This window comes from Centropristis striata, chromosome 5, assembly GCF_030273125.1.
Source record: "Centropristis striata isolate RG_2023a ecotype Rhode Island chromosome 5, C.striata_1.0, whole genome shotgun sequence".
Lineage (NCBI taxonomy): Eukaryota > Metazoa > Chordata > Actinopteri > Perciformes > Serranidae > Centropristis > Centropristis striata.
The window spans coordinates 40,748,037-40,820,125 of record NC_081521.1 but is presented as its reverse complement, the minus strand read 5'-3'; the positions used below and the strand labels follow the sequence as shown (position 1 = coordinate 40,820,125).

The 72,089-nt window shown below is 36.8% G+C and overlaps 2 protein-coding genes across 2 annotated transcripts; both read right to left on the bottom strand.

Moving 5' to 3' along the window:
• Nucleotides 1–1,378: 1,378 nt before the first annotated feature.
• Nucleotides 1,379–2,326, bottom strand: LOC131971576 (ciliary rootlet coiled-coil protein 2-like). The gene is made up of 4 exons (XM_059333083.1): nt 2,005–2,326; nt 1,869–1,931; nt 1,686–1,769; nt 1,379–1,473 (listed from the first exon to the last, which is right to left on the bottom strand). Exons 1-4 carry the CDS (start codon nt 2,273–2,275, stop codon nt 1,379–1,381), a joined length of 513 nt encoding a protein of 170 aa, XP_059189066.1. The 5' UTR covers nt 2,276–2,326.
• Nucleotides 2,327–22,538: 20,212 nt separating this feature from the next.
• LOC131972116 (fibulin-2-like) lies at nt 22,539–71,755 on the bottom strand. The gene is made up of 17 exons (XM_059333882.1): nt 71,693–71,755; nt 67,396–68,865; nt 55,249–55,363; nt 54,670–54,799; nt 49,472–49,673; nt 48,117–48,335; nt 46,772–46,882; nt 45,526–45,627; nt 41,379–41,510; nt 33,656–33,793; nt 31,110–31,250; nt 30,019–30,147; nt 29,069–29,194; nt 27,223–27,339; nt 26,993–27,121; nt 24,670–24,793; nt 22,539–23,491 (listed from the first exon to the last, which is right to left on the bottom strand). Exons 2-17 carry the CDS (start codon nt 68,750–68,752, stop codon nt 23,134–23,136), a joined length of 3,630 nt encoding a protein of 1,209 aa, XP_059189865.1. The 5' UTR covers nt 68,753–68,865; nt 71,693–71,755; the 3' UTR covers nt 22,539–23,133.
• Between the last annotated feature and the right edge of the window lie 334 nt (nt 71,756–72,089).

Here is a 72,089-nt window from a genome sequence, read left to right as displayed (position 1 = left end):
GGACCAATATTTTCTAAATCAACATCATGCTCTATTGAAGAAGACTTAAACTAGTGATTGTGACCATAAATTTATTAGAATGGAGGTTTATTGCACTTCTGCATTGGCTTCACTTTACAAACTTCTTTTACACAATCTGTGTTCAGCACTAAAACTTTTAAAATTAACATTATTTGCATATTCATACATTGTGGATTTTTCAATAAGGGAGAAAGGGCAGATTTAATTTGAAGAAATTTCTGACCCTAAGTGATTTTTTAGTTTATGTTGAAAAACCTTGTCGGACACAAATTATCATTCTGGAAAAAGTATTTTACATGCCATTAATATACCTGGGGGGTTAATTACCAATGTATTTAGTTCATATCACTGATCCCATGTTCAAGAACTTAGAATGATCAATTGAAGGCCAAAGCAAGAAACAATCTGATGCTTTTACATTGTTTAAGATTCTTTAATGAATTCAGAGACATTGGTGAAACTACACAAACTGCTTGTAGCTCTCATGTCTGTCATTGTCATATCTCACAAAGTGAAGAGCAGAAAACCACTAAACGTTGTTCTGTGGTATTGGTCATCCCAAACTTGTCCTACAAGCTGAACCGAAACAACATCTCCCACTTCTAACTGCAACACTACACCGTTGGATGCATTGTCCTCAAGATCTGGCTCCATGGTGTAACGGTCACCTGCTATAACTGTGGGAGTTGCGTTTTTGAAAAGACTCATCCTCATAATGTATTCAGAGTGTGCTGTATGGCCAGTAAATCTAAAGTAGTACACTCCTCTTACTGGTGCAGTGAAGAAACCTAAAACACAGACAGAAAAAAACGGGCTCAACTGATGAAGGCAAAAATATTACAACCAACAGGCCAAATTATTTTTTTTTAAAGATATTTTTTTTGTCATTTTGTAGCTTTATTTGACAGGAGAGATATTGAGAGTGAAAGGGGGAGACAGAGGGGAAGACATGCGGAAAAGGGCTCCGAGCCGGATTCGAACCCGGACCGCCCGCGTACAAGGACTGGGCCTCTGTGGTATGCGCTCTACCAGGTGTGCCACCGGGAACGCCCCCAACAGGCCAAATTCTGAAATAAAAAAACGGCTATTCACACTACCTGTGTTTAGGTTGTAGTGGTTTCCAATGTTGGTGAAGACATTTTTGTAGACGAGTGGTTCATAATCTTCTTGGTTGCTCGTGTTACCTTCACCAGATGTCAGAAGAGAGGCAGAAAAAGCCACTTTCCTCACTGTGGAAAAATTAAAGACCACAAAATCAATTCTGAATTACTTTCCGTACTTCAAGTGCACATATACTCATGATATGAGACACATTCACAACCATATGCACATAATTCATTACACAAATCAAAAAACCCTAGTCCTTACCTTCCTGCTGTGTCTCCAGCTCTTCTACCCGGCCTTCACTGACTGTGAGCTTCTGCTGAATGACTGCAAGCTCTGTAGCTTGAGCTAAAGTGGAATCATATCATGAAGGTTTACATGTCAACGACGATTCAACAGGAAAAATACCTTAATGTCAAAACATGGCGCATACAGAAAGCACAGAGGCAAAAATCATAACCTTGGTTGGTATTTTTAGGTTTCTGCCCTGCTAACTAAATCACAAGACATACATTAATAACCATACAATTCATAGCGAATCATGAATCCTTAGTCTTTACCTTCCTGCTGTGTCTCCAGCTCCTCCACCCGGCCTTCACTGACTGTGAGCTTCTGCTGAGTGACTGCAAGTTCTATAGCTTGAGCTGAAGTGACAAAAAAGTCAAAACATGCTGTAAAGATTAACAAATTAGAGATTTAACACAAGAAATAATAACAATGTGAAGCTATGGCACACTATTTACCATCATTCTCCATCTGCAGCTCCTCTGCTGACCTCTCAGCAGCCGTCATCCTGGCCTCCATTGCTGTAACAAGAGTATTCATGTAATCTTAGCTACAGTCATTTTGTTATAAGGCGAGTCCAGTATGACAGTGTACCTGTATTGTCCCTCTGCAAGGCCTCCACCAGGCTCTCAGCAGCGGTTACTCTGCCTGTCAGGTGCCTCAGCTCTACTTGCTGCACCAGCACCATGTCTCTCAGACTCCTCAGCTCAGCCCAGATGTCAGCCTGAAGCACCGACTCTTGTTCCTCTTCCCCACTCTCAACATTAGGCGCTTGAAGCAAGACGTCATCGTCACCACTGTGTTTCTGAGCTCTGCAAAGATAGCAGAGCATCAGTAGCAGTGAGAAGGCAGAGCAAGTCTTCATCTTGGTTTGGGAATGATGATCGGGGCTCTGTTTGTGGTCTGTGGCAGAGCTGGGCACTGGACAGGCAATTTATGTGTGTATTCAAGGTCAGATGTGTCAGGTGGATGGGGATCTGCCAAAGCTGTGAGAAAGCACACCTGTAACTTAGAGTGATGTGGCAGGAGTTGGAGATAAAAAGAGAGAGGAAAAGAACAGAGACAGCTAACATTGACTCAGTGGTGGACTTGTGCCTTGGAGTCCTGCCATTTTTCCATAGGTGGAAAAATTTGTCTTGATGTTTAATTTTACAATGTAAAACTTAAAGAAATAACAGTGTCTTGCATAGGCTACTGTAATGCAAGACAATGCCAGTATATTTATAATGCTAGTTCAGCAACAAGACAATACAAAGAAAAGAAAAAACATTATTAATAAAGCATTATAAGCAAATTATTCTCGAGAACTTAGAGTTGCAGCAGACCTGCAATTTCCATCACTGTATATCTATGTGCTCAATACAATTGAAGACATAGAAAAATACACTCAACACATACATTTTTTGGTGATAATGTTCAGTTTTGATTGACACTGTCAGATAAATATCTTTTGATTGTTGAGGCACCTTGCAGTGGTGTTTATTGGGAAGTTTTTATACTGTTTTGCTCACCCCATTTACAAACATGAGGGGGAAAGAAAATTACTAACACATTTCAGGACTTTAACTGACTAATATTGTGGCTGCTGTATCAAACCAAATAAGTTAAACAATAAAGTGTACTTTCTCACTTTCTTAAAACAAAATGTGGCCATGCTGATAGTTTTCTGCAAAGGTTTTGAAATATTGGTTAGTATGTTTTCCGTCACCTCTCCAGTACAATGGAAGTGAAGGAGAGCAACAAACAGTATTGCAAATTTTCATAAACAGTCCCTGTTAGTTGTTACAGACCACTGACAGAACTCCTGATGCATGTGTGCATATTTGAACTACAACAAGTAGGCAAATAGTCTTTCGGCATATACAACAGATGTCTTAAAAACATGGCCAAATAAAACCAAAGGTATAAGAGTATATTTTCATACTTTGGGTAAACCTAGGTTTTTATTTAGCCAACATTAGCCTGGACCATTAGCCTGCAAGTAAAAGTATATATATATATATATATATATATATATATATATATATATGGCATGCCGTTCAGGAAATTAATCTTTGAATATATTGAATGAATTCTTGAATATATGGAATGAACCTTGAATATATGGAATGAACCTTGAATATAGTATACATATACATATGGAATGAATCTTGAATATATGGAATGAAACTTTGAATATATGGAATGAAACTTTGAATATATGGAATGAACCTTGAATATATGGAATGAACCTTGAATATATGGAATGAACCTTGAATATATGGAATGAAACTTTGAATATATTGAATGAACCTTGAATATATGGAATGAACCTTGAATATAGTAGGCTATACATATATATGTATGTATATGTACATATATATGTATATATGTATACTATGGCATGCCGTTCAGGAAATTAATCTTCGAATGTATTGAATGAAATCTTGAATATATGGAATGAACCTTGAATATATTGAATGAACCTTGAATATATGGAATGAACCTTGAATATATGGAATGAACCTTGAATATAGTATACATATACATATATATGGAATGAACCTTGAATATATGGAATGAACCTTGAATATAGTAGGCTATACATATATATGTATGTATATGTACATATATATGTATATATGTATACTATGGCATGCCGTTCAGAAAATTAATCTTTGAATATATTGAATGAATTCTTGAATATATGGAATGAACCTTGAATATATGGAATTAAACTTTGAATATATGGAATTAAACTTTGAATATATGGAATGAACCTTGAATATATGGAATGAACCTTGAATATATTGAATGAACCTTGAATATATGGAATGAACCTTGAATATAGTATACATATACATATATATGGAATGAACCTTGAATATAGTAGGCTATACATATATATGTATGTATATGTACATATATATGTATATATGTATACTATGGCATGCCGTTCAGGAAATTAATCTTTGAATATATTGAATGAATTATTGAATATATGGAATGAACCTTGAATATATGGAATGAACCTTGAATATATGGAATGAACCTTGAATATAGTATACATATACATATATATGGAATGAACCTTGAATATATGGAATGAACCTTGAATATAGTATACATATACATATATATGGAATGAACCTTGAATATATGGAATGAAACTTTGAATATATGGAATGAACCTTGAATATATGGAATGAACCTTGAATATAGTATACATAAACATATATATGGAATGAACCTTGAATATATGGAATGAAACTTTGAATATATGGAATGAACCTTGAATATATGGAATGAACCTTGAATATAGTATACATATACATATATATGGAATGAACCTTGAATATATGGAATGAACCTTGAATATATGGAATGAACCTTGAATATAGTAGGCTATACATATATATGTATGTATATGTACATATATATGTATATATGTATACTATGGCATGCCGTTCAGGAAATTAATCTTTGAATATATTGAATGAATTATTGAATATATGGAATGAACCTTGAATATATGGAATGAACCTTGAATATATGGAATGAAACTTTGAATATATGGAATGAACCTTGAATATATGGAATGAACCTTGAATATATGGAATGAACCTTGAATATAGTAGGCTATACATATATATGTATGTATATGTACATATATATGTATATATGTATACTATGGCATGCCGCTCAGGAAATTAATCTTTGAATATATTGAATGAACCTTGAATATATGGAGTTCATCCCATATATTCAAAGTTTCATTCCATATATTCAAGAATTCATTCAATATATTCAAAGATTAATTTCCTGAACGGCATGCCATAGTATACATATATACATATATATGTATCTTCCTTCTGGTTTCCACTGTTGCCATGGCCCGATCTCTTGGACCGTCCCTCTCACCTCATTTCACCTGTTTCCTCCACTTACACCATGTCCTGGCTTGGTCCTTCTTCTTTTGAGTTCCCCCTTTTTCTACTGGCTTCGCCCCTTTCTCAATCACTTTATTTCTAAATTTCTAACGATCAATCCGGTTACCACACATTCTGATACAAACTGACCATTATTGCATTCATTTCAACAGTTTTTCCATCAAATCACATCAACATTGTAACTCATCATTTTACATACAATTATCATCAACTTTTCATTAGCATCTTTTTCACAATAATCATACTAAATCATACTGGATCAACATCAATCATTACAGTGCCATTCGTGCATCGCATCATTTATTAGGAAAGTGCCCAACTGTATTATTATTGATGCATTTATGTTGTCCAGGGAGGGCTAACTTTACTTATTTTATTTTCATGTGGTTTAAATTATAAGCATGCATAATCATTTTAAATTGATGATATTTTTTCATGATAAATCTTGACTTTAAAAGTAGCTAAAGCTGTCAGCTAAATGTAGTGGGACAATATTTGCTCCTAAAATGTAGTGAAGTAGAAGTATAAAGCTACTATGTATAAGTACCTCAAAATTGTACTTAAGTACAGTACTTGAGTAAATATACTTAGTTACATTCCTCCGCTCTATGTCAGAGAGGAAAACAGATCATTCTCTGTCAAACCTTTGCAGTGACACTCTTTCAACATGATGAGACTTTCCACTAGTGCTCTTTTTTCCACTGTCAGACAAAAAAATGGCTATAATGGTGAGGCTGTTTCCCAGAATGCATCTCGAAATATCTTGAACACCTTGAGTGAAAATAAGCATTGTACATTGTAAAAAATGTCTGTAGATTTTACGGTGAAAAACTGCTAAACCATGACAGTAAAAGACCATAAAATGATAAATGGGTTAATTCAGTTTCAGAAACAATGAAACACTGTAAATGTATATATCAGCCAAAACAGTATTTTTTACAGTTTTGTTTTGGGGAAAATACATTACTCCAGTGTAAAATACACTGTAATATGTAATTAATGTAATATATATATACAAGCCGCCACTGTCATTTTTGCATTTATCTTTTGTAAAAAGTACTTTGTCTCACTGTTAAATGTACTAAACACCATATCGCTAACAAAAATATACTGTAATATTTAACCCTATAAAGCCAAGTGTATCATATTTGATACACAAGTTGTTGAGACCTCTACATCATCAGTCTGATTTTTTTTTTCCTGAAAAACCTGATGTATACATGTGTTGGAGATTTAAAAAAAAGAACTGAGCAACAAATTGCACAAAAATACCAGATGTAGCAAAAATGATACAGGTTCATTGATGGGTAAAAACTTCATATCAGCAGATAAATAATTTTTTTCTTGCATATTTCAATTAAATGTTAGAAGGAAAGTCTTAATAGGATAAAAATGTTCGGTTTTATGTTTTTGTTAGTTCAAGAAAAACAAACTGTGAGCAACAAATTGTACAAAAAGACCTGATGTATCAAATATGCTACAAATTAGAATTCATATATGCAAATTGATTTATTTTTTTGTCAGTGGGTTCAATAAATACTCAAGTTTTTAAAAAAATATAATTTTCTGGCAATTATTTCATGGTTCAGGCTTTATAGGGTTAATGGTAAAATCTTTAATTTATGCATTTTCATTTATAAAGTATTTGCTTGTCAATTATATGGCAAAACAGTGTTTCTTTTGATGGAAAAACCTTTTATTTATACAGTAAAAAATGGAATAAAATGGCAATCTTAAACGTGAAATCAACAGTGCCAATATCTTTTTACCCTTGCACCTTATTTATTACGATAAAGTTCTGGCAACCACAGCTGCCGTTTTTTTACCGTAAAAAAAACTACATGTTTTTTTACAGTGTACAGTTCACTAGGCAAGTTATTGTGAAGAGTTTGGGAAATTTCCCACTGCAATAAGACCATTATCTGGGCGTGTTGCTTGTGAGTCATAAGCGTGCGCATCAGTGACAAGTTAGACAATTAGACAGAAATAACAACAAATCAACCTGTCGTTAAAAAAATATTTCTTGAAGCGTATAAAGTGCAGTGAATGACATGATTTATGCTGATTGCTGCTTGTGCTTATGAATAAGAATATTGAGCAGCTGTCAGTCAGAATGAAACTGCTGGCTGGCACATTCAGCACGATTTACATCAGACAAATACACTCAAAAAAAGCAAACTGGGTGTCTGTCACCTTATTATTTAGTCTAACATGTAGCTTCTACTATATAAAATTATGTTTTGTGGTTAAACAGTTTTAAAACAGGTAGTTTTAGCATAAAATGCAATAATTAAAAATTTACAAGAATAATTTATGTTAAAACAACCTAATTCTAATGGGTTAAGATTTCAAATCAATTCTTTTTTGGGGTTTTTTTTGGCCATTTTCAAGGGTTTATTGATAGTGAGAGACAGTGTGAAGGGGGGAGACAGATGGGAAGAACCCGGGCTTCTACCCTATTAAATTAAGTAACTCTTAATAATATCATACAAGTTTAAATGGCCCAATAAAATTACGTTAGTATGTTACAATTACCCTTACAAATCTAGTTGGACTGAGCCCTGGTAATTAATTTACAGTAATGCAAATACATCATGTTGACCCGACATATTTACATTTTGTCGCTCAACAAAATTGTTTCTCGCTAAACTAAAGCATTTTATTAAGGTGGAAATTATTTCCATAATTTTATTACGTTCTGGGAACAAGTTATTTTTTTGAGTGTACACAGGCATCAATCCTTCTAACAAAACACTGCCAGCGTGGGCATGAGAACACAATGTTGTCTTTAAAAACAACAGCAGATATACTATGTGGTTTCATATCTACTGATTAAAAAAGAGGGCAGGATTGTCACAAGATGATCTTTTAGGGTGCTGTATTCACTTTGCCTTCTATAAATGACAGATCCGTCATAAAAAAAGAAGACTTTGCTGTAGGGGTAAACACAAACAAATGTATATATACCACAAAAGTTTTAAAGAAGAGGGTTTTTTTGGAAAGAGAACACAGGGGTTTCTATGCTGGTGCCGGAGGGGGCAGAGATAAAGAGAGTAATAGTTAGACTGCGGTCACATTGGTATGCAGACAGTCATGAAAGAAGTGCAGTACCTGTTGCATCTTGCAAATTCATTTGCTGAATATTGTGAAATTTCACCGCTTAAATTGGGGAGGCCCTTTTTAAAAAAAATCACAACTCAAGGGATAAATGGTACGGTTAGATAAACACAAGTGATTTGGATTACAGATGATCTAATGTTACCCACTGGTGCATCATCATCCTCATTAACATCATCATCAAAGAGACAGAAAAGAAATTAAATTATGTGTTCTTGATGGTGAGGACTGTAAAAACGGCACAGATAATTAAGTGCAATCTGGTAAATCATTTAGTCTACACGCTGTATAAACATTTCAATGCTTTTCTTGTTCTGAGCTTATCAATAGAGTATTGTTAGATTTTTAAACTGGATTGCATTAATAACATAACATGCCTACATAAAGGCATCCCTGGCCCCATATCTGCTAACTAACAACTTACTGCTCACATTGGCATACTAACAAGCTCACAATTATAATGCTGAGATGGGGATGTTTCGAATGTTTGCAATGTTTACAAGGGATAGTTTGGATTTATCGAAGTGGGGTTGTATGAGGTGCTATTTAACCTCCTGAGAGCCAAGCTTTTGTTTGGTATGTATTGTTAGTTTCTCCTACATATTTAGGATTAGTACAAAAACTAAGCATTGTCTTTGAACAGGAAGTAGTTTTTTAATAAAAATAATGGGTTTATTTTACTGTACAACACAATTAATTCACCTGTAAATAAAACTGTTTGAAACTGTTAGAAGAACGATACTAAAAGTCTATTCGTTCTGAAATGAGTACTTCCTTCCTACTTCCTTCTTATTTGCAGTGTCATAGCCTGTTGCTATTGCAAAAAATAGTCAAATTTGTACAGAATATCAAACTACAAACACTATTAAGCACAAAAAAACATTAACGTTTTAACCATAGAATCTGAACAGATTTTTTACCTCGTCCACTTTTGTCTGGGTGTAAGCTGTTGATTGACTTTACCGAGATGCTGCCATCTGACTTTTACACTGATTGATGTATTGTGCTTTTTCTAGAGCAGGGATTCCCAAAGTGTGGTGCGTGGACCCCTGGGGGTGCATGAGCTGCTGCTAGGGGGTGCGTGAGATGAAAAATGTAATGGCGGTCTGATAATTACACAATTACATTTTTTTCCCCACACACAATAAAGACGTGTTATAAATTAATTAATAAATGCAGGCTATTCAATTTTGTGTCATTTTTTGTTCATTTTTGCATCTATTTTTGGTTGTTTGGTAATTTTTAAGTCATTTTTACATGTATTTTTGGTCAATTAGTGTCTATTTTGATAATTTTGTGTCATTTTTGGTCATTTTTGCATCTATTTTTGGTTGTTTTGTGTCTTTTTCGGTCATTTTTACATGTATTTTTGGTCAATTAGTGTCTTTTTTGATAATTTTGTGTCATTTTTGCATCTATTTTTGGTTGTTTTGTGTCTTTTTCTGTCATTTTTACATGTATTTTTGGTCAATTTCAAAATGCACTTCATCTTAAAATGAAGCATAGAAGAAGTTATCTTCTTCCATTTTTCCAACCTGTGTTATAATGACGGGGTTGTTTTAGCTCCACGCTCATTTAAACTTGCTGCTATTTTTGTTCAAAGCAGCTCAAAATATTATAACATTTTCCTAACTTATGTGCTTTCTGCCTCTGATCCTGAGCCTGTCATCATTTGATTGGATGGATTGGGGGGGTGTCAACCCGGTTCGTACATAGAAAGGGGTGCACGGCTAAAAAAGTTTGGGAAACGCTGTTCTAGAGTGTGGACTACTGAGGACAACATGTTATAGTTAAGCAGAATGAAGTATTCGGTCCAGCAAACCTAAAATGTAATGGTTACATATGAGGACGCAGGGTCACAGGAGGTTAATATATTCCCTTCAGTAGCTGGGGCTGGTTCTGCTGTGAACAAGGACAGCAAAAAAGTTAATTTTAGCCACCTAAAAAAAGCTTATATGTACAATATATGTATTATGTTTTTACTGTTTTACATTGCCATCAGACAAGATAAAGTTGTTAACTATAACTTGCCTCTGAAGCTTCGTCCCCCCAGCGAGACAGGACCCCATAGACGTCCAGTGCTGTGATAGCTGCACTGTAAAAAAAAAAAAGTTTAATTTACGGTAAAATACCGGCAGCTGTGGTCGCCAGAACATCACCGTAAAAAATACAGTGAGCGTATGTAAATGTTAATATCAGCAAAAACTGTAATTTATACTGAATAATCCCATTACTTTTAGGATAATTGTGTCATCATGGTATTTCTCCATTAACTTTACATGAAAATGTTATATTTTTACAGCAAAACTGTGTTTTCTACAGTTTATGGCGGTAGAATTTAAAGTTTTTTACTATTCTTTGATTTACAGTAATTAAAAGTATCTACTACGGTGATGTACAATGTTTAATTTAATTTACCACCTATTTCTGATGCAATTTGACAGTTTTTTACTGTAATTTCAACAAACATTTTTTACAGTGTGCAGGACCGATGGCTGCCTGACTATGCTGTTCATGTTGTGAAGTGTATTATGATTATGTTGCTGAGGTTTTTTTTTCATTGTTTTTTTCCTCCTTTCCTCTCCTCACGTGTCCTGTATTTCTCTCTTCCTGTCCTGTTCACCTCTGTCATATTGTTTGTGAGTATTTTATACGTTTGGACGGGTTGTTGGCTAATTTTGCTGTATTAGTACTTGTACTCTGTGCAATGACAATAAAGGGGATTCTGATTCTGATTGTCTCTTGTTTGTCTCTTTTTAAATCCAGCAGACTCCACTGACACAAACAATCATTTTACCTCGCAGAACAAGAGAACTCCTGGTCCACCGCTACCTTTCAGACCGGAGACATACACTGTAAAAAATGTCTGTAGATTTTACGGTGAAAAACTATTAAACCATGACAGTAAAAGACCGTAAAATGATAAATGGGTTAATTCAGTTTTAGTAACAATTAAATACTGTAAATGTATATATCAGCCAGAACAGTATTTTTACAGGTTTTAAATTAAAAACAAAAAAACATTACTCTATTACTGTAAAATACATTGGCACCGTGTTTGTAACAAAAAGCATCACTGTAATTTTTTCATTTATTTTTTGTAAAAATACTTTTTCTCACTGATAAATGTACTAAACACCATATATCTAACAGAAATATACTGTAATATTTAATGGTAAAATCTTTAATTTATGTGGCATTTATAAAGTATTTTCTTGTCAATTATATGTCAAATCTTTTGATGGAAAAACCTTTTATTTATACGGTAAAAAATGGAAAAAATGCAACCTTAAACGTGAAATCAATCAATCTTTTTACCGTAATATTAGAAAAAAGTTGCACCGTATTTATTACGGTAAAGTTCTGGCAACCACATCTGCCAGTTTTTTACCGTAAAAACAACAGGGTTTTTTTTTACAGTGTACTTGCTGTTAACTACATGATCAGTTTGCGAGTGATGGCTTCCTCGCGTATCCTGCGTCTGTTTGCAGCATTGGTTGTGCATGTCCCAAGGAATTGACATGCACAAGAAGCAATACTGTACTCTAGTGATTGGACGAACAACACTGGTGCGTCAGCACTGTGCCGAGCCAGGCGGCAATCTCCGTGTCTGAGCATGGAAGCCACCAGGAAGTGCATAAAGTCTGCAATTCACCGAAAATCCCAGTAGGGGGCGCTAAGTTTGGCTGCAAAAGAAATCTGGCCATTCATTTCAGTGCTAAATTTGAAAACTTCTCACTTGATTTATTACCTCAGAAAAAAATTTCAGGGACAACTTTATGGTCTCAATCACTAGTAAAAAATCTTCTTCAAGACAATTTGATGTCAATAGTTCTAATAATGGCCCCATTTAGAAGAAAATAGAAGATAAAGAATCGTATGATTTGGGGCGGGGCTACCTTTGATTGACAGGTCACTGACAAGGCGAGCCGTCACCAGGAGAGAAGCAGAACAATGCGTATCCACGGCAACGTGTCAATAAAGTTATATACAACGTTATATAGATAGAAAAGAGGACGTTTAGCGGTTTGGTCTCATAACTTTGACCCTTTCACTGTATTTTCACTTAATGACAGTTTATTTGAACGTTTTGTTCATTAAATGTCTTGTTCAGTGTTTGGTTGGACTAACAGACACTCCAAGGAGTCGCTGCTCAGTTTTCTGAGGTCAGAAAGATACATTTTGTTTTTGTTTTTTTGCTTTTGCTAGCCAAAACTAACATCCCAGTTAATGCTCCAGTTAACGCTAACATGAATTAGCAGCAGCTTCTCTCAGTCAGGTTGAGGTGTAGAGAGGCTGTAGTCAGTGATCAGATCCCTCTCCTCCTCCACAGTCCAATTATGGTCATGCTTCCTGTATCGGAAACAAGATGGCGACGAGTGTAACGCTGAACTCGAGGCTTCCAACGGGCCACAAACCAATGGGTGACGTCACGGTGACTACGTCCATTATTTATATACAGTCTATGTGCCGAGCACAGAGTGAAACCCCGTATTGGTGCGTATATCGATTTAAAAAAAATCATGTGACCGATACAGGTGGTGTGTCGTTTCGAAGTGCTGCGCCAAAGTGTGTTTCTAAGGGAACAAACTGTATCGACATGTTGTGGGTTTGTTGGATGGAGTTTTGCTGTTGCTGTTGGATTTTTGCTTGGCCTCACCTTGTTCCACTGACTTCATGGATCATTCCAAGAAGTTTTCCCCAGTCTGAAATAATTTAACTCTGAATTTGATTACAGACTAATTCGCTATATTTTACATACCAACTCAGTTTAGCATTTACACAAACAAGGTTTTAAGCAAATTTTAAACTCTTCTCATGAACAACTTAACTCAGCAAACAAATTGAACTCAGCAAATGAAATTATACAATGATGAGATCATATTTTAAGTAAAGGACTGGCGATTAAATATTTCACAGGCTGATGTTGGGTTTGCAGCATGTTAGCTTTTCCATTTCATTTTCGTTTTGTTTACCTCCAATGATTTTATAACTACTGCAGGGGGCACTATTGAGTGACCAACACAGCGTCAATACAGTGATGACACAGTTTGTGTAGTGTGTCAATACACTCCTTGAGGTATCATCATCCCATCACTACTGTACAGCAGTAGTTCTCAACCTTTTTGAGTCGCGACCCCCAATTTAACATGCATGTTGTTCACTGAACAGAATCTCACACGCACAGTTCAGATCACCCAAAAAAGAAACAAAATGACCAAAAAAAGGAAACAAAATGACCAAAAAAGACACAAAATGACCAGAAAAGACACAAAATGACCAAGAAGACACTAAATGACCAAAAAAAGACACATAATGGCGAAAAAAGACACAAAATGACGGAAAAAGACACAAATTACCAAAAATAGACACAAAATGACCAAAAAAGGAAACCAAATGACCAGAAAAGACACAAAATGACCAAGAAGACACTAAATGACCAAAAAAAGACACATAATGACCAAAAAAGACACAAAATGACAAAAATAGACACAAAATGACCAAAAAAGGAAACCAAATGACCAGAAAAGACACAAAATGACCAAAAAAAGACACATAATGACCAAAAAAGACACAAAATGACCAAAAAAGACACAAAATGACCAAAAAAAGACACAAAATGACGAAAAAAAAGACACAAAATGACCCAAAAAAGACACAAAATGACAAAAATAGACTCACCATCTCACCATTTGCTTGATTTAAGAGCCTTTTATATAAACTATGATGGCCTTGCTGTCACTTTTTCAGCCCTGATCTCAGAATCTACAGTTTGGTAGCTTCCTGGAGTGTTGCCATGTTTGTTACATACTGAAAATCTGGTAGTCCTCTATGGTCTGACTTGTCTTCTCTGGTGTGCCCTCTAGTGATAACCTCCAGTACCACATGCTGCACACAGCCAATGCAAGAAATGTGGCACAAAATGCTTTACAATAAAGAAATATTATGTTATTATGAAATAATACATTACATTATTATAAAAATTTACTTTTTTATTATTTTTATTATGATCACAGTTCCACAAAGGATCCCCAACTTTTGAGTGAGTCAGTACCAAGGTTATTATAGTTAACGAAAAACTAACAAAATAACGAAAACTAAAATTGAAAATACATTTTTGTTAACTGAAATAAAAATAAAAACGAGAGTTTTTTAAAAACGATAACTAACTGAAACTGTATTTTGTGGTTACAAAACTAACTAAAACTAACTAAAATTATAGTGAAAATGTCCTTAGTTTTCGTCTTTGTCAACTTTTTTCATTCATAATTCAGTGTTTCTATTTGAACATGCAACACATGGTGAATATGTTTACTGAGACTGGGATGTTTACACTAGAACCAAAATACAAAACACCCAGAACTGTAAGAGTTAATAACCTTATTGGGGCTGAGATGGATAAACCAAAGGAAATTAAGGCACATACGCATTACAAAAAAACTAAAACTAACACTAAAACTAATAAAAACTAAACTAAAACTAAGCATTTTCAAAAAATAAAAACTAAACTAAAACTAGCAAACTCACTCTAAAAACTAACTAAAACTAACTGAATTTGAAAACAAAAATTCACAACGAAATTAAAACTAAAACTAATGAAAAATCCAAAACTATTATAACCTTGGCCAGTACAGTACATTGAAAAAGTGAAAAACATAACGTTTGTGGTGTCAAAAGTCACACATGCCAAACATGTCTGGCATTACTTTCTGTCAAAATGACAGTTAACAAGGCAACGCATCATCTGAGGCTCCTCTCCCATTGGTCAGAGAATCTGTTTCTAAGGTGTCGACCTGTGATTAAGACTCCAGTAAACCTTCCCACCCAGGGAGCCTTGCAGAATAACTTTCCCTCGGGTCGATCCCCTCCTGCAGGGCTGAGCCTGGCTTTCCTCTCTTTCTGCCCTCGGGGCTGAATCTCTAACTCGGATCTCTTCCTTCTCTCTGTCCCGTGGGTCAGACTGGAGGCACAATGTTGGTTTTAAGGGACTGCACTGTAAAAAAAACAAAAAAACCTGTTGTTTTTACGGTAAAAAACTGGCAGCTGTGGTTGCCAGAACTTTACCGTAATAAATACGGTGCAACTTTTTTCTAATATTACGGTAAAAAGATATTGACACTGTTGATTTCACGTTTAAGGTTGCATTTATTCCATTTTTTACTGTATAAATAAAAGGTTTTTCCATCAAAAGAAACACTGTTTTGCCATATAATTGACAAGCAAATACTTTATAAATGAAAATGCATAAATCAAAGATTTTACCATTAAATATTACAGTATATTTTTGTTAGCGATATGGTGTTTAGTACATTTAACAGTGAGACAAAGTACTTTTGTCTCACGCAAAAATGACAGTGGCGGCTTGTATATATATATTATATTAATTACATATTACAGTGTATTTTACACTGGAGTAATGTATTTTCCCCAAAACAAAGCTGTAAAAAATACTGTTTTGTACGGTGCAACTTTTTTCTAATATTACGGTAAAAAGATATTGACACTGTTGATTTCACGTTTAAGATTGCATTTATTCCATTTTTTTACCGTATAAATTAAAGATTTTACCATTAAATATTACAGTATATTTCTGTTAGATATATAGTGTTTAGTACATTTAACAGTGAGAAAAAGTATTTTTACAAAAAATAAATGCAAAAATTACAGTGATGCTTTTTGTTACAAACACGGTGCCAATGTATTTTACAGTAATAGAGTAATGTTTGTTTGTTTTTCATTTAAAACCTGTAAAAATACTGTTCTGGCTGATATACATTTACAGTATTTAATTGTTACTAAAACTGAATTAACCCATTTATCATTTTATGGTCTTTTACTGTCATGGTTTAATAGTTTTTCACCATAAAATCTACAGACATTTTTTACAGTGTGGTAAGGGTTTTCTGTACATGCAGCTTGATCAGTTCAAATTTGAATATAGGGAGATTATTAGAAATATGGTGCAATATCTGCTGAAGTGTGATAAGATGACACCGAGGCGCCTCAAAGTGACAGGCAACCATACATACTTTCCTTCATTCACCTCTCAGGCAAATTCCTCTCTCGCTGTCTTTCTGTCTGCATTTCTCAACTCTTCATCTTTTCTTTTTTTGCTTTTTTTCCTTTAGGAGTTAGGACAAACATGATATCTTGGTCTGTACTTTTGTTTTTCTACTGGTATTTTCTCTGTGCCCAGTCCTGGGGCCAAATAAATGTGACCCACACCCATAGAAATGATATTTGCTGCATTTGATTTGTACCTTTCATAAACTCAGACTGAGCTCTCCGAGGCAACTTTATTGTCTCCTAATGCAATTAAGATGTTCTGTCAATGATAATCATAATACCTTATGTCAATATACTTGCTTATAATCGAGATGTTGACACATAACATAATCTACAGTAATAACTATCCACGGCATATGGTAGTTACTCCACAAATTGACCAATCATGCTGCTGTGCTTCTCAAAGGAACACTCCACCGTTTTTTCATATTAAAACATGTTATTCGGTCAAGTAAGACGAGTTGATACAGACCTCTTGCGTCTCAATGCGTGCACTCAATCGCCCTGGCGCGCGGCGCCACTTGGCTAGCACTTAGCTTAGCCCAGTTCATTCATTAGGATCCAAACAGATGGACAGTTAGAAGCGACCAAACTCCTCCACGTTTTCCCTATTTAAATACAGCTACACGAGTAGTTAAACGACCAAGTATGGCGACACAAAATAAAACGTGGCGCTTTTCTAAGCGGATAAAAAGGAGAACTATAATGTATGGCGGAAAAGCACTTGGGAGCACTTCGACTCGGCGCAGTAATATCATCACTCCTGAGGGGAGAAGATTTTTCAGGAGTGATGATATTACTGCGCCGAGTCGAAGTAGACCTCCTAGAGAAAACGTGGAGGAGTTTGGTCGCTTCTAACTGTCCATCTGTTTGGATCCTAATGAATGAACTGGGCTAAGCTAAGTGCTAGCCAAGTGGCGCCGTGCGCCAGGGCGATTGAGTGCACGCATTGAGACGCAAGAGGTCTGTATCAACTCGTCTTACTTGACCGAATAACATGTTTTAATATGAAAAAACGGTGGAGTGTTCCTTTAACTTCCCACATCTGACCCAGCCAATCATACGGAGCAGCAGGAGGCCAGAGGTTGAGTCTGTGCACTCTGCACACTGTGGCTACTGTATGAAGTGGGCTTGACTGCAGGTATTAGCCTCAGCCTAATCTAATGATGCATACTTCCCCTGTTTATGGCAGCCAGGCGAGAGGGAGCGCTAGCCTGTGCTTGCCTGCTGCTGAGAATGCCCATTAACGCTCTTTTCCCCCTCAGGTGATGACCACCTGAGCTATCAAAGACAAGCGTGTCTGTAACACCACCTCCCCCTACCTACTCCCCCTCTCATCACACTCCATCCCCACCCCGCCTCTGCTCCCACCTCCACCCAGACACATACTGTACAGTGGCTCGTACCAATTTCTGTTGTTTTTTTCTTCCTCCAAAAGTTGTATTTTCTTTATCATCATCATCATCAACATTGTCAATGTAAAATTTAGAATAATAATAATATTTCTATCCAACACATATTTGCAGCAGTCACAATCAGGTGTGGACAATAACGAAGTACAGTGAGTGCTGCACTTTGATACATTTTTCAAGTCTCTTTACTTAACTTGAGTATTAATCTTTTAGAGAACCTTTTCACTATATTTGGAATACAATTATGGCACGTTTGACTCCTGTGGCCTAATAAATGGCCTGCATTGATACCAGTCATTTTTTCTGGTGTGTGTTTACTCTGGTTTTCCAATCTACGAACCTGAGAAACCTTAACAGGACTCATACTAGTACTAAAGATGTGTGATTGGTCCACCATTGGTCACTATAATCCAATACAGTTCAGTCTTCACTTTTAGGACACTTTTGAATGTGCTGTATGGCAATGTGCTCTATTTAAAAGGTTCAATTCATTCAAATTACAAGGAAATATTTATCCACTCACATCATCTGGTATCTAGCAGTTAGTTTTGGTTTCATTTGCCAGAGTTTGTCAGTCTGTGAGATTTATGAATCTGTGAATTGTACCCATACTGTATTGATATTTGAAGTGCCTCACCCAAGAACAAAGGCCTTATCGCCATCTTTTATCCATAGAGCAATTACTCTGTGGAATAATCTGCCTCACTACCTCTGTTGCACTGAAAGTAAACAGGTATTTAAAAAGAAAGTGAAATTTTATTTTATACAAGCTGTACATTTTTAAATGTTGTTCTTACCTTTCCTTTTCTTACCCTTTTTAGGTTTATTGTGATTGACCTTACCTGTAAATGTTTGATAAATTGAGAATATGTTTTTTCTGTATATTCTGTGCTGTTCCTGTGGACCCCATGAAGACTAGCTGGTTACTAAGGTACCAGCTAATGAGGATCCTTAATAAAAAAACAAATAAATATTTACTCAAACGAGTCAGTTTTGACCCAGTGATTGTAAATGTTTACAGTCTTCCGTTTTCGTCTAAAAAGCCTAACGGCATGTCATCGTTCACCACTGATTGAAGGGAAAGCAGTCCCCATTCATTTTCTCTCTTTCGCTCATATCTTCTGCAGCATCATATCATTAAAGGCCTATGTCTTACCTTACTCAATAATCATTTAATAGGAATATATTTCTGATAACACTGAGGCTAAATGACAGGCTTAATAACCTTTAACCCTATAAAGCCTGAACCACTAAATAATTGCCAGAATTTTTTTTTTTTTTTTTTTTAAACTTAAGTGTTTATAGAACCTGCTGACAGATAACTTAAAAAAATCCAAAAACAATAGGGATATATGATTCTAATTTGTATCATATTTGATACATCAGTTCTTTTTGTGCAATTTGTTGCTCACAGTTTGTTTTTCTTGAACTAACAAAAACATATAAAACCCAACATTTTTAACCTTTTAAGGCTTTACTTTCTTTTAACATTTTCCTCAAACATGCAAAATATTTTTTTCTATATAACACAACATCATACATTTGCTGATATGAAGTTTTCACGCAGCAATGACTGATCCACCAGTGGAATCTGCATATCATTTTTGCTATATATTGTATTTTTGTGCAATTTGTTGCTCAGTTGTTGTTGTTTTTTCAACACGTCAGGTTTTTCAGGAAAAAAATATCACACTTATGATGTATAGGTCTCAAAAACTTGTGTATCAAATATGATACACTTGGGTTTATAGGGTTAAATACAGTGATTTTGTAGCACAATATCTGTCTCTTCTGTAAATATCCAGACCTATAACTCTCTTCCAGCCCTTCTTCCTTCGTCCTGGACATTTCAAAACTTCCTGTCAGTGTCCCTAAACCCATAATAGATGTGTGTATCTTCCCCTGTCTGGGCTGCGTGATTCACTGTCCCTGAAACACAGCACCACCTAATCTTGAAGAGCAGATAAAGCTAATTAGGGGAAAGAGACATCAATCACAGCTCGAGGGCTCGTTATGTTCTGTACATACCAAGAGTGGCATCTCAGTCACTGGGTGTGTTTGAAAGCTTGAGTCAGTCATACACAAGTAGCTATTATTATGAGTTATGTCAGGAGGAACGTCTCACAATGAGAAAGCTGTATTGAATGTTTCCTTGACTCTTTTGGGAGTAACCGGCTGTTATCATTTTCGCCAAGCGAGCAGTAAGGGACTAAAATTAGTGCCGAAATCACAGAAATCAGGCCCTTTTGTTGAAATGACCTCCGACAGTATAACTCATCTCGGAGACCAGAAAACTGGCGAGCAGCTCTGTTTTGGATGTGCACCCTGCATTAATACAGCTGTCACAGAGACACACACACCCTTTCCGAAGATTAGAGCAGGTCCGGGAGGTTCACTGAACCCTGAGAAAGGCCAGAGGATTATTTTATAGCCTATATAGCCACTAATAATAGTGAGTATTATTGAAATTCAAGCAGTTCAAGTCAAATGAACAGCTTGAAGGGGTCCAAAGGTAAGTGGTGAACTGCCAGAGGTAAATAAAAAAAGGTAAGCTTAACCAAAACTGGAAAATAATGTACATTTCAGAATTATACAAGTAGGCCTTTTTCAGGGAACAAGAAATGGGTTAACAACTTAACTCTATGGAGTCTTGGGCTATTTTGTCCATTTTTGAATTCTTTTCATGTCTTTGTAAGTCATTTTGTGTCCTTTTTTTTGGTCATTTTGTGTCTTTTTTTAGTCATTTTGTGTCTTTTTTGTCATTTTGTGTCTTTTTTGTCATTTTGTGTCTTTTTTTTGTCATTTTGTGTCTTTTTTTAGTCATTTTGTGTCTTTTGGTGTCTTTTTTAGTCATTTTGTGTCTTTTTTTTAGTTTTGGTATTATTACTCACCATATTTCTTCATGATTAATAACAATTTGGTGCAATTTTTCCCCCTTTTTTTGTTGTATTAGACACTCCTGTTGCCTTGGAGGAAAGCCAGAAGTTAAAGGTGTAGGTCTGCATTCATCCTGTAGGTGGCAGTGTAACTCTTTCTATGTTACAAAACACAGTGGATGGAGCTGTATCAAGTGTATAAAGCCTACAAGACATTACATATATATATAAGAGCACTATAATTATTTTATTTCAGATATCAAATAGGATTGCTTTTATTAGCCATCATAAAACATGTGTGCGTCAAGCAGGCGCTGAATGACGTGCATGTTCAGCTCCCTAACAAGGTGTGAACAGGTATGTAAATAGGCATAGATATTTACTGTGTGACAAGCCCTGACAAGAGTGGATTATATACTTTAGCAACTCCACTGAGGATTAATGTTCACTATATAAAACAAGAAGTGGTGCACAATCAAACAAGTCTGTCAAGTGAAAATTACCAATAAAATTCCACATTAAGTATTTTTTTAATGTTTTACTAAAATACTTCGCAACATATAAATCTAGCATAAAAAATATCATACATCCATTTATAAAGGTGTGATTACAGGGATACAAAAATACACCATATAGTGTAATATAAAATTGTATCATATAAAATACTTCAAAGACAAAACAAATACAGCAGCGCAAGGTAAAAGAAAAGAGAGTTACACAGTTAAAAACTATTTCTTCTGCTTTCAACACAGTGTTATCAAACACATCAGCATCTGATAACACCATGATATGAGCAGAAGAAATGGGATACAAGTCTCTCAGTGTGAAAAAAAAAAGAGCTGGGCTGAAGCGAAAGGTTGCCTGTTATCATTTTTTATGCTTTACTCACATCTGGTTAAGATAATCAAAACGGGTGATGTGTGAGGGGGAGATAGGGAGGAGAAGGTGGAGAGAGATGGAGGATTGGACTGTTAAAAATTCAATAAAAAATGTATTCAGGGAAAAAAAAGATAATCAAAACTATGGCAAATTGTTTCATTTTGGTGGTATAATAAATATTTTTGCATCTCCAAAGTTATTATTTTAGATTCAGATTTTAATGAGGTTTTGAAAATCTGCAATGTGTTTTGTTGGTCTTTTGAGCCATGAAAATTAATGAAATGTACAGTAGCAATTCAAGTGAGAAAATGGGGAAAAAGGTAATTTGACATTACACAGATTTCATGCAATTGCAGTGAAAACAGAGTCTGACACAAAGCAGACTGGTTCTCTACTCACACAGCAACCTGGTCTCAGAGGAATCCGTGGAATAGCCACGGAATCGCTCAGATTTCCGTGAAACTGACACGGATTTGGCTACAATGCAAGTTAATGACAGTCATATCCCGTGGCTATTCCATGGATATTTATAGGATATTTGCTCCTATTGGTTTGTTCCAAGTCACGTGACTTTCAAGGTCCCAGCGGTCAGAACAAAAAACATGGCGGACAGTTCTCTCATTTTTTGTGAAAAAAATCAATATTTTGACTTAGTTTCTGCATAAAAATGGATTTTGATCACATTTCTAGCGAGAAATATATGTTTTATTTTCTAAATCTTCACTCAGTGAATGTACATAATCACTTTGTATGTTGGAATAGCCACGGGATATGATGTCATTAACTTGCATTGTAGCGAAATCCGTGTCAGTTTCACGGAAATTTGAGCGATTCCGTGGCTATTCCACGGATTTTGAGTTAAGCGAAATCCGTGGCTATTTCACGGATTTCTGTGAGATCATGTTGGTGAATGATATAGTGAAAAAGACTACAGCCACACTATCAGCTCTGCCTGTACTTGGGCATGACAGTGCTTTGAGCTAAATGCTAATGGCACCATGCTAACGTGCTCCACATGACTTACATGCAGAAGTTTAGTTGGAATTTCTGCATAAAAATGGATTTTGATCACATTTCTAGCGAGAAATATATGTTTTATTTTCTAAATCTTCACTCAGTGAATGTACATAATCACTTTGTGGTGAAGATCTCGCCGGAAAAATATGACTGTCATTAACTTGCATTGTAGCGAAATCTGTGTCAGTTTTACGGAAATTTGAGCGATTCCGTGGCTATTCCACGGATTTTGAGTTAAGCGAAATCTGTGGCTATTTCACAGATTTCTGTGAGACCAGGTTGCTTACAGCAACATTGTTATATTAACTTCAACTGGACGCAGAGTAACTACTCAAACCGATGATGACAGACAGTGGTATCCTTTATGACAATGTTAAATAGTGATAATAAAAAAGGTCCTTAGTGGCCACAGCACATCTCGAGCTGTTAAAGTGAGTTAGCTGTGATGAAGACGAAGATCTTGGCCTGGAAAGTGGTAAACGTCCCCTGTCTCCAAAGCTTCATCTCCACATTAACTAGGAAATCTCTCGGACCCTCGACCTGTCGGTTTAAGTACACAGCGCCAGTGTAGGCGTTCAGTTTGCGGGTGCTGAAGTAGTTTTCCTCATTTCCCTGCGTGATGGTGACGATGACGTTGTCTCCGGAGTAGGCGGGAGACGGTCCGATGCGGAAGATCTGGGCGGGGATGACGATGTTGGACTGGAAGCTGAGGTAATAGTAGGTGATTCTCAGAGGAGAGTTCTGACACTCCAGGTAGTTCGGACAGGTGATCCGCTCACAGCGCCTACAAGAGGCAGAGGGGAGACATCACATTACATTACATTACATGTCATTTAGCAGACGCTTTTGTCCAAAGCGACTTACAATAAGTGCATTCAACCTGAAGGTACTAGACATAGACCACAGGAATCAAGTAAGTACATAACTTTAAGAGCTAACTCATCGCTACAGGAGTGCTATATGTTAAAGAAGAAAAGAAGAGGAAAGAAGAAGAAGAAGAGCAATTTTTTTTATTTTTTTTTAAATATATATATGTGTTAAAGGAACACTCCACCGTTTTTTCATATTAAAACATGTTATTCGGTCAAGTAAGACGAGTTGATACAGACCTCTTGCGTCTCAATGCGTGCACTCAATCGCCCTGGCGCGCGGCGTCACTTGGCTAGCACTACGCCAGAGCTAGAGTCTTGAAGCGTGTCCGAGACAAGGTCAGGTGAGGCAATTATATTTGTAGTAGAGCCAGACATATGTACGGCCGATATTGGGCTCACAGACACAGACCGATATCGGGGTATGTTAAAATAATTGATTATTTTCTATAGTGGTAAATGATTTTATGCTTGATTTCTGCTTCTCTGTTGTTTGACTCCCTGGTGTCTGACTCTGTGCGTGACTATCAGGTCAGCCTTGGTAAATATCTCTGTGCATTTATATTAAATTAGGCAATATGATTTTGATACAATGATTATGTTTGTGTGTTAATGTTATAACATATATTTCATTGTCTGTTTCACATTTTTTAGACATTTAGAATCTATGTGAGACAGTGAAAATCCTTTGGCTCTGTAAGACATGATATCTTTGTGAGACATAACAAGGCAGGAGGTTTTTGTTGAATGTAGTTCAATATTCATTTCTAGACATTATTGACAGTCTAATACATTGCATGTATAATGTATATTAATGTTGGTCTTTATTTAAGTTTTTTGTTTATGAAAACAGCCTTTTAAATACCTTTGCATAATCTTGTTGATGAAAAATCAGTGCACAATCGATATAGAAAACCTCACAAATTTAGGATGGGTAAAGCAAAAAAGATAATAGATAAATGTTCCCAATCACTTCAACTGATTGATCTTATATAATGCTGATGCAAACATATCAAAATGTCCATATCATGAAAGATCTATGATGCATCACAGTGAAAGTTTTTGTGGATTTAACACAGATTTGATCACTTACGTGTCAGACACTTTTCTGTAGTTTGGTGGGCAGTCGAGGGAAAGGCAGCGGTAGCCTCCCTGGATGTTGTAGCAGGTCTCCGCCAGTGAGCAGTTATGAGCCCCAGTGGCACACTCATCGATATCTACAACACAGTTAATGCACATGGGCTGGTTTACTGCCTGGAGACGTGGACACGCTTCATAGTCAGAGCACAATTGAACTTTGAAGAAAAGCCTCATTGCTGAAACATGCAAGTCCAAATCTAGTCGTTGTAGGGAAAAAGCTGCTCAAGTAAAAAAAATCAAATTAGCAAGACAAGATTTTTAGGCCAATAAAGTTTTACAGCCAGTGTAATTACTGAGCCACTGTTAAAGTACCAATTATATTTATCTGAGCATAACCATTACTATACACTCTGTGTAGAGTTAAACGGGTGCAAAGTCATTTTTAAAACTCCATTGCATCTGTTTTTTTTCGTTTCTGTTTCAATAACTATACTAGTATTAGTCAGGGCTATACATGTATGTAGCAAACTGTCTTTATTTAATTTACTAGTATTATCATTTGAGTTGATGTTGCTCTTGTCATCAATGTTATCACCCCATGATAAGGTTCTGTTTGCAGAAGAAAACATGGATGAAGGAAGGTTTACATGGGGCAGATAAACTCACTATTATTAAGGCTGTTATTATGATTTTCGAATTATCATTATAATCTTTATTTTATTTTTTTCTGATTTTCAAGTTGCCTATCAATTTAGGTATAAGTACGTCTTTGTAAGAGTATTGTGATAGAGTTTAAATGCTTTTGCAAGGATGTGATTTTGATTTTATTTATATTATGTTGTTTATTTTTTAAAACCATTTCTTTCTTTGTATGTTTTGATGAAAAGACTTGACATGTTTACAAGATGTAGAGCAACATGTATGTGCTGTTTTGTTTTTCTTCAAATAAAAAGTTTAACTAGGACTGCGCGCAGTACTGAACGGGCCCTCGCAGAGTGGAGCCGTCGGGGGAGGGCACGTCAAGCGCGGTCTCGTGTTTCATGGCGAGACGCCATATTTTGGCGCCATGCCACGCCCACATAGTGTGACCGTCGGTAAAGCTTTATACAACTTTTGATCCCAAAGGCCTTGTGATGGTACTGACCAAATGTGAAGTCGATCGGGTGAAATCTGTAGTACGAGTTCGTGAAAGTATGCATGGTGGAAATGGGCCAAAACAGCAGGAAACGCCTATTTCGATCTAATATGGCCGACTTCCTGTACGTTTTAGGGTATGAGTTCTTGAGACTTTTTGGTGCGTCTTGCCATGATACATGTATGTACCAAATTTCATGCTGATACAACATTCCTGTGCGAGGGGCTGAATTTTCTTGACTTTCAAGGGGGCGCTGTTGAGTCATTTTGCCACGCCCATTCCCACGAATACCAGAATACGAAAATTTCACGGGAGATTGACGTATTGACAAATTAGGAGTTTTTGAATATGATAAAGCCCCGAAAAAGGCGATTGATTACCCGGAAAAATAATACCGTATTTTCCGGACTATAAGTCGCAGTTTTTTTCATAGTTTGGCCGGGGGTGGGACTTATACTCTGGAGCGACTTATGTGTGAAATTATTAACACATTATTACCGGTATATCATTTCACATGTTATTTTCACACTAAACCGCCAGAGGGCGCTCTAGGCTGAGTATGAGGATGAGTCTGACGTAAGCGACGTAGAAGAAGAAGCGCCGCATCTTCTACCTCCGGAGTTAGCGGAGTTGTTTCAAAGTGACACCGAGGATGAAGATTTCATTGGATTTTAGTTATTTGGAGTGACACGGATGGTTTGGTAAACTTCTTAGCATGTTATTTATGCTATAGTTATCTGAATAACTCTTAATATGTTATGTTAACATACCAGGCACATTCTCAGTTGTGTCATGTAACGTAAGCATACCGTACAATTATTCAGCCTGTTGTTGCCTCTATTCTATTTTAAATTGCCTTTCAAGATGACATGTCTGTTCTTGGTGTTGGATTTTATCAAATAAATTTCCCCCAAAAATGCGACTTATACTCCAGTGCGACTTATATATGTTTTTTCCTTCTTTATTATGCAGTTTATGGCTGGTGCGACTTGTACTCCGGACGACTTATAGTCCGGAAAATACGGTAATAAGAATAGACGGACCAATTTCAATAGGGTCCTCGCACCGTTAGTGCTCGGTCCCTAATAACAAAAAAAAACTCCATTTCAGAGCAGAACTCAACATGATGCACTTGTAATGAAGCAGCTACTGTACAGTGAGAAAATGCCTTTTGGTTTTGCTTTTTTAGAGGGGTGTTCACCTCTGCAGGAGCGTCCATTTGGAGACATGGTGTATCCATATTCGGGACAAGCACACTGGTAACTGCCGGGAACGTTCACACACTTGTAGGTGCACAGATGGCCGATGCTTTGAGAGCACTCGTCGATGTCTGGAGGACAAGGAGGAAGCAAATCATGTGATATTGATTCATAAACTTGTCCAAACATACATTAAAATGTGGTATTTGTGATGTGTAATAGCGTGCCCCACCTTCACAGGTGTGTCCATCCTCCCTCAGGTAGTAGCCCTGTCTGCAGTAGCACTGGTAGGAACCATAGATGTTGGCACACTCCTGACTGCATGGGCTGGCCAAACACTCATTCACATCTGGAGATTAGAGGTTAGAGCTCATTACTGTCACCATCCACTTGATCAAAGGATTTTCAATGTTTTTATCCTAACATATAAACACGATGTTGTTATTAAGCCAATTATGTTTTTACTGGTTTGTGCTTTAAGGCATGGCATGATGCACGGTGTAACACCAGCATCCCTCTTCAGCAATATGCTGCACAGCGGCCAGCTTTAATATCAGCTCAGTCTAGGAATCTGCACACACACGCACACACAATCCTGGCGCGCACACACACACACACACACACAGGCATATTTTCACTTGCAGATTCACAAAAACATACAACCACATGCACCAACATGTACACATGGATGCACACACTCTCTCACACCCAGGCAGGCAGACGTTAACACACACACACACACACACACACACACACACACACACACACACACACACACACACACACCTTCACAGTTCTTGTACTTCTATCTTTGTGAGGACCCTCTTTGTAATAGTGAATTCCCTTGAAAAGTTATAATAGTTTCGGATTTTTCATTAGTTTTAGTTTTATTTTCGTTGTGATTTTTTGTTTTCAAATTCAGTTAGTTTTAATTAGTTTTTAGAGTCAGTTTGCCAGTTTTAGTTTAGTTTTTATGTTTTTGAAATGCTTTAGTTTTAGTTTAGTTTTTATTAGTTGTAGTTTTTTTTAATGGGGTATTTGTTGGGTGGGAGATTAAAAGAGGTCACAGTAGGGGTGGTCGAGTCCCGCATCGGACGGCCCTTTACTGCATGTCATTCCCCTCTCTCTGCCCCCTGTTTCCTGTCTCTCTTCAACTATCCTGTCCATTAAAGGCATGAAAAAGCCCAAAAAAAATACATTAAAAAAAAAAAAAAAAAAGAGGTCACAGTAAATTTTGCCTTCATTTCCTTTGTCTGATCCATCTTCATTATGAATGAAAAAAGTTGACAATGACGAAAAAACGAAGGACATTTTCACTATAATTTTAGTTAGTTTTAGTTATTTTTGTAACCACACAATACAGTTTGAGTTAATTTTTTTAAACTCTCATTTTTGAGAGGACCGGCCAAAATGTCCCCACCAAGGCTATTATAGTTAACGAAAACTAACAAAATAACGAAAACTAAAATTGCAAATACATTTTTGTTAACTGAAATAAAAATAAAAACAAGAGTTTTTTAAAAGCGATAACTAACTGAAACTGTATTGTGTGGTTACAAAACTAACTAAAACTAACTATAATTATAGTGAAAATGTCCTTAGTTTTTGTCTTTGTCAACTTTTTTCATTCATAATTCAGTGTTTCTATTTGAACATGCAACACATGGTGAATATGTTTACTGAGACTGGGATGTTTACACTAGAACCAAAATACAAAACACCCAGAACTGTAAGAGTTAATAACCTTATTGGGGCTGAGATGATAAACCAAAGGAAATAAAGGCACATACGCATTACAAAAAAACTAAAACTAACACTAAAACTAATAAAAACTAAACTAAAACTAAGCATTTTCAAAAAATAAAAACTAAACTAAAACTAGCAAACTCAGTCTAAAAAATAACTAAAACTAACTGAATTTGAAAACAAAAATTCACAACGAAATTAAAACTAAAACTAATGAAAAATCCAAAACTATTATAACCTTGGTCCCCACTCTGTTGGTTAAAAATGTGTTCTGGTCCTCACTATGTAGGAAGAACACACACACACACACACACACACACACACACACACACCTTCACAGTTCTTGCCATCGCCGGATAAGCGGAAGCCAGAGGTACACGAGCATTCGTAGGAGCCTGGGGTGTTCTCACAGGTCTGGGCACACAGGCGGCCTGGGTAGCGCCAGCACTCATTTACATCTGAGAGGAAGAAGCAATGTCATCATACCTCCGTAAGTGTGTATTGCATTTGTGTAGTTGCACCCATGTGTGCAAGTGCACGCGTGCAACCAAGCATGAGCCGGTTGCTCGGCCGTCCTGCACGGCCACGTACGTATACGTGTGCATGTCTGTGTGTGTTTGTGTGCATGTCAACGAGAGTGTGATGCGAGGGGAGCAGCTGCCTGCTGATAGTCTAAACACTTGAGGAGAGTCCATTATTATGAGAGTCACAACACAGTGAATCACAAACAGAGGCAGCAGCAGCAGCAGCAGCAGCAGCAGCAGCACAATCCTCTGCAGCAGGAGACGTGATCGGCCCAGTGGCTACTGCTGCAGCAGCTCTCCCACCACAGAATAATAAACAGGAGCAGCAGAGCAAGCAGGAGAAGAAGAGGGGTGGCTGTACAGCACTGTGAAAATGATAAGGGTGAAAGGAAGGGAAGGAGAAAATAGACTGAGGAGGACACTGAGGACCAGGAGAGTAAAAGGGAAAATGTACAAAGCTCCTCTTTTCTTTCTCTTAACCCATTGAGGCCTGAAAAATCGCTGGGCGATTTTAAAATAAGCCTCTAATTTTTGCTTATTCTGGAAAAATTCTGGGGAAAAAAGTGTCAACTCTTCTACTAAATAATAGATTTTTCAGCCTCTGTAGCAGATAGAAATGAAATTCAAAAAGTATTTGAGAGCGTATACAAATACTACAAAATGACGTAAACGCTTTCCAGGATTCAATGGGTTAAAACTTGTATATGTGCAGCATGTGTTCTTCTCCCGCATGATGATGTTTATGACGTCCAGCATACCTACACACATCCTCCTGAATGAATCATACTGATAGCCTGTCTGGCATTCACAACGATAGGAACCAGGCAGATTGTGGCACAGCTGGCCCTCTCCACATCGATGCAGACTGCTCTGACACTCGTCCACATCTACAAGACACACATGGATGGTAAAGTGATGGAAAACAATCAATGACATCACATTCAGACTGTTATTTGTTGTTGTTGTTAGTTCTTTGGCCATCTCGTTAGTGTCTGAAATACAATTTTGGGGAATTGCTTAAACACCTAAACGTCTGAAACCATGATTTTTAAAAAAAGGCACCAAAAGTACAAACGTGTTTCGCCTGTTTTCTCAAAGATGGCAGTCAATCTAATTCTTGAATAAAGTGTCTAATGCAGCATTTCCCAAGTGTCTCCTGGAGAACCACTTGTCCTTCATGTTTTACATCTCTCCTTTCATTTCGACATAGAAGTGAGATGTTTTAGCTCCAGGTTATGTGTGCTCTGAGGCTTTTGACATAAATTTACTCCAAACTTTTCCACAAGAGCATTCACAAAATAACTGTAATATTATTTATCATTTGCTGCATTGGAAAAAAAACAGCAAAAACACTAATTCTTTAGTTTTTTCCAAGCATTCTGTATATCTCCTCTAAATGTCTCTTTTTATTTTATTTATTTATTTATTTAATATTATTATTATTGGTTTGGTTTTATGTGTATGTATATGTATGTATGTATATTTTTATTTTTATTTTTCGTTTTTTATTATTTATTCGGCTACTGTTCACCCCTCCTGTTTTTCTTTGAAGGGGAGAGAGTTGTATTTTCTCATTATCATTACTATTTATTGTTTTTTGCTTATTTTATGTGAATGTAACTCTCTGGTTCGGGGGGCGGGGGGTTGTTCTAAAAGGGGGAAAAATGGGTGAATTGTACCTTTTCTGATTGAATATGTATTATGTCCTGACAACCCAATAAAGATATATATGAAAAAAAAACAAAAAAAAAAACACCAATTCTAGTGATTTAATCACATTAATGTCCTCAAGTCTGTATATCAAACCACCAGAGTACACTTTTTCATGTGAAACAACTACAAATCATACCAATACACCTGGATCCATCAGGACTGGAATGATAGCCCCGGCTACATATCAACTTCCTCTGGCAAATGTAGGATCCCACTGTGTTGATGCAGTTAAATCCCAGGCTGCACGGCTGGGCCGAAGTGCCACACTCATCAATGTCTGTTACAGAAAGAGAGAGAGATGAAGAAAGACAGAAAACCCAAAGGCACAAAGGTGAGGCAGCAGAGACCAGAGGGCAGCTCTTTTAGCCACACTGTGATATCAAAGCTAACACACATCACACAGTCGCATTCCCTCCGATCATTTTGTTGTGTGTGTGTCTGACATTTTCTCGATTTTCTCATTTCTCTGAGCATTTCTCCTACACTCCTTTCACAGGGGCGTCGGCTGCCTCGACATGCCCCAGTTCCTGCCCCTGGGGGCTAATTCCACAGCATCAGTTTGTACTGGAGGAGGACAGGGGATTGGCTTTTATCCACCCCTCTGCAGCCCCTAACAGCAACCTGTCTGATCTCCTGTCTGTGTGGCATTTAACCCCTCGGTCACTGAAGCTGCGCTGATTCACCTGCATGGCGTACAACCGTGGACTATGATTCACCTGTGGGGAAATTTTCTGCTTTTGGAACAAGATTAGGAATCTCTAAAAGCCAAAACAATACTGAGTGTTATGTAAAACAAGGCTGAAGACGCTACAAAGTTCATTTGTCAGACAAGATTGAACCCTTATACAGTCGGTAATTTGTTTCCCTCAAAAGAAACACTTTTTATTTCTCCGATTAGTGCAAAAATGTTTCAAAAGATGCCTAAAAGCAGTGGTGGAAAAAGTATTCAGATCCCTTACTTAAGTAAAAGTACTGAGACAACACTGTGAAATTACTCCACTACAAGTAAAAGACTTACTGAAGTAAAAGTACAGAAGTATCAGCATCAAAATGTACTTAAAAGTATCAAAAGTAAAAGTACTTTTTATGCATAATGGACCCACTTGGATTGTTTTATATATTCTAAAAATATATTGTTGGATTATTATTTTTGATGCATTTATGTACGGACCGCTTTAATTTTCCCAAGGTAGGGCTCATTTTTACTACTTAATATACTCTTATGATGTTAGCAAACATTTCATATTAATTATGTTTTTATGTTAAATCTTGAACTGAAAAGTAACTAAAGCTGGCAGCTAAATATAGTGGAGTAAAAAGTACAATATTTGCCTCAAAATGTAGTGAAGTAGAAGTATAAAGTTACATAAAATGGAAATACTCAAGTAAAGTACAATTATCTCAAAATTGTACTTAAGTACAGTACTTGAGTAAATGTACTTAGTTACATTCCACCACTGCCTAAAATCTCATTTAACTGCTGTTTTAAAATTCTAATTCACACACAAATACACTTTTATAACATGTTCATTTTTGTTTGTTGTTTTTGTTATTGTCATTATAACTTGTTGATGTTATACATGTGTTTTTTTCTATTATCAGTTTATTACTTTCTAATAATTATGACATTTTAGGTGGAGGCTTTTAAATAAATAAGGCCATCTGGGTTTTCTGCCTCTCCCTGCACTTTACACTAAATGTTATATTTGTCATTTTATGTAATTCTAACTGTGCAAATAAAATAAACCTAAAACCAGAAAATATGTATAACCTACACTACCGGGCAAAAGTTTTAACACCCCAATTTTTCCAGTTTTTTATTGAAATTCAAGCAGTTCAAGTCAAATGAACAGCTTGAAAGGGTACAAAGGTAAGTGGTGAACTGCCAGAGGTAAATAAAAAAAGGTAAGCTTAACCAAAACTGAAACATAATGTACATTTCAGAATTATACAAGTAGGCCTTTTTCAGGGAACAAGAAATGGGTTAACAACTTAACTCTATGGAGTCTTGGGCTATTTTGTCCATTTTTGAATTCTTTTCATGTCTTTGTAAGTCATTTTGTGTCGTTTTTTTTGGTAATTTTGTTTCTTTTTTTAGTCATTTTGTGTCTTTTGTTGGTCATTTTGTGTCTTTTTTTAGTCATTTTGTGTCTTTTTGTGTCTTTTTTTGGTCATTTTGTGTCTTTTTTTAGTCATTTTGTGTCTTTTTTTGGTCATTTTGTGTCTTTTTTTAGTCATTTTGTGTCTTTTTTTGGTCATTTTGTGTCTTTTTTTAGTCATTTTGTGTCTTTTTTTGTCTTTTTTTAGTCATTTTGTGTCTTTTTTTGGTCATTTTGTGTCTTTTTTTAGTCATTTTGTGTCATTTTGTGTCTTTTTTTAGTCATTTTGTGTCATTTTGTGTCTTTTTTTGGTCATTTTGTGTCTTTTTTTGGTCATTTTGTGTCTTTTTTTAGTCATTTTGTGTCTCTTGGTGTCTTTTTTTGTGATTTTGTGTCTTTTTTGGGTCATTTTGTGTCTTTTTTTAGTCCTTTAGTCCAACATAAAATGTGATTTTGAATTTCAGAGTACACTGAGACATTAAACTGCATCATTTTCAATTAAATTCTGGAAAAGTTGGTGTGTTCTAAAACTTTTGACCAGTAGTGTATATAATCATCCCAATAAGAATGTTATTCCTCTTACCTATACAGTTGCCTTGTGTGTCTTGGTTAAAGCCAGCAGCACATCGAGGTTTGGGGTTGCACCTGAACGAGCCCTGTGTGTTCACACACTCGAAGCCGAGCCCACAGTTATGACTCTGATGCACACACTCGTCGATATCTGTGGGAGAAAATGAATGAATACACTAATGGAGAATGATTGGTTGCAAATAAAGCATAATTCAAACTTAATGATTCACTCCATGTGTTACTACAGCTGCAGTACATGCTCCAAGATACATGTAATGCCACATTTCACCACTGGATGGCACTGTGGCTCAATGGCAGATTATACAGGTAGTCATTTTTACTGTGGTTCATCTATCATAAAGCTGTCTTTGTCAATAAGTTGATGAAGAGTAAAATAATTGTATTACTCTCAGGAATCTTATCTATACTAATCAGTTGGGTTACAACCAAAATAACCTGAATGACAGTTTATTATTTCAGCTCGATGAATACATCTAAAAAAAAGTACAGTATCAGCATCGAAATTGAAAACCCCAGTTGAGACGCATTTCGATTTGCACTGCTGTAAACCTGAATATTATCAGCAAATTCCACGTATTAACCAGGAAATACCTAATGCCTTAAAGACCTTATTCAAAGAATCAGAATAGAATATGCTGTTTACATATGGTCATATTTTTTAACAATAGTGTAATATGAATGTGCATGTAAAGTCATTGTCTGGAACTCACAAATCCCTGCAATTTCATAGCAATCCATCCAATAGTTTTGGAGACAATTTAATCTGAACCATACTAGACAAAATTTTAAATTGAAATAGATTCTGCATATAGTAGATTAAAGGCATTTTAGCCAAATCTATTAGAAATAACGGTAACACTTTCTATGAAGACTACATCTATAGTGCATTATGAGCGCATTCATAGTGAATTATAATTAAAATTATGAGTCAAACCATCATAAAGTCACATGCAGTCGTTCTCCTGTGCAGAGAGTGAATGAACACTGCAGTATATCCCCCAAGAGCCCTCTAACACCTGTCTACTGAGGGATTTACCTCCTGTCAATCATCCTTCCACATCTGTTCCCGTAGTATGAACAAAGCTGGAGGGAAATCACGATCTCAAAGGAACACAAAATGTGGTGCATATGTGTGTATGTGTGCATAATGCATGAGCTTCTTGTATTTTCAAGCAGGCTTGCTGGATTTTTACCACTGTAATTGCTGTATAGAGGCCTGAAACAGCTTTTGGCAAGCAACCCTGCTGATAAAGGGTAGGTCTCTAAACAGCAGATAGTGATTGAGCATCTCGCTCCTGTCACATGGCTGGCAGGGTCGGCAGGAGCTGAGTGAGCCCCACACAGAAGGAGGCGCAGAGAGAAAAGCCAGGAAGCAGGATAAATGTGTGAGAGATTGGCCATGACCTCCTGTGAAAATGTGAATCTTTTTTCTTTTCTTTTTTTGCTGTTTTCAGTCACTGTACACTGTAAAAAATGTTTAAATTACAGTAAAAAACTGTCAAATTGCATCAGAAATAGGTCGTAAAATTAAACATTGTACATCACCGTAGTAGATACTTTTAATTACTGTAAATCAAACAATAGTATAAAACTTTAAATTCTACCGCCATAAACTGTAGAAAACACACAGTTTTGCTGTAAAAAATATAAAATTTTCATGTAAAGTTAATGGAGAAATACCATGATGACACAATTATCCTAAAAGTAATGGGATTATTCTGTATAAATTACAGTTTTTGCTGATATTTACATTAACATAAAATCCAGGTTAAGTAAGTTTTGAACTTTACCTGGTGATCTAATTTTGCCGTTTGGTATAAGTACTTTTACAGAAGAAGGGCTCTGAATACTTTTTCCAACACTTAAAAAATATCTTATTCGGAAAAGTTATCCTACTCCCTCAAAATCCAGACTGACAAATTTTCTAGAATATGGTCTAAATGGACTGGGTATGTTGATCATATAGGCCTAAGATCAGATTTTGTTTGAGTATTTTTTGTTTTTGTCTTGTTGTAATTATCTATGTGTATGCATGTCCCTTTTTCTTTATTTATTTTCTTTCAGAGAATTAAAGTGAAACTCCCCCTTATGTTCGAACTGTATACATAAAAATGTTTAAAAAATTGGGCCTGGGAAGAAAACTGATGTTTTTCAAATGAATGAAAATCCTGATGGATATCTTTTCTATGATTTAGTTTTCTTTTCCTTTTTTTTTTGGCTTTTCCTATCAGGAACCTGTACATATAAGAGAAATTATGTTTTGTTTTTTAAGAAGGGAAAATATCCTATGTTGTATGTAACCTGTTGGCCTCAATAAAGATAAAATTAAAAAAAATATATATATATCTTATTCATATTAACTTAATCAATGAGTTCTTATAACTTTGGTGACTTTTCCTCTAGCACCACCATGAGGTTGAGAGGTGATTCTGAGTGAAATATCTAAACAACCTCAACCACAATGACAGGACATTCTCAGCCTTAGTACAGTGTCCACTGATTGTGTTGAACATAACACGTTTTTTTTTAGAATTGTATGATTAATATGTTTTGGCCCCAATCCCCTAATGGATAAAATGACCATGAGTTGTTTTAGGTGCCACCTAATAATGAGTACCTTCTGACAAATCGGCACTATAGAAATTCATATTGTATTAGCTAGCAATTCATATTTGAGGGTGATAAAAGCCTAAATTTGATGATTACTTCCCAAAATCTTAAAGGAACACTCCACCGTTTTTTCATATTAAAACATGTTATTCGGTCAAGTAAGACGAGTTGATACAGACCTCTTGCGTCTCAATGCGTGCACTCAATCGCCCTGGCGCGCGGCGCCACTTGGCTAGCACTTAGCTTAGCCCAGTTCATTCATTAGGATCCAAACAGATGGACAGTTAGAAGCGACCAAACTCCTCCACGTTTTCCCTATTTAAATACACTTACTCGGCGCAGTAATATCATCACTCCTGAGGGGAGAAGATTTTTCAGGAGTGATGATATTACTGCGCCGAGTCGAAGTGCTCCCAAGTGCTATTCCGCCATACATTATAGTTCTCCTTTTTATCCGCTTAGAAAAGCGCCACGTTTTATTTTGTGTCGCCATACTTGGTCGTTTAACTACTCGTGTAGCTGTATTTAAATAGGGAAAACGTGGAGGAGTTTGGTCTCTTCTAACTGTCCATCTGTTTGGATCCTAATGAATGAACTGGGCTAAGCTAAGTGCTAGCCAAGTGGCGCCGCGCGCCAGGGCGATTGAGTGCACGCATTGAGACGCAAGAGGTCTGTATCAACTCGTCTTACTTGACCGAATAACATGTTTTAATATAAAAAAACGGTGGAGTGTTCCTTTAAATATAAGCCACGCTGCTATAACTGTAAACTGCAAACTGACATGTGTAGGACATCTGGGTGTCACATTCTGGTTCGATTAAGCTATGAAACAAACAAGGAATGGTGTGATTTTTGGCACAAAATGTGTCAATCTGGTGTTAAAGATTGAACACGCTGAGTTGGAGAGGCTACAGTGAATACTGATGCAAGATTGCACGATTAATTCATGGCCCTAACTGAGTCATTCTGTTTAGAGAACAGAGACAACACAATTCAGTTTCTCCCTGCGTGGGGACTTTGCTTCAGGAGGCTAAAGGAGTGTTTCATTACTGTCTCCATGAAAGACATGAATAGGGAATAGGTAGCGCTGGATGATCACGATTCTTTCCCCCACTCTGCACAACAACAGCAAGGGTTGGGGAGTAACAGAATCCAAGTAATGGGATTACATATTTAAAGGAAAATATGAGTAAGTGTATGCCATTAGTCATATTTTTAATTTCTGTCCAGTTTTAGAAACATTCTGGAGGGCAGTTCAGGAGAAAATCATCAGTACATTTTAGTTAAAGAAGTCATTAAAACCACTTAATATTATTTTAGGTATTATTCCATCCGAAATTGAGAAGAAAGGAGATAAATATCTGTATACAGTGATACGTATAGCTGTATTAAAACAGATCACACGAAATTGGTTGGACGTTAATTCACCATCCATCAAGAAATGGAAAATAACAGTAGATCACATTAAGGAAATGGAAAGAATCACCTACAAATTAAGAAACAGAGAAGAAGAATTTAAAAGAAACTGGAGTAAATGGTAATGGAAATAAATGGAGTGGAAAACTAGAATTATTAGATACTAGAATTTTTTCTTTTTTTTTTTTGCTGTGTTTTTGTTTTTGTTTTTTCTTCTTCTTCTCTTTCTTTTCCTTAATGAAAGAATTCATTGAATAAGCAAACAATTAAAAATGAATATCTTATTTACTTATTTATTTATTCTTTTGGCATTGCCTCTTGTAAAAAAATGCATAAATGTGGCAGGATGAATTGAATATGTGATGAAGCTGTTAACATTTGTAATTTCATAACCTGCAATAAAGTAATAAAAAAAAAGTGTATGCCATTAGTGTAAACCTGTGTTATCCTGAATACACTTACCATCTTTAAAATGTATAAGTGGCATGCATTTCTCATAAACAGATTTTTTTTTTATGAAGAGAAACAATCTGTTCATGTATAATGCAAAACACAAATGGCAGATGAATGAGCTCAGCATGACAAATTTGTAATTTTCCAAAAGTAATCCAAACTATTTGGAATATACTACTTAGTTTGAGTATCTAATGCAGGGGTCTCAAACTCAAATTACCTGGGGGCCGCAAAATGACCAAAAAAAGACACAAAATTACAAAAAAAATGACACAAAATTACTTAAAAAAGACACAAAATGACAGAAAAAAGATACAAAATTACTAAAAAAAAAAAAGACACAAAATGACCAAAAAAATGACACAAAATGACTGAAAACACTAAATTACTTTAAAAAGACACAAAATGGCAAAAAACGACACAAAATTACTAAAAAAAAGACACAAAATGACAGAAAAAAACATAATTACTTAAAAAAGACACAAAATTACTAAAAAAAGACACAAAATGACAGAAAAAAAACAATTACTTAAAAAAGACACAACATTACTAAAGAAAAGACACAAAATTACTAAAAAAGACACAAAATTACCAAAAAAAGACACAAAATTATATAACATAACATTTCCACTTCTTCCGGTAACAACAACACAGCAGATAATAAACGCTCCGGTAGCAGCTGCCTTTTTGTTAAGGTCGTCATAGAAACAAGTGAAACAAAGCTCCAGTTTGTGCAATAAAGGGACCTTCCACACACAACACGGTAAAGTGGCATTCATATAAAACTCACATTAAACTTTCATATCAAGGTGGGGGCCACAAAATATCATCACGAGGGCCGCAATTGGCCCGCGGGCCGCAAGTTTGAGACCCATGATCTAATGGAACATTTTAACCCATTGAGGCCTGAAAAATCGCTGGGCGATTTTAAAATAAGCCTTTAATTTTCTGGAAATTGTGGAAAAATTCTGGGAAAAAAAGTGTCAACTCTTCTACTAAATAATAGATTTTTCAGCCTCTGTAGCAGATAGAAATGAAATTCAAAAAGTATTTGAGAGCTTATACAAATACTACAAAACGACGTATCCGCTTTCCAGGCTTCAATGGGTTAAGGCATGTGTCTCAAACTCGCGGCCCGCGGGCCAATTGTGGCCCTCGTGACGATATTTTGTGGCCCCCACCTTGATATGAAAGTTTAATGTGAGTTTTATATGAATGGCACTTTACCGTGTTGTGTGTGGAAGTTCCCTTTAATTACTTTTTTTGGTAATTTTGTGTCTTTTTTAATTGATTTTGTGTATTTTTTTGGTCATTCTGTGTCTTTTTTGGTAATTTTGTGTTTTTAAAAAAAAATTATTTTGTGTCTTTTTCAAATAATTTGTGTCTCTTTTGGTAATTCTGTGTCTTTTTTTGGTAATTGTGTCTTTTTTCAGTCATTTTGTGTCTTTTTTTGGTCATTTTGTGTCTTTTTTGTGTGTGTAATTTTGTGTCTTTTTTAAGTAACTTAGTTTTTTTTCTGTCATTTTGTGTCTTTTTCAGTCATTTTGTGTCTTTTTTTGTCATTTTGTGGGCTTTTTTGGTAATTTTGTGTCTTTTTAAAAACATTTTTTTTTAGTAATTTTGTGTCTTTTGGTCATTTTGTGTCTTTTTTTGTCTCATTTTGTGTCATTTTAAAATAATTTTGTGTCCTGTGTGTGTCTTTTTTAAGTAATTTAGTTATTTTTCTGTTATTTTGTGTCTCTTTTGGTCATTTTGTGTCTTTTTTAAAAATAATTGTGTGTCTTTTTTGCTAATTATGTGTCTTTTTTGTCATTTTGTGTCTTTTGTAAGTAATTTTGTGTCTTTTTTAGTAATTTTGTGTCTTTTTTTGGTCATTTTGAAACTGCCTCCAGCGGCCCCCAGGTAATTTGAGTTTGAGACCCCTGGGTTAAGGCCTGTATTATTCAGTAATCTGTAGTGGAATACATTTTAAAAGTAACCCTCTGACAACAGCCTGAAGAAGCAGCTGTTTGGAGGCTAATCCTTCAACATGCTTTCTTGTTAAATGCTCATTTTTGCCTGATTGAACATTCTTTAAGTTCACAAGGAGCAAGAAGTCTCCTGGCTGAGTGCTCAGAAACCCATCTGCAGTGGTAAACAGCATTTACAGCACATATAAAACTCATCTTAGGGGTCCCTCTTCCTGAACGCTGCTGCTGATGCTGCTGCTTTATGAATGAGACCTCTGCACAGGCTCAATTTATGGTGCATGGAAATAATGAGACGTATTGGGAGGTTTACTATTGCATCCCAAAGTTGGGCGCCACCCTCAAAGACAAGCCAGGCAGATCTTCACACTGAGAGCAAGCAAATACTATGGAAATAGCTTTTTTTTTGGAGTAACATTTTCCTATTATCCCATCGTGTCTGTGTGCTCACATGTGAAATTACATGATCACTGGAAAAAAAATCTAATTTTCAATACTTTCTCTAAGTCATGGGTCTCAAACTCGCGGCCCGCGGGCCAATTGCGGCCCTCGTGACGATATTTTGTGGCCCCCACCTTGATATGAAAGTTTAATGTGAGTTTTATATGAATGGCACTTTACCGTGTTTTGTGTGGAAGGTCCCTTTAATTACTTTTTTGGTAATTTTGTGTCTTTTTTTAATAATTGTGTGTCTTTTTTTCATAATTTTGTGTCTTTTTTTCATAATTTTGTGTCTTTTTTAAATCATTTTGTGTCTTTTTCAAATAATTTTGTGTCTCTTTTAAAACCATGTTGTGTCTTTTTTAATAACTTTGTGCCTTTTTTAAATATTTTTTTGTCTTTTTTAATAATTTTGTGTCTTTTTTAAATATTTTGTGTCTTTTTTGGTAATTCTGTGTATTTTGTTGGTCATTTTGTGTCTTTTTTGTCATTTTTGTGTCTTATTTAAGTCAGTTTGTGTTTTTTTCTGACATTTTGTGTTTTTTTCTGACATTTTGTGTCTTTTTTTGTTATTTTGTGTCTTTTTTTAGTAATTTTGTGTCTTTTTTTAGTAATTTTGTGTATTATTTTGGTCATTTTGATATTGCCTCCAGTGGCCCCCAGGTAATTTGAGTTTGAGACCCGTGCTCTAAGTGATTGTTCACATGAACAATGTGCTTTCCTTACATTGTTAACATGCAGTAAAACAAATGCTCTCCTGCTGGTATTTACAACACATTCACTGCTGGTGGAAGTGAGATACTTTGATGCTGATAAGGCGTGGTGTACCTTCACAAATGTCTCCGTTGATCTGGTATCCTGGGGGACAGGTGATCAGTCTCTGACAGACAAAACTCCCAGCAGTGTTCACGCAGCGCTCACTCAGCTGGCAGGCACTCATGGACAAACACTCATTTATGTCTAAAAAAAAAAAAAAGGAATAAAAGACAAATGTGGCAGTGTGAAGAAAGAAAAGTGCACAGTAGAAGATGCTGCACTGTTAAAAATCTTTGTAGAAATAACAGTAAAACACTGTCAAATACATCAGAAATAGGGCGTAAAATAAAAAATTGTATATCACCATATTAGACACTTTTAATTAATCAAAATCAAATCAAATAATAGCACAAAACTTTTACTTTTTTCTGCCATAAAGTGGAAGAAACACACTGTAAAAATATAACATTTTCATGCAAAATGTATGGAGAAATACCATGATGTGTGAATGAATGACACAATTACCCTAAAAATAACAGGAATATTCAGTCTAAATTACAGTTTTTGCTGATATTTACATTTAAATTTAGAATAGAAAATCCACTCACTGTAATTTTTACGGTGAAGTTCTGGCAACCACAGCTGCCGGTATTTTACCGTAAATTAAACAGATTTTTTTTACAGTGTGGATGAATAGGTTTTTAAAAAAAGGGGGGGCTGAAAATACCAACAAATGAGTTGTGGTCTGTGTGGCCAACATGGTCTCACAGGAATCCGTGAAATAGCCACGGATTTCGCTTAACTCAAAATCCGTGGAATAGCCACGGAATCGCTCAAATTTCCGTGAAACTGACACGGATTTCGCTACAATGCAAGTTAATGCCAGTCATATTTTTCTGGCGAGATCTTCACCACAAAGTGATTATGTACATTCACTGAGTGAATATTTACAAAATAAAACATATATTTCTTGCTAGAAATGTGATCAAAATCCATTTTTATGCAGAAACTAAGTCAAAATATTAATTTTTTTCACTAAAAATGGACACAAACCAATTGGAAGTTCCAAAAAAGTGTTCTCATAATTCAACGTGCAGCATATTTCCTTAAGTTTCCCCCCAAAAAAGATACAAAATTACCAAAAAAAGACACAGAATGACCAGAAAAGACACAAAAATACAATAAAAAAGACACAAAATTACCAAAAAAGACACAAAATGACTAAACAATCCCAAAAAATGATCAAAAAAGACACAGAATGACCAGAAGACACAAAATTGACACGGACACAGATTTGGCTACAATGCAAGTTAATGCCAGTCATATCCCGTGGCTATTCCAACATACAAAGTGATTATGTACATTCACTGAGTGAATATTTAGAAAATAAAACATATATTTCTCGCTAGAAATGTGATCAAAATCCATTTTTATGCAGAAACTAAGTCAAAATATTGATTTTTCACTAAAAATGAGAGAACTGTCCGCCATGTTTTTTTGTTCTGACCGCCGGGACCTTGAAAGTCACGTGACTTGGAACAAACCAATAGGAACAAATATCCATGGAATAGCCACGGGATATGACTGTCATTAACTTGCATTGTAGCCAAATCCGTGTCAGTTTCACGGAAATTTCAGCGATTCCGTGGCTATTCCACGGATTTCTGTGAGACCAGGTTCCATATTGCTACATTTGCACATTATTGCACATTTTGCATTTTATGTATAATTGTTGGTCCTGGACTTTTTGTTTTTCCTTTTTAAACTTACTTTGAAGCCAAATAAAGGGCTTGGTCCTTGATTTGAACACTTTCCAGGTAGAGGTAGAAAAGAAATATTTGATAGAAAAATAAGATGTGTAACCCAATTTATGCTTCTACCTTATAGAAGCCGTTCAGTGTAATGGCAAATATCTAGTCCATGTTGATCACATCACAGTATGTGCAACTATTGTCTGCAAGGGGCCATTCTACACGTCCGGAGGATGGATTTTTGGATTGAGCCTTAAAACTTGGTTATAATGCTAAAAACATTTTCTTACATCACACCAAGATAACATTGCGTGCAATCAGAGAAGTAAAAAATAGCTTACAATTTGACAACATTAACTTGCATTGTAGCAAAATCTGTGTCAGTTTCACGGAAATTTGAGCGATTCCGTGGCTATTCCACGGATTTCTGTGAGACCAGGTTCGTGTGGCAGTCAGCAGCTAGAGGCAGATTAAAGAGACAGGTCGGACCCTCCTCTGGGAGAGAGATTAGGGGCAAGGCCACTGGGTATAACATCTACACAATGAGGAATTTGTCACCATACTGAGCCACTCTCTGTGTCACTGCCACAGTTTGTCAAGCAGGAGACAGGCCGGTGGTTATGGCTTAACTTAAAGATATATCCCCGGGGAGACAGCTTAGACACATAGAGCAGGAGCTGATCAGCCTCATGATAAAGCACACAGTCCACCACCATTCTGAGTGGAAATAAAGGGTACATATGGGATGCAGTTGGGAAGATATATATGGTGATAATGCATGGATAGTTGGGATGATCCCTTTGGTAGAGAGTCGGTTCAGGCACAAGATGAAAAGAACGTCTCCCATTTATTTAAATATATTTTTGTCTGCATCACAGTGTGTTGCTGAGAGTGAAGGGGATTAGAGCTGTATCTCCTCTGCACATCTAGAGGCGCTGATTAGAGAAAAAGACAAATCAGTGGCAGACAGTCTTGCCAAGAAACTCTCTTCAACTGGAACCAAACTCCTCTGGCTGAAATAGAGAACTGAAATGAGGTCTCAAATTGTAAGCTATTTTTTACTTCTCTGATTGCACGTTGCAATGTTATCTTGGTGTGATGTAAGAAAATGTTTTTAGCATTATAACCAAGTTTTAAGGCTCAATCCAAAAATCCATCCTCCGGACGTGTAGAATGGGCCCTTGCAGACAATAGTTGTACTGTGAGAGAGCGACTATATATTTGCCATTACACTGAACGGCTTCTAGAAGGTAGAAGCATAAATTGTGTTACACATCTTATTTTTCTATCAAATATTTCTTTTCTACCTCTACCTGGAAAGTGTTCAAATCAAGGACCAAGCCCCTTATTTGGCTTTTAAAGTAAGTTTAAAAAGGAAAAACAAAAAGTCCAAGACCAACAATTATACATAAAATGCAAAATGTGCAATAATGTGCAAATGTAGCAATATGCAGCATATTTATTATTTCTAACTTGCAAACAATGCCAAACAGCATATGAAGTTTATCAGTTTTATAATTTTGAACTGTACAGTATATACACTACCGGTCAAAAGTTTTAGAACACCCCAATTTTCCAAGTTTTTTATTGAAAATCAAGCAAATCAACAGCTTGAAAGGGTACAAAGGTAAGTGGTGAACTTCCAGAGGTAAATAAAAAAAGGTGAAATATAATGTACATTTCAGAATTATACAAGTAGGCATTTTTTCAGGGAACAAGAAATGGGTTAACAACTTAACTCTATGGAGTCTTGGGCTATTTTGTCCATTTTTTAAGTCTTTTCATGTCTTTGTAAGTCATTTTGTGTCTTTTTTTAGTCATTTTGTGTCTTTTGGTGTCTTTTGGTGTCTTTTTTTGGTCATTTTGTGTCTTTTTTTAGTCATTTTGTGTCTTTTGGTGTCTTTTTTTGGTAATTTTGCGTCTTTTTTTGGTCATTTTGTGTCTTTTTTTAGTCATTTTGTGTCTTTTGGTGTCTTTTTTTGGTCATTTTGTGTCTTTTTTTGGTCATTTTGTGTCTATCTTTAGTCCTTTAGTCCAACATAAAATGTGATTTTGAATCTTTTTTTAACTTTCAAAACACTATCATGCTCAATAAAGAATTTTAAATGTCGCAAATGTGCATTAATTTCAGAGTACACTGAGACATTAAACTGCATCATTTTCAATTAAATTCTGGAAAAGTTGGTGTGTTCTAAAACTTTTGACCGGTAGTGTATTTCTTGTATTTAACTTTCCGGGCTATATCAACACAAGTGAAATTACATTTGGTGAATAAAGTGATTCTGTACATGTTTTGCAGTGTCAAGGTTCATATGTTGCTGCAACATGCTGTCCCATTTATACAAGTTCAAGCTCTTACAGCCTCTCAAGAGTACCAGGTGATGTCAGTTACGTCCATAAGGGTTCAGGGTTTAAGGCCTCGGGGTGGAAATTGAGATTCGGCCACAGATGAAGCCAAAGTTTCTTACCCTCGCAGGAGCGTCCATCAGCCATCAGGGAGAATCCTGGCAAACAGGAGCATTGTGGCCTTCCTCCCACCGAGGTGCAGTGTTGCTCACACGGGCCGTTTCCTGAAAATAATACCGCATGTTGAGGTCAAATGAAACAAACTGAACTACCACTTCACACAACAAAACTTAGTCTAAAACAGATGCGGGCTTTGTGGCTCTGGGTGGGAGACAAACATTATTTACTGTATTGCCATTTGCTCATTTCCTTTTTCCAGGTTGATCCCTGACCTGGTCATATTGTATTTCCTACTTTTGGCCCACAGTGTGGTAGACCTCCACCCTAGTGTCATGGAAACCAAACAAGAGAAACAAAATGTGACCTTGCACGATTATGATATGGAGAATGAGTGAGAATGAGTGCTGGAAAACAAACTAACCTTTGATAGCATCTCACCGCTTGTGTTTGACATTTGCAGCACAATTACATTTCGTGGAAAAGGCTGAGTTTGACATAATAACATGTCAATCTATAGCAGCCTGTGCTGGCTTCTCCTCTAAACAAATCCAACTGCATTGAGATGCATGTTCCATTCTCCCATTAAGACATAAGGATGAATGAAAGGGCTCACTGCGAGCTGTCAGGCTGCAGCTCCCTCTCCCTTCATTAAGCTGTACACTGTAAAAAATGTCTGTAGATTTTACGGTGAAAAACTATTAAACCATGACAGTAAAAGACCATAAAATGATAAATGGGTTAATTCAGTTTTAGTAACAATTAAATACTGTAAATGTATATATCAGCCAGAACAGTATTTTTACAGGTTTTAAATAAAAAAATAAAAAACATTACTCTATTACTGTGAAATACATTGGCACCGTGTTTGTAACAAAAAGCATCACTGTAATTTTTGCATTTATTTTTTGTAAAAATACTTTTTCTCACTGTTAAATGTACTAAACACCATATCTCTAACAGAAATATACTGTAATATTTAACAGTAAAATCTTTAATTTATGCTGCATTTATAAAGTATTTTCTTGTCAATTAAATGTCAAATCTTTTGATGGAAAAACCTTTTATTTATACGGTAAAAAATGGAATAAATGCAACCTTAAACGTGACATCAACAATGTCAATATCTTTTTACCGTAATATTAGAAAAAAGTTGCACCGTATTTATTACGGTAAAGTTCTGGCAACCACAGCTGCCAGTTTTTTACCGTAAAAACGACGTTTTTTTTTTTTACAGTGTATGTTTCTAACCTTCACAGGGGTTGAGTGGCACGGGGGGCCGTGTGGGGGGCGGAAGCGGTGAAGTGGGCTCAGCTGCTGCTCTGTCATCCTCCTTCAGTCTGTTCTCCTCTTCCAACGGCTCTGCAGAAACATGAATAGTCGCATCACAGGGGACGATGAATTACACTGTAATCAAGAATTGCACCTCTCAATCTACTGCTGTCTTAGTTATAGGCTTCAACTTTGTGCAATCTTCATCCAACGATGTGAGGCTCGTAGCTGCAGATGAAAGTTGTAATAGTAGTGAAGGTGAGACAGGAAAAAACACCGCCTGCAGACAAACATTTGGTTTATTAGTGAGCCGCATCCCTCACTGTAATTTGCTGAGAGCTCTGGCATTAGTATCCTGTTGAGACAGGCTTGTGTTGGTGGAAGCCACTGTTGATTAAAGTCTGGCACGCTGCAGACAATTTTTACCTGAAAATACTTCGAAGTTTTACATCTGTGCAGAGAAAAAAAAAATCTCTAACGCTGAAAAGCTTTTTGACAGCAGCAGAGATTAGTTAAGCATTGCTGTCAGTCCAGGAAAAGGATGTTATCGTGTGATTAAAATAACTATTATTAGGCAGTATCAGTCCTTGCAGACAGGAAGGAACTCAGAAAGAGCAGGAAAATAATACACTATGAATGTGTAGACAAATTACAACAAATGGGGTCTTCCTGACAGGAACGCCAACTGTAAATCATATTTCAAAGAGCAAAAAAAAAGTGTGCCAACATCACTGGAAATGTCTGCTAGCACTCTAAAGTCAAAAGTGTTCTTCGCCAAAGTGTTCTTTATTTTATTTTATTTTTTACTTCCTCTTATAACACAGTATCTACTGAAATTTTTAATGTATAAAACGTCATTGTTTAGCAAAATGTACCATGTGTATGTTCAATTGTACAGGTTGCTATTCACTTATTTTGAAGCGTTTTTTTCATTTATTTTGTACATTTCATGGTTTAAATTCAAATGAAAGTATACTAATGCTAAAATACTTGTCTCAAATGTTAGGTATATGTATTAATGTCAATTTGTGAGAGAGATTCTGTTTCCAGAATGAATGTAAATAAATTTACAAGAAAAAACAGCTGCATAAGATTTTCTTTTTTTTGTAATTCCTATTTTTATACATTAATGGCTCTTAAAAAAAAACTGCAGGATATTTTGAGGAGAACTTTTAACCTAATGTCCACAATGGCATTGTCTATGCAAAAAAAATGCAAAAAAAGAGTAGTGCCCAGACGTGGGAACGAAAATCACTTTCTAGCCACTTTTTCCTGGTTCACCTTATGGCCTACTCTGTGATATGATTGGTGGTCTTCTCTTTACCTTGTGCACAATGGAAAGCGTCCTCTTGCAGCACGTATCCAGGGAAGCACTCACAGCGGAAAGAGCCTGGCGTGTTGATACATCTGTGGTGGCAGATGTTGCCCTGATGTATCAGGCACTCATCCATGTCATCCACCTCAACGGGACCCTCCGCTGCATTCCCTCCATCCCTCTCCTCGCCAATGGAGAAGGCCTCTTTAGGATACGGGCTGTCAGACACTGCAGCACATTGAGAGAGTTGCTGTTGTTTGCACAGACAATAAAACTGTAGAAACTGCATAAAAAGCTGAACAGCATTTATAACTTTGCCTAAAGGAAAACACCTTTGAAAATAATAATTAAAGGAAAGGCACAATGGCCACAACGATAAGGAGAAATTCTTTTTTCATTCATTTTTCTTGTAATGGTTATTTCTGCAGGGATAAATGCACAGCAGCAACCACTGTCACATTGGCACATTATTTATATCCTAAACGGGTTTGAAACGCCCTTCCTTCGATTGGCTTTTAAAAATACACATTCAAGATGAAGAAAATTCATCAAAGTACCACATAGATGTTTATATAATGTTCAGCCGTTCCTACTATATGTTGAGAAGCTCCCCGTAGACTAAATGATTTCAAGGGCCCTGTGAATTTATTTAATTACTTATTTATTTTACTGTTTTTGGTTTTTACTTCTCTGTTCACCTCTGTCGGTTTTGTATAGCTGATTTGCATCATTTGTGAAGTTTTACCATTATTTATTTTCTTTGTGTCAAAGAAATGTGTCTTGTGCTGTATGTATTATAAAACCTAATAAAAATATTCACATATATAATGTTCAGTTTCTATTACTAGAGGGTTTATTTATGTCGTTTTAATACAATAGTCTAATCCCAAATGGAATGGGCATGTTTGTCATGAGGTGGGAAAAGAAAAGCATGCTAATGAAAAGCATCTGATCACAAGGCGGATCACTCAAGTGTTTCACCTTGTAGCAGCCAAACCAAAGCATTAAAAGAACACCAACCACCAACATAGTGATTTACTGAAAGAGGATTTAATGCAGTGGCAGGCAGGCACTAGATCTCTTCGAATTACAGCACAGGGGTGAACTGGGCTACTACACTTTGTTCTGTGAGGCCAATGAGCCACGACATTTTTCCAGCAGGGTTGTGGTATCTTATTACAACACTTGCTAACAAAAAATGGATTGTCTTTGGTTTAAATCAGTACTTTTCCCTGGCAGTGCACTGGTGTGTGTTACATCCTCCCGCCCAACAACACCTCCTGCCTCGGCATGGCGCGTGCAATGAATTCACATTCTGGGTTTGTGGGTGCAAATTTGAGAGTGCAAATATTTGTTGATGATACCTTTTTTTGGTGGTGTAGTGGGACTGAGAGCAGGCTTCTCTCTGACAGACTGCCAGCTGTCTTGACTCCCAGCCATGCTCTTCTCCCCCTCACAGCAGGTTAAAAAGAGGTTGCTGCAGTGGAAGCCCAGGTGCTGGTGGGCTTCACAGCGATGCCCCTCACGGCGGAGCTGCAGCCCCAGAGAGCAGCAGTCACAGCACTCCTGCAGGTCACACAGTCAGACTTTACACATGAATTATGGATAACATGGATCATGTAGCTGTTTAGAGCGCTTCCACACCTACAGTTCACGATAATATAAACTTTATTACAGGCTCTAGACCAGGGGTCTCAAACTGGCGGCCCGCGGGCCAATTGTGGCCCTTGTGATGATATTTTGTGGCCCCCACCTTGATATGAAAGTTTAATGTAATGTAAAGGTCCCTTTAATTACTTTTTTTGGTAATTTTGTGTCTTTTTTTTGGTCATTCTGTGTCTTTTTTTAAATCATTTTGTGTATTTTTTTGGTAATTTTGTGTCTTTTTAAAAGTAATTTAGTGTTTTTTCAGTCATTTTGTGTTTTTATTGATAATTTTGTGTCTTTTTTTAAGTAATTTAGTTTTTTTCTGTCATTTTGTGTCTTTTTTCTGTCATTTCGTGTCTTTTTTTAAATCATTTTGTGTATTTTTTTGGTGATTTTGTGTCTTTTAAAAAGGAATTTGGTGTTTTTTCAGTCATTTTGTGTTTTTATTGATAATTTTGTGTCTTTTTTTAAGTAATTTAGTTTTTTTCTGTCATTTTGTGTCTTTTTTCTGTCATTTTGTGTCTTTTTTTAAATAATTTTGTGGATTTTTTTTGTAATTTTGTGTCTTTTTTTAAGTAATTTAGTTTTTTCTGTCATTTTGTGTCTTTTTTTTGGTCATTTTGTGTCTTATTAAGTCATCTAGTTTCTTTCTGTCATTTCATGTCTTTTTTAAGTAATTTTGTGTCTTTTTTGGTAATTTTGCGTCCTTTTTAAGTAATTTTGTTTTTTTTAAAGCGGCCCCCGGGTAATTTGAGTTTGAGACCCCTGCTCTAGACCCAATAGCAAGACATACAACATAGAAAAAAACAACAGACAGGGCCTGAAGTTAACTTTTTTTGCCAACAGCCACTGTGGCAGGTGGATTTTGAAATACACCTGCCACAGTGGTTTTTTACCAGCCAAAATTTTTTTGTGCCTAAAATAAAGGTGAACGACTCAGAAAATGCATAAGAATGGTTCTTGAACTTGTACAGAATACATGTTAAAGTGCTGTTGAATTATCAACCAACTTAATCTCATTAATGACTAGACCTAGATAATGCCTTACAACTGTATCTGACCTGGTGTGGCAGGCATTTTTTTTTTCTTTGAATCGTCCTCCTCATCCTCTTTTTGTTCTGTTCTGCCTCTTCACGCCAGCAATATGCCGCCACATTTAAAAACAATTTTGCGGGGGAAAATCCAAGAAAACGGCAGGACTTGTTTAGCAACAACAATAGGCTACCTGATCTCAACAACACACAACACTTGCTCAGTGTTGTGTTGTCTTATCAGCTACACACCAATGTGGCAGGTTGATTGACAGTTTCACCCGCCAATGACAAAATTTACCCGCATTTGGCGTGTGGGCGGGTGCCAATTTCATGCCCTGACAACAGATACATAAACACATTCAGACATACTCTTATTCATGAGAGTTTTAAAAGGCACCCATACCAATGTTTCCACAGATATGATTGATATCTGACCGAGAAGACGGTCCTGAAGTTTGCGCAGGCTCTCCTTTCTGTAGCGGACCCATAATGGGGCTGCATACATAGGGGTGCAGTAAGCACCAAGGTTATAATAGTTTTGGATTTTTCATTAGTTTTAGTTTTGATTTTGTTGTGAATTTTTGTTTTCAAATTCAGTTAGTTTTAGTTAGTTTTTAGAGTGAGTTTTCTAGTTTTAGTTTAGTTTTTATTTTTTGAAAATGCTTAGTTTTAGTTTAGTTTTTATTAGTTTTAGTGTTAGTTTTAGTTTTTTTATAATGGGGTATTTGTTGGGTGCGTGATTCAAAGAGGCCATAATAAATGTTTCCTTTATTTCCTTTGGTTTATCATCTCAGCCCCAATAAGGTTATTAACTCTTACAGTTCTGGGTGTTTTGAATCTTGGTTCTAGTGTAAACATCCCAGTCTCAGTAAACATATTCACCATGTGTTGCATGTTCAAATAGAAACACTGAATTATGAATGAAAAAAGTTGACAAAAACGAAAACTAAGGACATTTTCACTATAATTTTAGTTAGTTTTAGTTAGTTTTGTAACCACAAAATACAGTTTTAGTTAGTTGTCGTTTTTTAAAAAACTCTGGTTTTTATTTTTATTTCAGTTAACGAAAATGTTTTTTCAATTCTAGTTTTCGTTATTTCTTTAGTTTTCGTTAACTATAATAACCTTGCCCCATACTTGGAGCATATATCCAACAGCTTCTGGAGCCCAACAGTTTGGGGTATAAGTTTGTAAAGCTGAAGGAAGAACCATAGCAAACCAAATGCACCACTACAAAACATCTGAACCTTCACCTAACTTATTGGTCAGATGTGTTTTGGAGCTGAAGCAAGCAAATAAACACTGTAAAAAAAGAAAAAAGGGCCTGTGTTGTGGACAAGTGCACATTGTTTGTGAGACAAACCTCTCTCCAGATAGATGTTAATGCTACTACACAAGCTGCTACAGTCCCACATCCCAGTATGCAAATGCACCTGGAAACAGGAGCCATCTAGGTCAAACTTGTGGAGAACACCTGGTAGTTGGGTCAGATCGAGGTCGGATCATGTTCCCCCCACCAACGTACCGCTCCAGAGTTCATCTGGAACCGGACCGAGGTTGGTTGTTTTCGTCCGCACCAGTGTGTGATTACTGTGTTCACACCTGCTCAAACTAACTGCACCAAGGTGATAAATGCTCCAGGGTTCAATTCAACAGAACTAAACAAAGCAGGTGCTCAAGCTGCCGTGCCAGGTAACAATACTGGATGGATGGCTATAAAATTTGGTAGAGATGTCTTTAAATGCACAGAATCCTAATGTAAAGCACTGATCCTCTAGCACCATTATCTGGTAATTGTTTTTTTAAGTAGAATGTCTCAACCACTCCTGGATGGAGCACCATTTAGGTTGGTACATACATTCACGTCCCCCTTCAAGAAGTGTTAACTTTTCCTCTAGTTCCATCATCAGATTATTTGTGTTTAATACTTTAGTTTTTTACTGAATAATGACATCCCTATCCTTTTCAGAGGTCATTTGTAATGCTTATTATCAAATGTTAGAATGCATGCTGACATGCTAAACTCTTGCAAGATAGCAAACACAATTAAACATAATTTGTTGTATCAATATGTCATTGTGAGCATGTTAGCATAAAGCTCAAGTGGCCTCTCCAGGCGGCAATCTCCGTGTCTGAGCATGGAGGCCACCAGGAAGTGCATAAAGCCTGCAATTCACCAAAAATTCCAGTAGGGGGTGCTAAGTTTGGCTGCAAAAGAAATCTGCCCATTCATTTCAGTGCTAACTTTGAAAACTTCTCACTTGATTTATTACCTCAGAAAAAATTTTCAGGGACAACATTATGGTCTCAATCGCTAGTAAAAAATATTCTTCAAGACAATTTGATGTCAATAGTTCTAATAATGGCCCCATTTAGAAGAAAATAGAAGATAAAGAATCGTATGATTTGGGGCGGGGCTACCTTTGATTGACAGGTCACTGACAAGGCGAGCCGTCACCAGGAGAGAAGCAGAGCAATGCGTATCCACGGCAACGTGTCAGTAAAGTTATATATAACGTCATATAGATAGAAAAGAGGACGTTTACCGATTTGGTCTCATAACTTTGACCCTTTCACTGTATTTTCACTTAATGACAGTTTATTTGAACGTTTTGTTCAGTAAATGTCTTGTTCAGTGTTTGGTTGGACTAACAGACACTCCAAGGAGTCGCTGCTCAGTTTTCTGAGGTCAGAAAGATAAAAACAATTTTTGTTTTTTTGCTAGCCAAAGCTAACATCCCAGCTAATGCTAACATGAATTATCAGCAGCTTCTCTCAGTCAGGTTGAGGTGTAGAGAGGCTGTAGTCAGTGATCAGATCCCTCTCCTCCTCCACAGTCCAAATATGGTCTGCTCCGCGTATCGGAAACAAGATGGCGACGCAAGATGGCGACGAGTGTAACGCTGAACTCGAGGCTTCCAACGGGCCACAAACTAATGGGTGACGTCACGGTGACTACGTCCATTATTTATATACAGTCTATGGGCCTCACAGAGCAGCGAGCATGATTGTAGACCCTTAATCTTGCTGAAATGAACTTTGATTGTTACAAGTATGAATTTGGGGCGACTCTCGCCTTGCTCACACTCTCTCACTCTGTTTCCCTGTAGCTCTCAGCAGGATCACCACTTAAGAGTGCATGGGGGCATAGTGAAACATAAAACTGAAGTAATGGCTGCTGTGATGTAGGCTACTGCAGTTGGAAATGGCATAATATTACTAAATCTACAGGGGTCCGACAGAAGGGTGGTAAAAACCAATATTTAACTGCATTACTGCAGCACAGAGTGGATAATGGCCCCATGCTGCTTAAGGGCCTCTGAGCAGGTGAGTAAGTATCTTTCAACACACAGGTCGGATGGCAAATGAGTGGATTTGCAAATTTGGGTGAACATGATAGAGTTACAGTCACCGTGACTTGACCCCGATTGACCCACATAATAGTCTACCGCTGCTACTGTTTTAACACATCAATTACCAGTCTGTATTTTCACAATTTCAGAGAGGCCAAACAATTGACATCTGACATTTCCAATCTGCTTTGAAGGTAGGAAAGCTTTAGGACTGTGGGAATCTTCAGTTGTAATTGGACCTAAATCATTTTGTCCAAATTAAATAAGATAATTGAATAACAGAGGATTGGCACCGCAGCAGTGAAGCTCAGAGGAGAGATGTAGAATAAAGTTGCTGAGAGACTCTCACTGGCTACGGACTAGTACCATCTCCACGTGTTTTCAATTCTACTGTGACTAATGCATTCATCAATTGCTAATTCAGACTGTATTAGGCTTAAATTGAAATTCACAATGTCATTAAGTTTGACTCTGAACCCAGTGAACTCTGTTTGGCCTTTGCTGGCGTATCTGGTCACAGGTACTTGCCTTGTAGGAATCGATCCCACATTTATCGCTGGCATCCTCTTGACACATATTTCCTGCTCTTGCTGCATTCATTCCAGCCAAACACCGACTTTCTCTCAGGGAACCGCGGCAGCACTGTTGTTGGGCAGTCCTGGCAGAGAAAAGCACAAAAGGAAAAAAGGATTGCTTAAGTGTCTGGACTGCAACCGCGGCCCTACAGCAACAATGAGTGGGTTGGCTGTGCTTCCCACGAGTGTTGCTATACAGAGCTAACTGAACTGTGTTTCATGTTTTGATTTATTAAATTAGAAGGAGAAATTGAAAAATGAAATCCTGATAATTTGCCAAGCAAATCTCCGAGGAGTGTTATAAAATGAATAAAACATGAACTTAAATGTGTTTGATCTAGCACAAAAACACACATTTTAACTGTCATTTTACTAATCCATCTTAATGTTCAACTTGTTTAAAAGTCAATGTAGTGGATAAACAGTCAACTTGCTTTCCACAGAGGACTATTTATGATGATTAACGGTGTGTTGTATTTAATTATAAGAATTAAGCTGAATGATGTGAGTGGGCGTTTAATAATGGGCTTACCAGCAGATGGAGTGCCTATCTTTTATGGGTGGCTCCATGTTGTTGCAGTGACCATTAGCTGAAGCCCATTTCTCCCCTGTCTCACAGCAGGTCTTCACCAGCTCCTTGGCAGACACTATAATGAAACACAAACACCAAGTTCCAGCTTTAGCCCACTCGGTGCAGCCAGTGTTTCAGTGGAATGACATGAAATAATGGCTACAATGTGAATTCAGCTGGAAGAGGATGGTTAAAATTTACCATCTTAGAATCCCATCAGTGAAATGCTGTAAAATCTGGTTAGAGGATATCTGAAGTGGAACTGTATTTCAATCTGTGGTGGAACACTTGTCTCAGAAATAGACTTTAGAGCTGGTTTTGGTGACTACACGCCGAGAATAGCAAGTACAATGTGTGTTTTTCTTTTCAGACTCCTCGACTCTGCTCTCACTTTCATTGGCAGAAAGAGAAGTATGTAACCCAAAACTCCATAAAATTACCTTCAGAGTAAAATTGTCCTTTTTTGTTACATCCTGGCTAATCAGAGCTGGAGCTCAGTGAAAGAGTAACACATTAGCACTTCATTTCAAACTGGGTCAGAGGAAGAGACAGAGCAAAAACACATTATCCAGTTTACAGGAAAAATGTATATGTGTTCCTTCAATAACAGGGCAGCACATTCCAGCTTTGATTTGTGGCTCCTGCACTACTGTAGAGACACAACTCATGACCTGGATGTCTTCACAGTCAACTGGACAGACACCAATCACAATATTTTTTTCCCATTGAGTATTTTACTTTGACTTATCCAATTTAATTTAAACCAGCAGCATGTTTAGTTACATGTATTATTATGTCCCATGTGCTCATGCTGGCCCCTACACTGCAAAAAAAAGCCAACTTGTATTTTTTGGCCTAAAACAGTGATTTAAGTTGGTAAAACTTGGAAATATAAATTATTCACATTTAGGGCAATAATGTAAGTTAGCACAACAAAGGAAGCCAGTTGTCTGCTCAAAAACAAGTTGGTGAGTTGTTGTTACTTATATCTTTAAGTTGGGGTTCACAACAAGGGACAATAGTTCTGATAACTCTTATTTCTTTGTTGGGAAATTTGGTCATTAGCGAAAGCTAGCAGCTAACTGATGCTAGCGGCTAACCGATGCTAGCAGTGCTAGTTACAGCTACAAGAGTAGCCATTAGCGTATCAATGCTAACTCAAAATTGTGGTTGCAACATTAGCTGACATTTCATAGCGGCGTTACAATCGTGCCAATTCAGCACATTGCAGAAGTTAGCAGAAGTAAGGATTAAAAGTTATTACAATGTAAAATTATAAATTAAAAAATCTGAATTCAGAGTTGAGCAAACTCAAAAACAAAACTTAAAATATTTAGTTTAATTGTCCAACTTAAAATTTTATCGAAGTTTGTTGCCTTGAAATTTTGAGTTCACCCAACTTTTCTTTTTTTGCAGTGTAGTTCAACAGTAGAGGTATCTAAACCAGGATCAGCCATTTGACCACATATGGTTAGCCATTATTTTTATTGTACAGACTAAGGGTGTGGAAATATACTTCATAATTAATTATGTGGCATTGCATTTCCAATGAATATTGAGTTAGAAAATAGGCAATTTCCCAGATTTAACATGATTTCTAGAATAAACCATGGCCATTTCCAGTGTTCCATCCCCAAATGGATACAGAAACAGATCATTTTGTTAGTTAAACATATACATATACACATAATGAATATGTTGTGCTGTAGTTTAACAGAGAAGTGCAGGAGTGCATGAGCTAAATGCTAATTTAAGCTAATAATATGCACATGTTTTGCAGGTAATGTTTACCCTATTTCACATGTTGACCATCTACATTTTATTAGTTAATTACAGTTTATCCTGAATATTGGTGTATATGTGTACCAAGGTTATTATAGTTAACGAAAACTAACGAAATAACGAAAACTAGAATTGGAAAAACATTTTTGTTAACTGAAATAAAAATAAAAACTAGAGTTTTTAAAAAAACGATAACTAACTGAAACTGTATTGCGTGGTTACAAAACTAACTAAAATTATATTGAAAATGTCCTTAGTTTTCGTTTTTGTCAACTTTTTTCATTCATAATTCAGTGTTTCTATTTGAACATGCAACACATGGTGAATATGTTTACTGAGACTGGGAACTGTAAAAAACACCAGAACTGTAAGAGTTAATAACCTTACTGGGGCTGAGATGATAAACCAAAGGAAATAAAGGCAAAATTTATTATGATCTATTTGAATCACGCACCCAACGTATAGCCCATTACAAAAAAACTAAAACTAACACTAAAACTAATAAAAACTAAACCAAAACTAGAAAACTCACTCTAAAAACTAACTAAAACTAACTGAATTTGAAAACAAAAATTCACAACGAAACCAAAACTAAAACTAATGAAAAATCCAAAACTATTTTAACCTTGATGAGTACCAAATCAGGGTGATCCATCCACCCCAGCCAAAAATATAAGTCTGCTGGGGGAGCTAGAGAAAAGTAAATGTAACAGCAAAGTCAGTTGGGTGCATCCAATGGGGACTATAAATATCTGTTAAAATGTTTTGCAAAATCATATATTTGCTGGGATATTTCAGTCTGGACAAAAGCAGTGGACCAACTGATTGACAGAATTTGACAGCCAGTCACTGCCGTCCCCGGAGCCACACTAGAGAGGCTAAAAACAAAGTGAATAACCTTCTAAAAGCTTTAATTGGTCTCTTACAGCGCAGTTTGTTCCAATGTAAGCCTTAAATGAGGGTGCAGGTCATGCAGAGGAGATACCATGCAAAAATCTTATTGCAATTCTAAAAAATAACACTAAAAACAAACATCTAAAAGTGACTAAGGTCATTCTAACATTTCAACTTCCACATCCACTTTATTTTTGTGGAAAACAGTCTCCTATACATAATAGGACCAAGCCAATTACTAGGAATAGAGGAAGTGACTGCGGAGGGGTGCATAATTTAAAGGTTTAGCAGTGAAAAAATCTAAACTTTGAAAGGCACAATGACTCTTTGATACTAAAGTATCTGTGCCAGCCACACAGTTAAACAAGTCTCTTTGAACCTGAGAATGTATATTAAAAGACAGAGGACATAATTACTCATCCTATTCATTTTCTCCAGGTGGAATCAGTTCTCAAATGTGCTCCATGTGTCTAGAATGTGGCATGTATACAGAGTTAAAATACATACAGTTGCATGAATACATTTACAAAGGATTTAGTGGGTTGAATGACTGATGATTTCACCAAAATAACTACTGGGGGTAAAAACTTTAGCCGAGTTATATCTGAGTCTAACCCGGTCTCTTCCTGTCTCTTTGACAGACCTTTTAATTAAGACTATTGCAACTTGCTCCATTCAGCTGTGCAATAATTAACTAAGTTGAGTTATCGTGCCTGCACAATGGAGATCTAAAATACACACTTGAAAAGGTGGCGGAGGAGCATCTCTCTGTTCCAGGCCTGTCATTATATATCTCCATTAGACTAACATTAACACCAGATGCTTCACTCTTGTCCAAATCCAAAACTGGTGACATCACACCCTTTGAAAATATGAAGGTGGAATAACAACCAAAAAAAGGGGCAACTCTCGACATGTCTGGAGGTGTCATGAAGCCACTAATCAAGGCTCATGTGTCTTTTCTTTTGTCGACTTGGCAGTGATTTATAATACAGGTGGCTTGAAGAGAGCACGACCAACAACGTGAATAACAGCACATGCCAAAAGCCCACGACATGCAAACTTGTGTGGTTGAACATGCCAGATGATTGATGCTGAGAGCTTTAAAGAATGTCCATGTGTATGTATGAATATGTGTGTCTACAGGCCTGTGTTAAGCTCGGGAGGGAGTGACACAATGCACTTGAGGAGATATCGTGTCTTTTGAAACTAATAATCACTGTCCAGGAACAGCTGGATGTGACATAACAGGGAGGGCTCTCCTGCTGTCACAATGACTTCATTTCCAAAACGGCCAACTCAGGTTTCAATTATTGACAACTTATGTCTCAATCTCCCTGAGATTGTGAGCCAACATTCATGTGATCCATCTTTTTGTAGTCTTAATCGGGGTTAAGCTTTGTTGATGCGAGCCCCGAGGGTTTTGAAGGTTTCACACAGTAACCTCCAATCCGTTACACATCTTTGTGGTTAGATAATCTGGATGAAACAATAAAATATATTTCCTGGACTTTTCACTCATGGTGCTTTGAATTACTACGACTTACAGCTCCATTTCCTAAGGATGCCACACATGTCGTTGTCACACCCACGGTGTTTTGGAAAGTTTCTGCTAGGCAACATCAGCTTAAGAGATTCTTTTTGCATATTAAATTGGTTAAGTATATTCCACTGCACGCCTCTGACCAAATCTTCTCCACAGTCCTGCAATCTGAACCTGTTTCCCATTGCCGTATTATGCCTTATACTATATCCCAAGGTGTGCTCACAAAGCAGAACACAGGAAATCTGCTCATTTCTTGCCAGAGGAAATCCGTCCAAATCCTGCTTTTGGACTTGATAGACGAAAATAACATTGAGGAATAATATTACCTAATTGGCTGCTTTCACAAACCACATTGGAAGTAACTATTTCTGCATTAGAAATCATGATACCAATCAAGCATGACTATGAATGCAAGGTTTCTTATGAAAGGTTTACTGTATTTCATATTTAGAGAAAAAACATCAGTAACTGCTTGTATTGAAAGTCTGAAAGCTGCCTGTATGCTAACTACTGAAATACAGATGAGAGGCAGATATGTTATTGTGTTGCAATTCATCATCAATTCCTCTCTATTTAGATCGTGGGTCTTTTTTACGAGTGGTTTCCTGCATTCGGAGCAGATGTTTTTTTATTTATAAGCATGGGTGACATGTGGATCAGGCGGTTTCTCAGTAAGGACATGTTGGGGATGGGAGATACGCCAGAATTCCTGGAAATGACCTGGAAGGGACCTTAGATTAACCAGAGTGTGCTATCTTCTTCAAACTGATCTTCACAGCAGTGGTACAGAAGGAGTCTCACATGGCCAGCTCAGGAATTCACCCTACTTTTCTTCTTAAGGAAAATTACACATCTGCTCAGCCCACTCCCATATGCAGCATGTTGTGACAGTACTGTTGATGAAAACATGCACTTCTTTAGTTATTGCACCTCATACACTTTCATGGGTGGCGAGTAACAGAATACAAGCAATAGCACTCTTTAAAAGTTTGAATTGGCGGTATTCTGGATCCATGCACACTGCAAAAAAGCCAACTTGTATTTTTTGGCCGAAAACAGTGATTTAAGTTGGTTAAACTTGGAAATATAAATTATTATTGACATTTAGGGCAATAATGTAAGTTAGCACAAAACAAAGGAACAAAGGAAGCCAGTTGTCTGCTCAAAAACAAGTTGGTGAGTTGTTGTTACTTATATCTTTAAGTTGGGGTTCACAACAAGGGACAATAGTTCTGATAACTCTTATTTCTTTGTTGGGAAATGCGTGAAATCAGTTAAATTCGGTCATTAGCGAAAGCTAGCGGCTAACTGATGCTAGCGGCTAACTGATGCTAGCGGTTAACTGATGCTAGCGGCTAACTGATGCTAGCGGTTAACTGATGCTAGCGGCTAACTGATGCTAGCGGGATATGACTGGCATTAACTTGCATTGTAGCCAAATCCGTGTCAGTTTCACGGAAATTTGAGCAAATCCGTGGCTATTCCACGGATTTTGAGTTAAGCGAAATCCGTGGCTATTTCACGGATTTCTGTGAGACCATGTTGATTATAGTCAAGTCAAGTCAAAGTTTATTTATAGAGCACATTTAAAAACAACCTCAGTTGACCAAAGTGCTGTACAGTTATTAAAATAGAATAAATCATACACAACTGGGTATAAATAAAAACAATAAAAAGAATAAAATACTAAAACAATAGAATAAAATAGTAATAAAAACTCAATCCAAAACTTCATAGTGTAAAAGTAACTCTCTCCCCACTGTATACTTCAGTTTCATCCATTTCTCCGTGTCTAACATTCTCCCAGCTAAGTTCAATGTTGTGGTTCTTGGTAAAGTAGGAGGTGGGGTTACTGAGAGGAGAATGTGTGGAGGTGTGCTTCAGACGAGGTGATTACTGGGAAGATTGGGAAACTAGCAGCCTCACGGGAGACGGGTAATCACAGCGGCTCATGAGGGAGCAGTGAGTAGCGTCTGGCAATCAAGCCACAACAGTGGTCTCATTCATCACATGGGTATTATGCCGCTCACAGGTACTGCCCCCAAGAAATCCTATACCAGGTCCAGAAAGCCTGAACAACCCCATCCCCCTTCTGAGCACACACTGGTTGGAGAGAGAGAGAGAGAGAGAGAGAGAGAGAGAGAGAGAGAGAGAGAGAGGGCAAATGAGCAGAAGTTATTGACTGAAAGGAAAAAAAGCATTTGTCTTGGGCTGTGTTCCACTGCAAAGGCATAAAGCCCATTTATGTTTAAAGAAAAATTGCTGTGTTTTTGTTATTCATTCTTTCTCTTTTTACTCTCCAAATAACTTTGGCATCTTCTGCTAATGGCGCTGATAACAAGCATTAGTCAGGGCCCTTATCAGCTGGTTTTTCCTGTCTGTGTTTTAACATGTCACCGCTCTGGAAATCTTCCCTTTTTTATCCAGTGACCTTCAGCAGCAAACCTGCACAGTTTTTATTCAATCCTACAAACTGAGTGGCCGGAACAGTTGGTTCAAGCTCCTTATCCCACGAGGAGAGAATAAAAAAATCGTCCTGCTTGTACGACTTTCATCTCAGACTCTCTTCCATGAGGCCATTATTCACAATTGAATAGCTGGACTTTATCCTAATGCACTTATGGACATTGTGGAAAATCTGTCAAAGCAAATATCTGTTTTTCCCCTGAATGAATTAAAGACATTCTGTGTTGGCTCACAGACTTTTCACACACTGTTTCACATTTTACCCAGACTTGACCCGAGTCTGCACCATTCCTTCACAAAATGTTTTCTGGCAAACAGCAATAAAGAGTCCATTTCTAACCTACACTGTAAAAAAAAAACTGTTGTTTTTACGGTAAAAAACTGGCAGCTGTGGTTGCCAGAACTTTACCGTAATAAATACGGTGCAACTTTTTTCTAATATTACGGTAAAAAGATATTGACACTGTTGATTTCACACTTAAGATTGCATTTATTCCATTTTTTACCGTATAAATAAAAGGTTTTTCCATCAAAAGATTTGACATATAATTGACAAGAAAATACTAAATGAATGCATATATGTACTAATACTGTACTAATACTAAATAATACATAAATGCCGCATAAATTAAAGATTTTACCATTTAATTTTACAGTATATTTCTGTTAGATATATGGTGTTTAGTATATTTAACAGTGAGAAAAAGTATTTTTACAAAAAATAAATGCAAAAATTACAGTGATGCTTTTTGTTACAAACACGGTGCCAATGTATTTTACAGTAATAGAGTAATGTTTGTTTGTTTTTCATTTAAAACCTGTAAAAATACTGTTCTGGCTGATATATACATTTACAGTATTTAATTGTTACTAAAACTGAATTAACCCATTTATCATTTTATGGTCTTTTACTGTCATGGTTTAATAGTTTTTCACCGTAAAATCTACAGACATTTTTTACAGTGTATATTGTTTAACTTTATGCTGGTAAATGAACTTGGCAGGTACCTCTGGAGTTCACTGCCACAGAATCACCTCACACATTCATCATATACTATACATACCTATGGAGGCCAGGTGCTGAAAGGAAAGAAAAGTCCTGACAGGTCTCAACACAAATCACTGTGTTGTAAAGTAGGTTAACTGCACACCTCCAGATTGTGGTTTGCAGGACAAAACGCCAATAATAAGACAGAGTTCTCAGAATCCTGAACCAGTTTCTTCAGTAACTCAGCCTCCGCAGTGGGGATGAAATGGCAAGGCTAATAAATTTCACTCCTTCATAATTTAGTTCGCTCACTTCATAGGGAAGTCTTGCAATATAGTGAGAGTACCTTGTGCTGTAATGCCATAAAGAATGGGGAATTATGATGTAATTAGGTTTTTCTTGGCAGGAAGTTTATTAATCATTAGTTATGGAGCTGCATAAAAGCACATTAATTAAAAGCTAAAGCAACTCAATTTGGATTATGATACAGCATTGTGTGAGTTTAGGATCATGGGTCAGTTTAAAAAAATAGTAAATGTATATAGCAGTAGTTCTCAACCTTTTTGAGTCGCGACCCCCAATTTAACATGCATGTTGTCCGTGACCCCCGCTCACTGAACACAATCTCACACGCACAGTTCAGATCACCCAAAAAAGACACAAAATGACCAAAAAAAGACACAAAATGACTAAAAAAAGACACAAAATGACCAAAAAAGACACAAAATTACTTAAAAAAGGAAACAAAATGACCAAAAAAGAAACAAGATGACCAAAAAAAGACACAAAATGACTAAAAAAAGACACAAAATGACCCAAAAAAAGACACAAAATGACTAAATAAAGACACAAAATGACCCAAAAAAGAAACAAGATGACCAAAAAAAGACACAAAATGACTAAATAAAGACACAAAATGACCCAAAAAAGAAACAAAATTACCAAAAAAAGACACAAAATGATTAAAAAAAGACACAAAATGATCAAAAAAAGACACACAAAATGATTAAAAAAAGACACAAAATGATCAAAAAAAGACACACAAAAAAGACACAAAATACTGACCAAAAAGACACAAAATGACAGAAAAAAGACACAAAATGACAAAAAAAGACACAAATTGACCAAAAGAAGAAACAAAATGACCAAAAAAGACACAAATTGACCACCAAATGATCAAAAAAGACACAAAATGACCAAAAAAAGGAAACAAAATGACCAAAAAAAGACACAAATTGACCACCAAATGATCAAAAAAGACACAAAATGACCAAAAAAAGGAAACAAAATGACCAAAAAAAGACACAAATTGACCACCAAATGATCAAAAAAGACACAAAATCACAAAAAAAGACACAAAATCACAAAAAAAAGACACACAATTACCAAAAAAAGACACAAATTGACCAAAAAGACTAAAACACATTACCACATGAACACTTTAACACAGTGGAGACAGAGCTGACTTCCAAAATGATTTGGCGACCCCCAGAAATCATCTCGCGACCCCAATTGGGGTCCCGACCCCAAGGTTGAGAATAGCTGGTATATACAGTATGTAACTTTACATTGTATTATGGAATAAGATATGATATTTTCTCATATTTCCGGCTGCAGTAACTCATCTTCTAGACATCCCAGTAATCGCTTCATCATTGGCCTGTAGACCCTGAAGGGGTCTGATCTGTCTGAGAACATGCTGATAATCACATCAAGGCTACAGGCAGCATCACAACCCTGGAGGGAGGGAGAGAAATTGCAATTTCTGCTGCTCTTAACGGATTTATCAGATATATTAGAAGCATAATAATGTAAATATGGCACCATGGTAAGTATTAGTCGCTACTTACAAACCCCTAGAGAAATAAATATAGCATTCTCTCAACTTGAATGCATGAAAATGGGCATATACTTTGTATATTTTTTTTCTCTTCTGAGTAAGGTAGATAAATGCTATCCAGGGAAAACAGACTTTCCATGAACAATTGTTTTTCCTGGCCCACTGCCAGCTTGAATAGAGTGATTATGAATTTCTTTTCAAAAGACAGGATGTGAGAGAAGGAAAGGGGAGATGTCTTCTGAAACGGTAACAGCCTAACTTTGTCATACGAGGCTATAAATCCTCACACAGATGTATTTTCATGGAGGTCATACTTTTCAATCACTTAATTCAACAAGAGGAGTTACTAATGATCTGAAAGATTACTATAATGAACACTTCTCCCCAAAATAATATTTGTATAACAGTTGCTCAACTGGCAGCTGTGGTTGCCAGAACGTTACCGTAATAAATACGGTGCAACTTTTTTCTAATATTACGGTAAAAAGATATTGACACTGTTGATTTCACGTTTAAGATTGCATTTATTCCATTTTTTACCGTATAAATAAAAGGTTTTTCCATCAAAAGATTTGACATATAATTGACAAGAAAATACTTTATAAATGCCGCATAAATTAAGGATTTTACCATTAAATATTACAGTATGTTTATGTTAGAGATAAGGTGTTTAGTACATTTAACAGTGAGAAAAAGTATTTTTACAAAAAATAAATGCAAAAATGACAGTGATGCTTTTTGTTACAAACACGGTGCCAATGTATTTTACAGTAATAGAGTAATGTTTGTTTGTTTTTCATTTAAAACCTGTAAAAATACTGTTCTGGCTGATATATACATTTACAGTATTTAATTGTTACTAAAACCGAATTAACCCATTTATCGTTTTATGGTCGTTTACTGTCATGGTTTAATAGTTTTTCACCTTAAAATCTACAGACATTTTTTACAGTGTACCTTGAAATCTTGAATAAAACCATGTTTTCTTCCATGCCGCCACAATGAATGAAGAATTCGATAACTGAGAAAATCCTCGATAAATTAAAGTACTTCTAGTGAGTAGCGTGCCTTTGCAATAGTGAGAAAGTTTATTGTAAGATACATGTGTTTGAGTCTTCCAAAGTCCTTCAAGCCATAAAAGCAGCTCAGTTGCTTGTTTCTACCCTCAAATACAACCAACAGGAACGCTTTGTAAATTAGCACATTTTAACTGTCTCAGTTTAAGTCTTCATATATTAAACAGTCCCAGTCTTAAGCATGTCATTAACTTTGTCTCACAGTCATGACATGGTTAGGCTTAGAAAAAGAGAGCTTGGTGTAAAATAAATGGATGTAATACAGCGAGTCATGAGCCTTTGCTCTGTTTTATTTGTTTTCATCTGTTCTTTGTAGTTTTTAAAATTAAGATTCATTTTTAAACCCACTTTTATTTACTGGTTTTTACCCAGCACGAGACTCGCTCTGTTTTAGTGAACCTGGTCTCACAGAAATCCGTGAAATAGCCACGGATTTCGCTTAACTCAAAGTCCGTGGAATAGCCACGGAATCACTCAAATTTCCGTGAAACTGACACGGATTTGGCTACGATGCAAGTTAATGACAGTCATATCCCGTGGCTATTCCATGGATATTTGTTCCTATTGGTTTGTTCCAAGTCACGTGACTTTCAAGGTCCCGGCGGTCAGAACAAAAAACATGGCGGACAGTTCTCTCATTTTTAGTGAAAAAACAATATTTTGACTTAGTTTCTGCATAAAAATGGATTTTGATCACATTTCTAGCGAGAAATATATGTTTTATTTTCTAAATATTCACTCAGTGAATGTACATAATCACTTTATATGTTGGAATAGCCACGGGATATGACTGTCATTAACTTGCATTGTAGCAAAATCTGTGTCAGTTTCACGGAAATTTGAGCGATTCCGTGGCTATTCCACGGATTTCTGTGAGACCAGGTTGGTTTTAGTTGTTTTTATTTGTTCTCTGTTTTTATTGTTGATCTGTCCTGCCATGTACAGCACTGTGCTCTATAAATAAAGTTGATTTAATTTGAAGTCAGGTAACAACTCTTATTTTTGATTTCATACTGGACAAGAACAGCCGTCTCCTGTGAAAGTGTTAGTACGGCCCATTTACAAACGCTCACAGCTCCCACCCACCTGAAGTGGACATGGCCATTCTTAATACTCCATATTGTTATTTAATACATACTCACTCCTGCCTCTTCTGTTACTTTCCATAAAACTTCCAGCTTGGCATCCTTCATATTTACTACATCCACTAGAGGCAGCCAGCTAACAACAAATGCTAATTTTGGTTGTTTTAAGCTGCTATACAAACAATATATGGTGTATTTTCTTGAGAAGACTTGAAGACTTGGATGCACAAGTGGTGTGAGAGTTTTTAAACTGATACTTTGATATAGTTTGCTCTGTTTACTTCTGCTTGATTTAATTTACTTCAATTCATCAAGAGTATGAGAAAAACGTTGTTGTCAAGAAGTCAAGGTAACACAGGGTGAGTAACTGATATACAAATGGTTATTTTGCAACTAAAGTCAAATATAAAAGTAAAAATATGCTAACTTACCTTCAGCGTCTCCCTCCATGTCCCGGGTCTGGTAGTTGTGGAGGGTTTGAGGTTGTCTCTGCTCTCCATCCTCCCTCATCCTGACTGGAGCTCTGCTGGTGGGACTGAACTGAACTGTGGGATACGAGGTCTGCTCCTCTTTCCCCAGCGGCTGCCTGTACTCCACTGGCACTTTCTCTTGTTCCTTATGGCCGCCAGAATGGGAACCGCCATGACTTCCCGTGCGACTGCCTTGACTATGTTTGCGATGTCCAAAGTGCCTGACCCGGTTGTTTGCCCGGCCGGTGTTTGTGTTTGTGTTTGTGTCATGTGCCACTACTCTGTTCTTACCACCGTTATGTCTAATGGTCCTCTCACCAGTTTCCTGCTGTGGCCTGTGGTTCTCTGTGGTCACTCTCTGTGTGGTTGCTGTGAGCGATGTTGATGTTTCGCTTTGAGGCCCTGTGGTTGTTGGATCCATGTTTTGTGTGACCTCAGCCTCACTGTTCCTCTCTGAATCAGAGCTTTCTTGTGTCTCCCTCAGCTCCTGTCTCCTGTCATCATGGAAGCTGAAGGATGAGGAGCTGGACTCTGGGTAAGCCGCTGGTTGTGCTGTAGTAGATTCCAGTGGTGGGGCCAGATCTTGGATCGTGGAAGACGTGGGCCCTGCCAGTGTGTAGTCATAATCCCCTGTGCCAAAACTGGGTGGGTCCTGCTTATACAGTGGTAAAGTGTTTCCCAGTGCCAGCTTGGAAAATGGTTCTACAGGACTGGTTTGTCGGTTGTCATAACGGCTGCTAATGTCTCTCAAAGGGTTGTTGTTCTCAGTAGTGGTAGCCCACATGGGTTTATTGGAACTGCGGGAGTCACAACCGGGTATAGGTGAACACATTAACCTTCCACCGTCATTTGGACAGTGGCAAACTCGACACTGGTCCATCTGAAAGGAGTGTCCTGCCTCGTACTTCTTGGTGCCGTGGGTGCAGCCAATTCGCCCACATTGGGGACATCCATCCGCAGGTTGTAAAATATCAATGCAGTTGGGGGAAATTTCAGGGCATGGAATAAAATGACAGCTGATCTTCCCTCCTCCCTGGGGACAGGAGCATTCAGTGCTTCCAAAATCCACAAAGTAAGATTCCCCCTCTGGGACTTTCCCTTTCCGGAAGCCTGCTTGGATGCAGTCGTAGTACTGGTAACCCTCGCAGGTGCAGCCCTTTTGTTTACAGGTGGGACAACAGGCGCCCGTCTCTAAAGTGGTCTCGATGCAGCCCTGCACAGCTGGACAGTCCACACCTGTGCAGTCTCTCTGGCTCAGACAGGTGTCCATGCACAGAATCATCCAGCATAAAAACAACGTTGCCTTCTGAATGTTCATTTTGCATTAAAAAAAAGTACAAAAATTTGAATATTTTCAGTCAGTTCTTCAAAGTAAGTGTGTCTTCAGGCTAGATTTGATCCCAGATGAGAAAGAATTTAGTGTCTTTTAGCCTGTGAAAGTAAACAGTAGTTCATGAGATATTTACAGTGCAAATGTTGTCTAGCATTCAGTCTGATAACAATCAGTGCCCTATTATTTTTGGTTGGTTTTTACAATTATTATCAAAAACACATGTTATAACTTAATAATCTGTCTGCTTTAATTTGGCCACCTGCCAAATGTACATTTTTCCATGCCTACTCTTCTGGCACAACAGGGGATTAAAGCTGTGGTTAACATTTGATTGCACATGGAAATTTGGCCAAAGGTAAGATTGACTGAGGGAAATATGAACAAAAAGATTCCAACAAAAATCCAGTTTGTTGAAAAAACTGAAATAACAAAACCTCCCTTCTATGACAATGTTATAGTTTGCCATACAAAAACAGTGTGCTAATTTTGTTGCAAAGACAATTGCTTTTCTGAGTTATCTATTTGCAGCATATGTTAGTGTATTCTAACTAAATGTTTTGCTTCCCCAGAATTATGTGGGAATGTTGTGCAAATACTGTACAGTCATTTCAGTCCATTGTTCATTTTTTGCCTGTAATAGCTGGTGAAGCAGGCAGACTGTGCTCTTGCAGGGACAAAACACCACTTATACTGTGCAAAAAGTACTGTTTTCTGAAAATATGACATGAATAAAGTCATATAAAGTATAGAAATGGGTGGATTTAAAGAGATTTCTGAAGCTTTCTTTGTGCATCACCCTGTACTAGGACAGAGTGGCAGCACAAAGTCAGAATGTGACAGTCTGGATCCTGTCAGTAAGTGATGTGACTTCAAATCAGCAGGCACATTGAGAACCAGGTGTTTTCTATTTTACTTTTCCTGTTTTTCCTCGCTGCTTGCTTTTGTGCCAATTGCAAAAGACTTATGTGACATTTCACGCTGAAAAAACTGTGGTTCAAAATTAGAGATTAACTCGAAATCGTTCTGCATGACAACTTTGTATTTTAAACATTTCCGGTTAAAATAATCCTAACCAATTTCAGCTCTTTCCACAGCCGATTTTGTTATCACATTTTTCCCCAAACGGCATGTCCTTGGACTAGATTCCTACCAAAAGAGGAGCAGCTAGAGAAAGCAAAGGACAGAATATGTTAACAGATTACTTTTTTAAATAGAAACCACATGTACTTGTGTTCTTGGAAGGATGGAGCTGCTGCTGCTGCAATATAATTTATCTACAAATAAGTAAGACTTATAACTCTTAATCTTCTTTGAGAATAAACGGCCATGCAGAAACCTGGTTATTTCAAGTGCATCTACCTGTGCATATATAGAAATATGTACACTGTAAGACTTTGCTGTAAATTTACAGTCAAATTCTAACAGTAACTTGCTGTATTATGATTATACAGCATATTGCTGTGAAAACAATGCATTGTGGGAGTTATCATGATTGCTCAGGCATTCCAACGATCAAAATTATTTTTATTTTTTCAGGAATTTACTGTTTCCAGCTGAGCATGTCAGGAAAATAAAGTCTTTATTTTCAAAAAGAAGACAACTTTTATTTTATTTCTTTTTTGTCTGGGCTGAAATAATCACAGTGTGTTGTTTTTCCAGCAATCCTAATATAGAGTTGAAATGGATTAGTTGTAACATAATTTAGAGTTAAACATTTAAATGTCATGCTATTTTTTTTCTGCGTTATGAGACAGTTTGTCAGTAAACGGACCTATATTTCTATAATACAGTAGAGGTACTGTACATTTTACAGTAACTTACTGGCGAAACTGCTGCCAGTAATTTACTGTAATTTTACAGTAAAAAGTTTTACAGTGTACACATATAGGGGGAGTTAAACCAGACCAAAACATGCAGTGCATCTTATATGAAAAGAATAACAAATAAATCAAGTCTATTGGCCTTTAATGATCTGGGGTCATCAAAATAAACATCTTTAGCTCTCTCTTCCTTCAGAATAAATACCACAAAACAACAAAAAGTGCACGGCACTTCTGTTTAGAGAATCACTGTGGGTATAAAATCATTCTACCAGATCTTGCAGTTGTTAACAGGCTCATGGCCCACCGCCACAGTGTGTGACCCAGCCCTACCAGCACCAAAACCCAAACTCACACTGTGTTTGTCTAGAACATTCACAGACAGTGAAAGGGGGAATTTAGTAGAGGAAAAAGGCCACTTGGTGATAAGGAAAGTGATGGACTGAGAGTGAAACTCATCTGGTTGGACTTTTAAAGGCTGTTTTCTGTGAATGAAAGCTTGTTTATTCTGCTATCAGCTCAGGGAATGTCCTCCAAACAGCCACTGTGTGCCTTATACCATCCCAGTAGCCAAAAACTGACCTTTATCCCTTTTTGCGTGTGCACGCGGATACTCACGTGCAAACACCGTTATCACTCATTACTAATTCGTGAACCCACGAGCTGAAACACGCCGAAACGTCACCGGGTTGTCCCATGACAGACAATGAATCAAATAATACCTCCCGTAAGTATTGAAGATTATATGAAAGTGCAAACTCGCTGTCGAATTTGGGACTTAAGCAGCATTTGTGGTGATTAAACCTCTGAATCATTTCTCAGCGTGTTTAAAAAGCCTTCAAGGTGACTTCTCACACGTTAAATAAAGCAGCCTGCAGCCTAATTAAAGTGGGTTTTTTTTATTTGTTGTGTTATAATATAACCAGGAACGGTATATGAAGGCAAAAATACCTCTCAAACAAAATATTAATCACACAGCGTACAGTATAATCTAAATAGTTGTCACTGTATGTTGACATGTTGTCCACTTTAAATCAAAATGCTTAAAATCTCAAATCGTGCATGGACTGAGAATGTTTTTATCCATAAAAATCCCGTCGCCTACCTTGCGTCTGTGACCCTGCTGCGCTGCTGTGCTTCTAAAGGAAACTTGTGCGTAAAGTTTGTGCACTGACTCCGCAGTGGGAGGTTGGGAGCGCCTCACTCCCCTTTTGGTCGGGGGAGGGCGGGACAAACTTCCATAGTATTATTACTAACTCTTTCGAAATGATTTCTGTTCCCCTTTCGTGATTATAATCATCCGAAATGCGAGAAATGACTTAACACGGAGCGACGTCAGTGGAAAATGTCTTTGTGTCTGCCCTAAGTTATTGTGATGATCCAAAAGTTAATTAAGATATTCTGGAGATGAATTATGATCCCACCGAAGTAATAGTCCCTGTGGGAAGACAGTCTTGTAGGAAATCACAGACTTTTTACTTCTTTGTTTTTTTTCATCATGT

Bases quoted from the DNA above. Each gene is read 5' to 3' on its own strand.
- LOC131971576 (XM_059333083.1), bottom strand. From the start codon at position 2,275: ATGAAGACTTGCTCTGCCTTCTCACTGCTACTGATGCTCTGCTATCTT. The intron at 1,932-2,004 runs GTACACTGTCAT...CTCTTGTTACAG, and splicing joins CTTGCAGAGGGACAATACAG to CAATGGAGGCCAGGATGACG. The intron at 1,474-1,685 runs GTAAAGACTAAG...ATTCCACTTTAG, and splicing joins GCTGGAGACACAGCAGGAAG to CTCAAGCTACAGAGCTTGCA.
- LOC131972116 (XM_059333882.1), bottom strand. From the start codon at position 68,752: ATGAACATTCAGAAGGCAACGTTGTTTTTATGCTGGATGATTCTGTGC. The intron at 30,148-31,109 runs GTATGATTTGTA...TGTGTCTTGTAG, and splicing joins TGATGGATCCAGGTGTATTG to ATGTGGACGAGTGTCAGAGC. The intron at 27,340-29,068 runs GTGTGTGTGTGT...TCTAATCTCCAG, and splicing joins CGATGGCAAGAACTGTGAAG to ATGTGAATGAGTGTTTGGCC.